The sequence below is a fragment of the Cynocephalus volans genome, chromosome 3, assembly GCF_027409185.1.
Source record: "Cynocephalus volans isolate mCynVol1 chromosome 3, mCynVol1.pri, whole genome shotgun sequence".
NCBI lineage: Eukaryota > Metazoa > Chordata > Mammalia > Dermoptera > Cynocephalidae > Cynocephalus > Cynocephalus volans.
In genome coordinates, this window is record NC_084462.1 from 157,905,277 (window position 1) to 157,966,224 (window position 60,948).

At 46.1% G+C, this 60,948-nt stretch overlaps 2 protein-coding genes across 3 annotated transcripts; one reads left to right on the forward strand and one right to left on the reverse strand.

Moving 5' to 3' along the window:
* Nucleotides 1-2,507: 2,507 nt before the first annotated feature.
* POMT2 (protein O-mannosyltransferase 2) lies at nt 2,508-43,679 on the reverse strand. 2 transcript variants are annotated; one of them, XM_063089460.1, is made up of 21 exons: nt 43,285-43,679; nt 35,232-35,316; nt 30,924-31,028; nt 28,663-28,771; nt 26,833-26,941; nt 25,095-25,254; nt 23,650-23,756; nt 22,877-22,959; nt 20,269-20,378; nt 16,103-16,169; nt 13,797-13,866; nt 11,915-11,993; nt 10,595-10,746; nt 10,088-10,179; nt 9,067-9,143; nt 5,837-5,908; nt 5,466-5,525; nt 5,265-5,370; nt 4,113-4,253; nt 3,817-3,931; nt 2,508-2,993 (listed from the first exon to the last, which is right to left on the reverse strand). In XM_063089460.1, exons 1-21 carry the CDS (start codon nt 43,530-43,532, stop codon nt 2,888-2,890), a joined length of 2,253 nt encoding a protein of 750 aa, XP_062945530.1. In that variant the 5' UTR covers nt 43,533-43,679; the 3' UTR covers nt 2,508-2,887. The 2 variants fall into 2 exon arrangements, with proteins under 2 accessions (XP_062945530.1, XP_062945531.1); XM_063089461.1 differs by lacking the exons at nt 9,067-9,143; nt 10,088-10,179; nt 10,595-10,746.
* A 59-nt stretch (nt 43,680-43,738) lies between these two features.
* Nucleotides 43,739-53,486, forward strand: GSTZ1 (glutathione S-transferase zeta 1). The gene is made up of 9 exons (XM_063089463.1): nt 43,739-43,959; nt 46,752-46,803; nt 48,566-48,633; nt 49,189-49,269; nt 49,586-49,711; nt 50,993-51,071; nt 51,624-51,676; nt 52,375-52,424; nt 53,180-53,486. Exons 1-9 carry the CDS (start codon nt 43,945-43,947, stop codon nt 53,304-53,306), a joined length of 651 nt encoding a protein of 216 aa, XP_062945533.1. The 5' UTR covers nt 43,739-43,944; the 3' UTR covers nt 53,307-53,486.
* Nucleotides 53,487-60,948: the final 7,462 nt, after the last annotated feature.

Sequence of the window (60,948 nt, forward strand, 5' to 3'; positions counted from 1 at the left end):
CTCCTTCAGATCCTTAACACCATTCCTGATAACAAAGGACCTCTTCTGTCAAGATAGGGGCCTCTGTTAAGCAGTATGGCAAGTTACTACAATGCCGGGCCATTCAGCTGTCTCAGAAGCTAAAAACTGTTTCTCTATCTCTTTCCTTTCTATACCGTATGGGCAGATTAAAAAAGGAAAAAAATAAGAGGTCCAGTTTCTTACTTTGGAGTAAGTTTAAGTAAATCAAAATAACAACCAATATTACTCACATCACCATGTACACAGGAAGGCCCAAATGCCCCGAGGGGTAACCAGGCTCACCTGCCCACCCAGGGCAGAATTAGAATGTCTCAGGCATGAGACAAAATGGAATGATTCCCGCACTCAAAACATTCTTCTTTGCTTAGGGAGGCCTTTCCAGGAGCCAGAGGGCAAGTCAGATTCAATTAAGTACAATAAGAACAACATGGCATTCGAAATAAGAGCTATTTATTACAAAAGTAAGTGGCCTCCAATTATTTCTGGAAACCTATTTTTTAAAAAGAAAACGTGGTTCAAGAAGCCAGCTGGAGGTTAGGCTTACTGATAAATGTCTTCTTCCTTCCCCAGCAGTTTGGGAGACATGTCACATTTGTGCCAATTCCTGGGGGCTGGAGCCCGTATTCAGGTGAGCATCCTGACAACCTCTCCCCCCAGCATCTTCCAAACAGAACCTGCACACTCAAAATCACATCAACCCATGTGGCCTTGTCTCCAGAGAAGCTGTGGGCCGGGAGAGAGAGTGCACAGGGAATTTTTCTTCTTCCATCCTTGGAAAGCAGTGGAAGTGACCAAAGAACTTTTTGTCCTCAGTGTGGCCAAATTAGGAGGGCGGGATGGGCAGGAAGCTGGCTGGGCTCCCCCTCACTCAGAGTGGCTGCCCCCTCTGCCTCCTTGAGAGCTCCTCCCTTCCCACAGGTTCCTATTGGGCAATTAGAAGACACAAGGGACAATCAGCCACCTTCTGGATATCATGATGGCCAGCCACCTTCTTTGCCAAGAACCAAGTATGGATTCTTGCATTCTATCTGCAGAAGAGCCCACCCAGTTCAGAAGAAACCAACAGCATCTGTGGTGAGGAGGGGAGGGAGAGCAGTGGGGTGGAAGGGGAAGCAGAGCTTCTCCATCCCTGCCAGGAACACAATTAAGCAAGCAGCCCAGACTCAGCACACAGGCAGTGCTTCCTGCTGGGGGAAGTCAAGAGGGCTGTAACCACAGGAGATGAAGGTCATGAGGCCCCAAATCTAATTAACCAACCTGCCTTGCTTTTGACATTGCTGCATTTCCTCCATTAACACTAATGATGGTTGGTCTGAACATCCAAGCATGGCCCAGAAGCTTCCCTCCCCACTACCCAGTAGGTAGCACAGTCGGTCCCTGGGACCAATTTTCAGTCTCCGTGGCAACCACTTCCCAAAGATGCTTGATAGAGCTCTGACCCTGTCATAGTCGTTGGGAACTACAGAGGAGTGAAGATGGAGTGTGTGTGGCAGATTCATCATTAAACCCTGAAGCATCAAAGTCCTCTGAGACAACGTAAGCATTTTGCCATACACTGAGAGGAGGGAGGCAGGCTGAAGGACTGGCCTTGGGTGGGTTTGGTTCTGACCTAAGAGTTTTCTTAATCCTTTTTGGGGAAGAAGCGAAAAGAGCAGCTCTGAGCTTCCTGTCTGAGTGTCAAAGTGGTGGAGAGTAGAAGCTGCCATGCATTTCTAGATGCTCTGGGTCCTTGGGGAAAAAGACCTGAGAAACAGTAACAGAGAGAAAGGGAAAAGCCAAGAGAGTGTGTGTTGCAGGGGAGGAGTCAGCAGGGCAGGACTAGAGAAGTAAAAATGGGAAAAGCCGAGCAGTTGACAGGAACACTAGTCCGGACAGGCCAGAGTAACCCACACCCTGGCATCCCACTGGGATTCCAGCCCAGCACCACACAGATTCCCTGTTCTGTCTCTCATCTACCTCAGCTGTTAAGAAAGGGTCCCAAAGGCTCTCCCAACAATCAAGAGACTGCATCTGTCCCAGCCCTCATGGCCAGGCCGGATGCAGAGGAAAGGGATGGACAGTGAGAAATGGTGCCTGGAACACAGGGCCTGGGAACCCAGAGCAGCCAAGGATAGGACGTTGTTCCTCCCACCAATCTCAGTGTGACATTTCCAGAGAACAAGGAACCAAGGGCTGATGAGTTCATGGGCACCTCACTCCCTGGACTCCAGTGCACATGGCAAGCAGAAAGTCCAGCCACCAGCAGCCACAGAAGACACTTGGCAGCGAAGCAGCAGGGAGCTGGCCCTCCACGTTGGGGCGGCGTTCTCTCCTCCTCAGTGGGAAGGACAGCACAGCTTTGATGGTCTGCTCCGCCCCTGGTAACATCCCAAGGTGGGGTCAGCACTCTCAGCCCTCAAGGCCCTCTTGGAGGTCAGAGTTTTTGACAGATCTGACCAACCCAAACCAAATCCAATGTAAAAAAAATGCCAGAAATATTACTTAGCCCTGGGTTATTTCTTAGAGTTTATGACACTCAGCTGTCCAGTTACATGGTCTATATTCCATAGGGACATGGGCAAATGTACCCTCACATGCACACACTCACACCCACCGTCTTGTACACTCATCCTCCCTCATGCTGCACACTCAGGGAATGGGCCTGAGAGATACTGTCCTCTCTGTACGTGCTGCAGACATAGCTATGGCACTCTCTAGTGCTGGATTAAATTCCAGATTTGCTCCCAGAGCTTGGTCCTGGCAGGAAGCAGAATTCTTCAGGCATCTCAGGCAGCTTCCTCCACCGGTAGAAGGGTCCAGGGACTGGCTCCACAGCTGGCTGTCCTTAGGCGGTTCCTGGACCCAACCTGGAGTCCTTGCCGTGGCCTCAAAAGTCCCATGATTCCATCCACCTTAGTCCTGCCATTGGACTTTGGGGGTCCTGGGATAGGGGTCCAACCATCCCGTAAGCCAGAGGGTGGAAGAGGTAGAAGCTATGAGAGAGAATCCAGAGGGAGACAGTTGGCATCCCAGAGCCTCAGCTGAGGAGCTTTGCATTCAGTTCCTCCTGCTGGAGCTCATTGGTATCCTCCACCTACAGAACCCATCCTCTTTCACTATCATGTCTGTTTGAGTTTGCCATTTGGGCCTACTGTAGTCTAAGAGCTTAGTAGACATAGACTTAATGACAACAAAGGACAGGACTCTTCCCAAGAGGCCCAGGAGAAGGACCCGTCTAGGGGTCTGGTCACAGGCCGTTTGGCCCAGAGTGTCTGTTAAAATGTGCATTTAACCCTCTTAGACGGGCATGTGCTCCCAGGTCACAGGACCCACCACAAAGGCCAGTGATTCTCAACAAGGGATCTGTGAGACTTGCCAGAAGCGGGGGAAAGAGAAGGGGCTTTCCAAACAATACTCTTCTTCCAATGATTCTGAGTCATACCACCCCTCCCCATCTCCACTCTTCCCACTCTCTCCCTCACCCCACTAAGAGCCGTTCTGTTAGGGGACTACTGTGACTAAAGCAGGTGCCCCTCCAGGTGTGCTGCGATGGTACAAAAGCTGGGAACCACTGGCAAAGAAGGGGATACAAAGAATTAGCCCCCCACTTCTCTTCCCTGGCCGCACATTAGGGTCACCTGGGGGGCTCTGAAAACTGTGGCTGACTGGGCCACACCTACATCCTACTCAATCAGAGCCTCTGGGGATGGGGCTCAGGCACCAGTACACTTTAAAAGCACTCTAGGGGATTCCCAAGGGATGAAGCACAACTGAGTCCATGTTGGGGGGACATGCAAGATGCAGGGGGATGCTCACCTGTAAGCAGTTCCCAGGAGCAGGCTCAGGACTCCCAGCACATGTATGCCCCTGGCCAGGGAAAAGGAAGCTAAGCCCCAGGCACAGAGCCGCAGGAGGGTGTCCCACAAAATGCCTAGTGGAGAGAAGAGAAACCTAGCACCAGCCTGTCAGAGAATGACTTCTGGGGATACAGTAGAAAGGAGCCGTCCCAAGTCAGAGAGCAGAGATTCACCCTGAGCACTGCGCTCCATGGTGGCCTCACCTACCCCACCCGCCCTCTGCTTCATCTCCAAGCCCAGGTGGGGAGTGCTGACCTGTCAACATGCTGGAGAAGAGCATGGCTGGGAAGTAGTGGTGGAAGTAGAGGATCCGGCCCATCAAGAAGAATGGGAAGTAATGGAGCATCCAGCCAAGCAGGACCTGACCACCTCCTCGCAGCAGGACCTGGGACAGCCCTGGGCCCCAAGAAGCACAGCCCCAGTCAGAAGACAGGGAGGAGGGAGCAGAGATCCTGGGCTCTAGTCCAGCTTTGCCCCTTCTTTGCTGAGTGACTTTGAATAAGTCACATCACCTCACGGAGCCTTCCTTCCCTCATCTGGACTAACCTAAACCCTAAGGCAACTGGAAGAAAAGAGGAGCAACTAAGTCTTAAGAGCCCTGGACAATACCTGGCCTGGTAAGGTCTCGGCACCAACGGCAGGTGCACCGAATATCAATAGGAGGCCTGATGCTGGTGTCTAGGCAAGAGGCAGTCCAGCCTCTAAACAAACCATAATCCTACACACCTACAGCTTCCCTCCCTACCTCCACTTCCCACATCTTTGCTGCCACACAGATCTTTGCAGCAGCAGACAGGGGCAAGATGAGGTCAGAAATGAGGATGGAGGGGAGAGTGAAGGGGTGTCTAGGTTCAGACAGAGAGCTGCAGAGACAGAAAGGGCCTGTGTTAATATCTCAGCTGCTGGGGTCAATGGTCTGGCAGCTGAAGTTACCAGGAGCAGCACAACGATAGGAACCCACTGCTGTGCCCTGGAGGCTCCTCTCTATCCCACTAGAGGACAGGGCCATGGAACGGGGAGGGGGCAGGAGAGAAAAGGTAGACAGTTCTGTATATAGCATAGCAGTTAAAGAGAAGGCTCTGAAGTCAGACTGCTTGGGTTTGAGCCTCAGCTCTATCACTTACTAACTATATGTCCTAAGTTAAGTTTCTTAATCTCATTGTGCCTTGGTTTCCTAATCCATAAAATGGGGTAGTAATACCCTACCCTATGTGGTCACTAGGAGGATGCAGAGTAGTTAATCCAGCACTGAGTATCTTGTGACTGTTAGCTTTCAAAAGCAAAGCGGAAAGGACAGTTTGGGGTGGTGAAGGAAAAAGATGCACCATCAGCAGGTAGGCCCTTCCCTGGAGTGCGGGCATCCTGCCAGTTGCTAGGTTGGGGGAGGGAGAGCCCAGGGGACCTGACCTTCAACCTCCGCTGGCAGCTGGACCCCTCTCTGCATAGCTATAGCAATGATGCTCCCTGAGAGGAGGTAGAGGACAATGCTCAACAGATTCAGCCACCAAACCACCTGCATGGAAATGAGAACAGGAGGATGAGAGGAAAGCAGCAGCTCTCCACAGGCAAGTGCTTGAGGGCCTAAGCTGGGAATGGCCGGGCACTCACCGGGTTGCCTAGCAGATAGACTCGAAAATCCGTGTCATTGATCCCTGAGAAGCGCAGGCCCTGTGGAACAGAGGACACCCTGCTGATCCAGGGCCCACCTCATCCCCAGCCACACCCATTCTAGGGGAAGGAAGACTGGCCACCTTTCACAGACAGGGAGCCTGGACAGGAGGTTCAAGAACAAGCAAATTCTACATGAGCTCTCTGGGAAGGCAGGGTCAGACTCAGGCCAGAAAACAAAGCTCCTTCTCTTGGCCAAAGCATCCCAGGCGAGGCCTCACCCTGCCACCCCAGTACATCCCACCCCCACCAAGTCTCAATGGTCTCTTCCTTCGCTCCGTTTCCTGGGAGGAGCTCTAGCCTCACCCTACCTGATAGTTGATAGGCCAATGCCAGGGCTTGGACGTGAACTCGTTGTCCTTGGGTTTGAGGCCATTGTTCCCCTGCAGGAAGGTAGCAAAGAAAAGCGAGTCAAGACAGAGATCTAGAGGCTGTCAAAAATGTGAGGCACATTCGGCCAAGGGTCAAGGGGAACCCTCTCTGTTCTCACTCCCTTGCAGAGAAGAATCAGGTGCTCCTTTCTCAGCCACTGTCCATCTGCCTACAACAAGTGCCTTATTTCTTCCAAACAAACCAGCCTCCATTTCCCATCAGAGCTAGTCCCTTCAGACCCTCTATGCTAGAAAGAAGACAAAGAGGAATGAGGGACTTGTTTCCAATGGCACAATATAGATGACTGGCCGGTTGGCTTATTGGTTAGAACATGGTATTATAACACCAAGGTCAAAGGGTTCAGATCCCCATACACGCCAGCCCCCCCCCTCCAAAAAACAATGGGCACAAAATATGTTCCCATCTGCTGAGCCAAGGACAGAGTATCAAGAGAGTGGGGGGTGGGGGTATATAAAATCAGAGTTTACTTATTTGTTCCCTGCAGAGGCCAGTTTCGAACATAAATGCAGAAAAGTCTGATAGGTTGCTGGACATGGAAAAGGTTACTTTAGCCTACTGTTTCTCAACTTTGTCCCCCACCCTCACTCCGAGCCTTTTTAGACTTTTGTTTCCTGAACGACTTCCATGACATTTTTATACCATAGCTATACTGCATATCTGTTTATATATTATATGAATACCTGTGCTTTACACATAAAGAAAGTAAGTTTTTTTGCCCTCCAAGAACGTATTTCTTGTTGAAATCACTCCCAACACATGCTTTAGCCTGAAGGACCCAGACTCGGCCCCTCTACTCCAGCAGCCAAGAATATTCTACATAGTAAAATCAGGGCTTTGCTAAAAAAGGAAGGACCAGGGTCCGAATCCTGGATACTAACCACCAGCACTGGGGTCAGCTTCATTATCAGAACAAACTAAGAAGGCATTTCCACAGAAGGGGAGTCAGGTGCTATGAGTTAGATCAGGGTTTCTCAACCTTCGCACTAATGACATTTTGGGCTGGATAAGTCTCTGGTGTAGGGACTGTCCTGTGCATTGTAGGATGTTTAGCATCCCTGGCCTCTACTCACTGGATGCCATTAGCATCCTCACCCCCTAACCCTCAAGTTATACCACCAAAATTTTCTTCAGACATCACCAAATATCCCTTGGGAGGCAAAATTGCCTTCAATTGAGAACCACTGGTCTAACCCAAGAAAGATCCAGAAGGTCTGGTTCAGTGGGCTGCTACCAGTACCTTACTAATCCAACTCATCAAAGGGTTGAGTACAGTTTTCAGGCCTCTGTACGTTGGCTGGGTTGCTCCCCAATGGTCAAAATGCCATGGGGGTAGCGGGGAGAGTAAGACTCAAAGGAGCCAGCTGCACAGCCCCTGAATCATTGTGGCCATCTGAAGGGCCTGAGGATGAGGAATGAATCATTCCAGATGCCAGAGCAGCTGCTGAGGGAAATCAATTCCTTCAGACCAGTACAGTTCAGTCCCAAACTCAGGGACTCCAGCCAGAACTATAACAAGCCAAGGGAATCCTATTCACTACATTAAACTCTGAGAATCCAGCTTCTTTACTAAACCAAGAGATGGAAGGAAGGGAAAGTCCATAACCATTATAGGCGTACATATTTGTAAGTTATTCTCTATGCTTGAAATCTAGATGGGCTCATTCCAGCTAACCTTACCAGGCAAGCCAGCCTTCACTGCCCAGGTATCGGGCCTCCACCCAGCTGGCAGAAGAGCCCTTCCTCAACAGTTTCTGTAGTCTGGACTCTATTTTGATCTCTCTCCTCTCCCTGACTCTCCATCAGTTAAATAAGAAAGCTCCCTTACTTCCCTTTTCTTATTTGACTCTACTTCTTAGATAATGAAAGAAGAAATAAAACTTTTCGGACCTAGTCTTATAATTCTACGCAGACCCAGAACGATACTCTGACAGGTACAAATTCAAAAAAGCTATGTCATCAGGCCACAACAACAGTTACGAGCAGAGAGTCAGAGAAGTGACCCAGAGATTGCTTAATGTAATGTCAACTCGTCACCTCCCAATGTGCAAAAATAATAAAATTTAAATTTTTAAAATTTAATCTGGTGAAATAAGTCATCTATATTTACTGAGTACTGCTTATATGATCACTTCCAGGAAAGTCCACTTGATAGTAGCTTACCAGGGGAAAAGTAATAACTGCTACACCTTCCTGCACTCCTGTAAATGGAGTGAAAAATCACATACATGGCTTGATATACAATGGTTTTTAAATATCATTCCTGCAGAACATAGGTTTTCCACAAGCCCACTAAACACTGAAACCGCAGCATGGTTTCCCCAATTCATAGGAGGAAATTTAAGCTAGTGGGTAAAATTTTCTTAAAGATTTCCTCTCTCAATTTTTCTTACACCCTTGATGCTACAACTACTGTCAGCTACTTAAGATATAGAATGCAAATAATGAATCTTAGAAAAACTTAAAAAAGAACCAATCATGCCCCCTAAGCAGTTTCTGTACAGGAATATGAGTGGGCTCATGGTTGGGATTTTGTGCTGCATATAAATTACACGCTCAAAGTAGCTATTAATCCTAACTGATCCTAATTTCATATGATGGAATGAACTATCAGTGTCTCATCATCTTCAACCAAGAGCACTATGACTTTCAGGGGCTCTGCCACTTAACAGATTTGAAAATCACTTTGAGGAAAAGGAGTGTGGGAGTAACTAGCACTGACTCTGAAAGCCAGCCAGCCTGGCTCTGAAGCCTTGATCCACCTCTTACGCTAAGCTGTGTGACCCTGGGCAAGTTCCTTAACCTCTGTGTGCCTCAGATCCCTCATCTGTAAACTGGGAATGACGATCTCCATAGGACTGTAATAAGTATTAAACAAGTTAGTATACAGTGCTTAGAGTAGTATCTGGCACATAAGAGCATGAGTGTTCACTGGCATCGTCATCATCACCACCACTACCACCACCACCATCATCCCCATTCTATGATAAGGGAAATATCTTTGAAGATCAAGTAAACCAGTCAGTGAAGACACTTTCAAAGCCCTCCTAGGAGGCAGTGGATCTATATCACGGCTATTGATTTGTGATCCAAACTTGTGGCTGCCCAAGTGCTCTCAGAGAAGCCATGGAATGAGAAGGGGCTGCAGTACCCGGATCATGACCATGTGGGACTCCAGCAAGATCTCAGGAAAACTGGGCTGCAGCACATTCAGGCTGATGTCTGGCACTACGGAAAAAAAAACAGCAAGAGAAAGCTTTGTCACACATTCTCTCCTCAAAGTCTGTCTGTCCATGGTATCCATATTCCCACCAGAGTCCAACTGTAGTCTTCCTGACAAGTAGGTGAGTGCTGAGGGTTGGTTATTTAGTATGTTAAGCCCTCATCAGGCACTCTGAGAAACACAGAGGAAACAGACGACAAGGCTTCCCCGCTTGGTGCTCCAACAGTCCTTGGCACCGTCATCCTTCAACATGGCACTGGCTCAAATCCTGCTGTGAGGACACAGACCAAGTCTATCTCACTCACCACTACAGCCACAGGGCCCCACATGATTCCTGGCATACTCAATAAAGAGTTGTTTAAATTAGTTAATTAGGTGGTAAGAAGAACAAAATGGAAAGCATGGAGAGAAGGAGAAATCAAGCAAAAGCTTAAAGGGGGTAGATCAGGAAAACATGATGATGAATCTAAAGACTCACTGAGTTGAAGTTGACACTGAAGTGGAAATGTCACATTGGAGTCTGACAGTAGGGATGTGGGGATCAGATCAGAGCTGTGGTCTTGCTTGATGTAAAAGTGTTGGCTGGATGTTGGGGAGAGGAGGAACTCTACACAGGCACATAAAGGGAAAGCACCAGCCTGCTCCAAAGCCTAGAGGGTGAGGAGGTGCCCATGGTGCAGGGGATAAAAGAGCACAAAGAGATGAAACAGATGGACCTGCAGATGGTCATTGGTCACTTTAGGGAGTGGAATTTAAGGATGAATTAGATGAGAAAAAAAGGAGCTAGCTATGTAGATACAGACAATGCATATGAAGAGATTAGGCTTAAAAAACGTAGAAAATGGCACTGATAAGATGAAGTGACAGCAGAGTCCATGAAGGTTTACTTTTCTAAGGTAAGAGTTTCTTAAAAATGTTCAGACCCAGCCCAGGAAATGACCTCACTCACATTTGGGATTGATATGGTCCTCCACATTCCAGATGGAATTGAGGGTTTCTTTTAGGTATGGAGTGCAAGTAACTTCCAACTGCTCCCAGCCCCTGTGAAAAGAGGTCATGGATATCTCTTGGGAGACCTGAAATCCAACAAAGTAGCCCTGTCTATTGCTCTTAAATCTGTGGAAGCCCTCTTCTCAACCTGGTGGCCATTATTTTTTCAACCTTAAACTTTTATATTCCACAACTATCTTAGAAAGAGACATAGACCCAGAGAGTTATAACCACAAGCCAGATGTACAAATGTTCAAATATTAGAACACATAAAACACCAAAGCTACCCTGGACCTCTGTGCTCCATAATACACCTGATGCCTCTTCTACCTCCACCTATCACTAAGAAAAAGCAAACATGAGGAGAACACTGACCACTGGGAACCATAAGCTTCTCCTATACTCCCTGCAGTGTAAAAAGAAAAGCACAAGCCTCAAATGGGACATCAAAACCTCAGAGACTTACCACTTGGGCAGAACCTTTCCTGAGGAGCCCAGGACACAACCTGTGACCAGATGGATGAAGCGAATTCGACTTCTCAGTACTTTGATCCGGTTTCCAAATTTTCTGTTTACAACCTCAATCCGCCAGAAATCATTTGAGTCCCCTGTCCCATTCTGTCACATAAACCAAGAAAAAAAATACAAAGAAAGTGAGATGACTTTAGAGGAAAGGTATCAGAAAGGGAAATGGCCACCCTTTCTGATGCAACCATATTACAACGATCAAAGACCAAATCAGCCTCAATGACTGAGGTGGGAAAGGGAACAAAGCAGCCATAGAAATATCCCATGTGCTTGACACTGCCCCAGCATGTACTATTACAACCAAAAAAAGGAATGATTCCTGAAGACATAAGTCCAATTCTTCACTTTATAGGACTACAGTTTAACCACTAAATAGATGGTTTTTGCCCTTAAACCAAACTCAAGACATCACCCTGAGCCCACAGAAATAGATCTGGACCATTTGCATCCATTACCTTGCCATATGAATACTCTCTCATCCAAGCCAGCATGGTCTGGCCTGGATGTCACACTTTGAAAATTAAAACAGTTGTGTCTAATTCTCCTCAGAGATGCCCACAGGAAAAAAGATTAGGAAGCTTAGAGTCTTGGCTGTAGTACAATGTGGGATGAGCAAATAGAAAGAGGGTTCGGAAATCCACCTTAAGGAACACAGAGTATTTACTGAAAAAAAAAAAAAAAAACACCAAAGGCCTTGGAAGGGAATGTAAATGACAGTCATAATACAGTTTTCCACTAGTTGTTTTTGTCTTCAATTACTTCTCAAGCCATAAGTACTCATAGAGCTTTTACTCTATAAGCTGCGTCTCCCTGAGGTAGTAAAATAGAAAAGCTATATGGGTAACGTCTCTCTGCAGAACAGGGAAGTGGTCCTTAAAAATAAAGCCAATGAGAATTTGGGATCTGGCAAAAGATAAACTTACATATTCATCTGGGGCCTTACTGTGGTTCCTGGGCTTCTACGTCCAATGTGATTTTAAAAGAGACCCAAATAGTATTCATATTTGACACTTATTAAGTATCAGAACATATCAATGGTATGGTTATTACACAAAGAGAGAGAGAGACAAACAGAGTTCATAGCCTGATTTTCCCACAGCAAGCCTAGCCAAAAAGCTACCAAATGTTAATAGAGTCCCTGTGCAGCCTCCAATCCTTAGGAACATTCTAGAATTCTGGGGAGGATATGTCGCACCATATGGCTCTGAGTCAAGCCCCGCAACCTTACATCCTGCTCACACCCCAGCTGCTCACTTACTATGCCATAGCCAGTGACCTGATAGTGCTTCCGGGTCAGCGGGGCCTCATGATAGTGACTATGCAAGTTCCGAGATGTCCTAGAAGTTAGAAGAGAGAAGTGCCATTATCCCAAAGAAAAAAGTTGTGCAATGTTCCGTGCAATGTTCCTTCTTTTACCAAGGATATTCAGAGATATCTGTTAGGATGAGAAAAATTAGAATCTGAACTTTCCAGCATACCAGGAACTTGTTGCCTATTTACCCATAAGAAATATCCAGAGATCTGGAGAAGAGAGAAGAGCCCAAACCAAAAGAGACAGATGGTAAGAGCACTGGACCACATGCCAAGAAAAAGGCTAGCTCAGGTGTTGGGGGCGAGGTTGGTGGTTTTCACACATTTGGTAGCTTTGAAGCACCTAGCATGCCTGACTTACGAAGCAGATTTAGGGAGAAAAAAATTAACATTTGTAATCTACATATGCCTGAGATAGATAAACCTCCCCACTCCCACTTACTCTTTCTACTCCCATCATTAATTTTTTTAAAGTGGGGATCTGTGGGGGCTGAGAGTGATTTAAGTTAGCTTTTCTTAACTTTTTATAACAACTCTTACTTTTATCCATAATAAGTAATAAATGTTCATTATAAAATTTTTAGAAATTTGCAAAAATAAAATGTATTTATAATAGATAATAATTTATTAATAATAGATAAAATTTATTAATAAAACAAATTTTATTTATTAATAAGTAAAATTTGTTTTAAGTACCCATAATCCAACTGACTAGAACAAAACTACCACTAATTACTTTTCTATATAAATACATCCCTGATTTTTTTTTTATTTTTAAATCTATATCTGATAATTCCACTGTGTGAAATTTTTGCTGGGCTGCTTCTGCTGTCTATTGTTTCTGCTTGTTCTCATGCAGGATGCTCTATTTCCTTGTGTGCTTTGCTATTTTTGACTGAGTACTATTTGTTGTCACTGAAAAACTATTTATGGGACTGACAACGTTTTTCCCAAATGAGAATTTGTGTTGCTTTTAGCCAGGCACCTAGGAGATATTACCAGTCTAGGATCATGTTCATTTAAATTCATGGCTTAAAAATTTGAAGACCACCCAGGTGACATAAATTTGAGCTGCAAATCCATGTGAGAATCAACTGATAGTTACAACTTCTCAGGAACCAGGGATAGTTCTCTACCCAAGCCCCAAATACTTTGCTCAGTACCAAAGTAACCTTTTCTGGGGATAGGTGGATAGAGCCTTACACTAAGCCTTTAGGGGTTCCAAATTTTGGGGAAGGATCACTTAATATATTTACCACTTTGAGGGAGCCTACAGCTTCAACTTTAAAACCCCTTCTCTCAGGAAGCACTTAAAACGAAAGACCAAAACTCAAGATTGTTGGATCAAGGCAAAAGTGGGTTCAGTGTCTCACTTATTTCTCTGGATTCCCCTTTTCACTTAGATTTTGGCCTGGTAACTCTTTAATATCCTGTCAGCTTTTTTATGCTTCTAAGAAGAAGTTTTTTTATTATTCCAGCACTTTTAGTAATTTTCAGTGAGAACATTGGTTAACTAGCTTGCCATAATCTCAGAAACAGACTTCTACACCTTTCTAAAGGTAGCCACTTAAGAAGCAGCTTTGGGCAACTCAAATTTTTTTCTTTTTTCCTCTAGGAAAAGGGAAACTGGAAGATACCCTCAAAGTTCAAAGCTCCCCAAAGCCAAAATAGGCAGGCAACAGCTGGCCTATTTCCATAACTCTAGCACGGCAGCTTTGTTTCACATACTAGAGCCTCACCTCTGACTTCTGTTTATTCTGTTTCTTAAAAGAGTTCCCTACCCTTGGTGCCCATGCCACTCATTTATCCTAAATAGCAAATTTACTTACTCTTTGTGTTCCAGTCGAATGATGTCTCCATGTCTCACGAACTCCACTGGGTATGAAGGGTCTAGGGGATCTGCCAAGAAGAAATAAGCATTGCTATCTGAAATCATGCATTTACTAGGCTATTATCTACTGGGGGCCTACTGGTAAACAGTGTCAGAACCACATGGTGGTACATGCTGGAGGGACTAACAGAGTGCTGTGAGGCCAAAGAGGAAGGGCCTCTAATTGTCTCAGGGGATTGAAGAAGAGTGTCCCAGAGATAATGCTTGAAAAGACTCTTAAAGGAAAGGGAGAATTTTGTCAAGTGAACAAGTGGGGGAAAGGCACAGAGGTTTGAAAGAACAAACCTCATTTAATTGACAGCAAATGGCTTCATAAGGTTAGGATGGGTGGTACAGGAAGATGAGTGGAAACAGGAGATGAGGGCATGAGCAAGTGGGGCCAGAATGCATGTGCCAGGCTAGGAAATGTGGCCTTTATCTATCAGGCACTGAAGCCCCCACTGGCGCTTAGACTGGGAAGCTGAATAACAAGATTTTCCTTTTAGTAGTAATAATATAGTCTTCTAAAAATTCATTCCATGCAAATGACCATTTGCCTGGCTCTCCTCAAAATCAAATGTTAAATCCCACAGATTGTGCCAGTGATTATTTTGTCTCTGGTAACAGAACTGCTGAGTGTGAGGTGAAGAAAATGATGAAACGATGAAAGAAAGGGACTACTTCTGTTTCATTTGGATTGTCAAGACCAATCAGGATCTAGAAAGGCAGCGACATGGAAAAGGAGCTGGCAGCAATCACAGCAACATGGAATGGATCCTGGCAAATTTCTGTCCCAAACAGTGGACAGGAAAGATAAATTTGCCAGTGCAAATCACTGGCTCTCAAGAGAATTACAGAACTCAACTGTAGAGATGCCCATTCCTACACTGCCTTTTAAGGTCTCTTAAAAAGATTAATTAGCAAGATGACAAATCAAATAAGTCAATAGGGAGAGAAGTTTTACTTCATATGGACTCGGTGGAAGGGGATTTATAGCCATCAAGAACACAAAGACCTTAGTCTATAAAGTCACCACATCCTAAAGCACTTGTTGCTATCTGCCTTCACAAAAACAAATCCTCAGTCCCTCGGGTGAAATGAAACCATCTTAACCGAGAAGCCACAATGTGATAACAGACCAGGGACGTTCAAAGATTTGATTCATGCCCATGTGACTTAGAAGTAAAATTGGTTTTCCCTCATAACTCCTCATTGGAATAGACTGTTATGTTTGGCCTGTTGGATCAAAACACAATCAATACTAGTATTATAAGGGTGTAGAAACAGACCCTGTCCATTTGCGTCACAATTTATGTTACTGAGGAACAGGACGCAAAGACTGGTTGTGTATGTCACATTTCTAGCCTAAAACAGCAATAGGAGGAGGTGGGCAAAGGACAAAGAAGGTGAATTTAGATGAGCAGCTGCCCACTTCTCCACAAAGGCTCAGGAGCAGCTGACTTGGGACAGCCAAGTCAGGTGGTGTTTGCTGAGGAGTCACAGAGAATACCTGTAAAAGAGGACCATTAGCAGTGATGACAGGCTTGGAAGGTGAAAGGAAGATGCCCTCTGTTCTCTTCTTAGCTGCAGCAGGAGGCACAGCCTTCAGGTAGCTAGCTGTCTGACCAAGGAAAGGAAGACCTGGATAGAGATCCTGCTCCTGCACTAAGCCCTGAGTAGCTTCAGACCTACTTTGCCTAGGCCAGTAAGGGCAGATCAGCAGGCATCGAGTGAGGTCCTAGGCACCAGCCTTAACTAGCCCAGTTGCAGAGCTGGCAGACCCTCAGATCTCTAACTGACTACCCCAGGCCAGGAATAAGCAGTGGGCAATCTATCTTATCAAGACATCTTGAGCTGCAGTAGATGTTAGGGTCTGCAAGGCATGGTATGCTCTATGGTAGAAATGAGAGTAGCCGCCAAGTGCCCTCAGTCTGGGCTACTGCCAGCCCCTGGTAGCATGCTCAGGTGATCTCTTTCTTGATTAAGTCTGAGCCTTGGCCCTGTTCTCTGGCTTCAAAATGACAGCTCTAAGAATAAGATCTTACCTGTTTGGCTCATTGCTTATCCCCTATGCCTACAACACCATTTGGAACACAGTAGGTGCTCAATACATAATTGTTGAAAGGATAACTGAGATCAGTAAAGGTATTGTCAAAGATGCTCAGAACAGCCCATCTCAGTATCATTCTATGGAGGCACGAGAAATGTTAAGGAGGGTACAGAGTAGACAATAACACAAGAAGCATCCATTCCTTACCACATTACCTGAGTTTGTATTATGTTTCTTGACAATCCACAGGTTGTTGTAGTCCTTGTGCAAATAGGTGGTGACCTAGGCGGGGATGGAGGAAGGAGGAGGTGGGAGAAAGAATAACATCACTATCAGCATAGCTGGCCAAGGATAATCAACACCAAACCATCACTGCTTAAGTTTCTTTTCAGAATTCCCAGCCACCAACCCAAGGAGCCACATTTAGCAATGGGGCTCAGAAGTAGCACTGGTGAGTGAAATTCTCACCTTCCTTCTGCATTTAGAGGTCTTATCCCTTAAGAGCCTTTTTGATTTGTCTCTTTGTATCTCTCTGCATCTTGTCCTGAAAGTTCTAGCCTTCTAGAGGGCAGAACCAGGATACTTTGTGTAACAGTCTTCAGTAAACAAAGAGGATTTAGTACATACTAAAAAGTAATTAAGACTATGCTTCCAACTTTCTAAAATGAAAAATTCATGCTGTTATATTTTCTATAATGTGGCCAATGAAACTAAAAAGCTTCATAAATATCTCATTCTAAAGTTTTAACCCACAGCCATTTTGTACACACTGATTTAAAAAAAAATTTATGTGTGTTCACAAGCATACATCTGTAATGCTGCAATTAATCTAACAATAAAAATCTGGAAACAGTCTGAATGCCTAGTAAGAGAGAAATATTACTCTATAGAGATAGTATATACATGGGATAGAATATTACACAGCCACAAAAAAATGTTTCAGAGCATTTTTTAGCAGCATGGGAAAGGTTCAGGAAATACTGGTGCTGAAAATGGCAACCATTTATCACTAGGCACTGTTCTAAGCACTGGGCAAGTCTTACTTAGTCATTATTAGAGCTTTATACTTACGTACTATGGTTATCCCCACATTACTTACAAGAAAACAGGTTAAGTCATTTGCTCAAGGTCACATGGGATTCAAACCAGGGCAGCTAACTCCAGTGCTCCCAGGATAGAGACTACATACATACAATCATGCCAATTATGTAAATTAGGATAGAAACATCTGGAAACAACAGAAATATAGGCATCTCTCTTATGAGTTTTTATAACCCTAACTGGACAAAACATGATCAATTTACTTGCAAAGAAGTTTGGAATTAGCATTCAGGAAAAAAATATTTTGTGTGTATTACGGCTGCTTTGAGAGGCTTTTGCTTTGTTTCTCAGAAAAAAATTAGTGATAACAGTATTAAGAACATACATGAAGCTAAAAAGTGTTGGTGGTCATAGAGAAATTAAAAGTAAGTCCACACTCCTGAAAAAAGCTAGATATAGTTCATCCAGCTTAGATTTTGCTCAAGGATGTTTAGATTTTGTTCAGCTCGTGTGTTTACTCTGTGTATATATGTGGTTGGGGGAGTGTTTTTTGTTTGTTTTTACAAAAGCCATTTTTATTAAAATTCCTATAAGAAAAATTATTTCTTTACTGTGGGTATAGTCCATGGCCCCTTTTTCCCACTGAAACATTTGTTTTCACAATGGAGTATTTTATAACATGAGGTTTCCAAAAACACAGGTATTCAATTACAGCAGAATGTTGTACATCGAAGTATTCAGATAAACCCTGATCTTCTGGGATTATGTGTAGCTCTTGTTTTCTTTTTTATACTCTCCCATATTTTCCAATTTTATTTTATAAATGTTACGCTTTGAAAACATTTAAAAATCGAGACCTAGAGACATTAACAAGATATTAAAGTGCGGGGCAGAAATGTCCACTGGAGATTTTTAGTCCAATTCCCCATTTGCTGATGAGGAAACAGGCTGAGAAAGGCTGAGAGATTCAGTCAATGACAGGGCCAGACACTTTTGTCCCTTGGACTAATGCACTCTCTCTATACCACCATCACGGTTTCACACCTCCACACCTGGGCTCCAAGTGTGTAATACTAGCTTAATAGGGCCTTTCAGAACTTGGCCTTTCGTCTCCCTTTGCACAGTGTAGATGTTCCTGGTTACCACATCTGTAACTTTACTATCTTCTACATGACACCTGCAGCAAGGTATTACCATAGAATGGCCAGCTGTGGTTTTCTGCCCTGGCTGTGCATTAGAATCATCTGGAGAGCTTAAAACCAAAAATGCACAATGCACGGGTCCCACCCTAGATCAATTAAATCAGAATCTCTATGGTGGAGCCCAAGCGTCAGAATTTTTTTAAAAGCTCTCCAGTTGTTTCTAAAGTGCCAAGGCTGAGAACCACTGGGTCAGTGATAAGTGATGAGAAACTAATACTAAAACCCAACACCCTGGGTCAACTTTCCAGTGACTAAAAAGGAAATAATAAGAAAGCATTTTGAGAAGAACAACTTTTTGCGAAGTGAAGATAATAGTCATTTTGTAAGAAGAGAAACTTCACTTCCAAGCTTTTCAGCACAACCTGTCCTGCAGTTCCACTTCCTACCTCCCATTTACTCCCTGAGACTTCTGCCCTTCTCATACCTCTGAAACTATCCTTGTCAGAGTTACAGGCCTATTTTGCCACTCAAAGGCCTCAACTTCTCTGAAGTCTCTGCAGCACTTGAACTGTTAACCACCTCCTCCACCCAGAGACCCTCTCTCCCTTGTACTCTCCTCCACTCCTCCTCCAACCTCCCTATTCACTCCCTCCTTCTCATCCTCCTCTATTCGCTCCATTCTGAGAGGCTTTCAACACTGCCTTAAATGTTGGTGTTCCCCAGAATTCCTTCACTAGCCCTCCTCTCTCTGCACACCCTTTCTGGGCAATACCACCCCTCCCACTGTGTGCCAACACCCATATGCTACCCCCTCTCCTGGGATAAGCCCCAAACCTAACACATACAAAGGAAAATTCTCCCCTCCCACCTCCAAAGCGATTCTTCCCTCTCCGTTTCTAATTATGGTGAAACAGCATTATCACACATAGACCTTGACATCCAAACTGCAGATCTGACAACTTTCAGGCCCTGACATTACCCCTGTGAAGTGTTTCCTGAATCAATTCCCACCTCTATCCTCACAGTCTTTGCACCATTCACCATCCTTTGTCATAACTATCACCTCCTAACATAATAACTTTCACTGCCTCCCAATGTCTAAGGAACAAAGTCAAATGTACTGTAACACAGTAGATTATGTGGTCCCAATTTGGTCCCACCAACCATTCCACTATCCTGCTTCTCCCTCTCAGGTACCACCCACTACAGCCACACTTAACACTCCCTAACATGGACACAATGTCACTCACTCATTCAGTGGATACTCTTGTCTAACCCTCATATGTGCACTTTGCATATATTATTCTCATCTAATCTTCACAACAAACCTATGATGGAGGGAGGTACTATTCCTTTTCCCCAATTTAAAGACGAGGATACTGAAGTACAAAAAGGTTAAAAAACTTGTCTAAAGTCATACTCCATATGGAACCAGGATTCAAGCCCATACCATCTAGCCTGGTTCCCAGGTCTGTGCTCATAACTATGTCATTGTACTCATTGTCTATTCTGTACCAGACACTGTGCTAGGCTCTTGAGCCTCCCAGGAATTAGCAACTAAGCAGCAAAGAAAACAGGACAAAGTAAGCACTCACGATTCAATATGAAAAGCGTTACCCCAGAGGCATGCAGAGGGTGCCAAGAAAGCCTCTCAGAACAGGGGCACCCAACCCAATGCCAGGGAGAGGTGGGTCACGGTGGTCAGAGAAGAACAGCTAAGCTGAAGCCTAAAGAAGCTGGAGTTGCCAGAGGAAAGGGGAGAAGGGTGTGGGAGTAGAAAGAATGTTTCAAGTAGGAGAAAAAGCTTGAGCAAAGGACAGGAAGCAAGAAAGCAAATGGCTGGTTCAGTCACAGCAACAGTGCAGAGTCCAAAGTCCAGGGAACACATCTGATGAGGTGACTCTACAGCAATGCAGGGGTCTTTTATGGCAGAAAATGGTGGAGCAGAGAGAGAGAGAGAGAGGAGGTGCCAGGGTCTTTTGAACAACCAGCTCTCACAGGAACTAATAGGGCGAGAACTCACTCATTACTCCCCCCTCCCCCAGGGAGAACATTAATCCATTCATGAGGGATCCGCCCCCATGACTCAATCAGTTTCCAACACTGCCACATTAGGGATCAAATTTCCACATGAGTTTTGAAGGGGACAACACATCCAAACTCCATCAGCAGTACAAATACACAAAAGGCTCACTGACCTGCTGTTGGCGTGCGCCAATGCCCTCAGGGTACAGGTGCCTATGGGAGTGCAGATAGCCGATGGCCATCCGGAGGTTCTTCACCGTGATCACAGAGCCATAGGCCAGGTCTGGGAGGAAGGGAGACAGCAGAGGGGTGAGCTGGCATAGTGCCGGAGACTGCCTCTGCCTGGGAGGGGCCTCCAAAGCCATGAGACTCGCTAACCCTCAAAGAGACTCCACTGGGCCCAGGATGGCCTAAAGCAGGGAGCACAGTTGCCCTCTCACTCCAATGGAGCCAACTCCAGAGGGAGTTCCACAGTGGCACTTACACCCTCCCCTCCCCTTCCTCCTGAGAACTTCAGAAGAAGCTGGGTGTTAACACTGTCATTATCAAAGCACTATTTGTAATAGCAAAAGATTAGAAACATCTTGTCCTTCAGTCAAGGTCTTGTACATGTATTCAATGGAATAAAGAAGGAAGAAGCATTTTATATCTTCGTCTGGAATGTTCTGCAAAGTATAACGTTACGATAGACTGTTAAGATAGACTTTTCACTCTATATCCTTTTGTGCTTTTTGAATTTAGTACTATATGAAAGAACTGTTTAATGGTGTTTGGAGTTTTTTTACTCTGAATTAAAAAAACAAAACAGAGTAACCTGCTTCCCCAAGAACACCCCCTCCTCCTGCAAACACTGGGTGACTGAGAAGCCTTGTTTCCTTATTTCTGTCCCTCTTCTCAGTCCCTGGCTGCGCCCCCATTCACCACTGCACAGCAACAGATCTCTCACTCCACCAGGGATGGCCTACTCCTGTCTTCCTTTGTTCATTCAGTTGATCAACAGAATGTATTGATTACACAGTGGATCCTAAGGTGGAGAAAGCCTGGCTGTGGCCCTGGACAGCCCTGTCTAAAGAGAAAATGGCTTCACATACTGACAAATACAGGACAATGGGCAAATACTCCAGCAAGGGTATGACAATGGATGATATGGTGGGAGTCCAGAGCAGGGTAGGACAAATTCTCTCCCAGGGAGTAAAAAGAGGACTTTATGGAAGAGATTGCAGCTGAACTAGGCCTTTTAAATAATGAGTAGGAACTTGCTAAACTCCAAAGCTCCGTTTTTCTAAGTTCTCATATAGGCCAACATTTGTGACCCTGCACACTCTGACCACGTTTGCTTCTTGAAATGCTCTCTCTTCCCCTTTCTCGATCCCACACTCCTTTACGGACTGCTCCTGCATGGCCTCCTTCCCTAATTCCTCTTCCTCCTGCATTCCCCAATGACCTAACCTCAGCCCTGTGTTCTTCCTCTTTCAACAGTTTCCTTACAGATAACAGCCACCGCCGCAGCATCAACTGCCCGTTTCCCTGGTGATTCCTCCTCTGAAAGCATCAGCCCCAAGCCCACTGGCCCCACTGCACAGATTTCCCCAAGCAGCTCAAAGTCAACCTCTCTAATGTGAAACTCAGTATCTGCCCTTTCAAACCAACTTTTCCCCTGCTGTCCTATTTTCACACCCTCCCCACAGCCTTGAAGGGCCCACTGTGTACAAGGCACTGAAGAGACTAAAATAAGATGTGCGCTTGCCTCCAGGAAGCAATCACCTGCACTCGAGTCCTTAGTGACATCTTGTTTCCTTTCTTTCCATGTCCAATCTCCCTTTTTATGCCTGTTTCCCTTACCTCTGTAGCTGCCACCACGATGCCCAGCTCAGGTCCCTGCAATAGCCTCCCAAAAGATTTCCCTGCCTCCAATCTTGTCCCCTCCCTAGCCATCCAACTCTTCCACTGGTGTCATCTCCCTATAGCACAGCCTTCCTGGCCTCCTGCCTGATCGCAGACCTCCACCAGGTCTCCACTGCCTGTTTAATGACGTCAAAAACCTAATCCAGACATCTCAAACCCTCATAATCTGGGCCCAACCTATCTTTCCAAATTTATCTTCCAGTACTTTTCTGCGTATAACCTGTGCTTTGAGTTTTGCCCTGTCCTGGGCTTTGATCGTGTCATCCCTTCTGCCTGACAGGCCTGCTCCTCTCCTCTCTACATGTTAAAACCTACCCATCATTCCAGGGCCAGACTCTAAGGCGACCCAATCCATGTACCTCTGATCCCCTCCAACCAGCCAGCAGCAGTGATCTCTCTCATCTTTCAATCTCCAGAGCTCTGTGTTCCCTCTTTATGTACTTAACACACACGGTCATATTGCATGGAGATCCTCTACACCAGACTATCTCTGGAGGGTGAACACTTGTCTACTAATTACTGTCTGTGAATAAGTGAATGGATGTGAATCTCAGAATATTGTGGTAGAAAGTGACAACTGGCCCCAAAGGGCCTTGTTCTGTCTCCACATTCTCTCTGACTGGCCTTCCCACAGGGCTGGCTTTAACAGCCACAAAGGAGAAGTTATTCTTTAGGGTCAAAGAGCTTACTGCTCAGGATGTCTTCCCCTGCACTCCCGATTCACTCTTTGAGTGTTCTTACCAGATCTAACTGGGTCTTTCTCTGACTTTGCCATCTTCAGGCTACAGAAACTCAAGTTATCATGCTTGTCTTTTCCAACTCAACTCCCAAGAAACCCCTCTGCCCTTCTTCCTTCGTACAGGCCAAGACACTCACGTTCAGGGATGGAAGCATTGTGAAGGTTGTTCCCTGAAAGCCGGGCCTGGAAGGCAGAACTGAAGAAACCATCTCCAGGACCACTGTGGGAAAAGGAGGAGCAGAAGAGAGCCAAATTAACGGAGTGAAGATTGTGATTTCCAAGGAGCCTTGGGAAGAGCTCTGCTCAATTAGTTTAAAAGAAGTAGAATCAGAGTGGCAGTGTGGTATCAAGGGACAGATGTGGGTGATGGAGTCAGAAAAACTGGAGTCCAAATCCCAACTCAGCCATTTACTAGCTGGGTGACCTTGGGCAAGATACCTAACCTCATTTAGCCTCAGTCCCTCATTTATAAAGTGGAGATTTTAAAAAAACCAAATAACTCACAAATGACTACGATTAAATGAGATAATGTCTACAAGATGCTGAACACAGTTCCTGACACTTAGCAGCTGCTCGTTAAATGGGAGCTGTTGCTGCTGGTGTTATAGTTATTATTATCCTTACTCCTGTCACACACCCTTATGGTTGCTCATCCCTGCTAAGTACAGGGCACTGTTTAGGGATAAGGGGCAGTATGGCTATACAAAATTCTCTTCAGGTCAGGGTGGGGGCCTTTCTGAGCCCTTGGGATACCCAAAGGATAGAACACAGGTGGAAAGAAACAGGAAAAAACCTCTGGGCCCCGCTTTTGTTATCCAAATTACAGGCCCAGGAAATCATACAGCCCATCCATGGGCTTAGGGGCAAGAGGAAGACCAGAAGCAAGACACTGTAAAGGTTCTGGCTGTACCTTTTACTCAGCACCATGAAGTGAACAGCAAAAGTAGCCGTGTAGAGAACCAGGGGCAGCACTATGAGGCACAGGATGCGAGCAGTCAGGTGTTTTCCCACAGTCACCTGCAGACAGAGGCCAGCACGGGGTGGTGGGCATGTGAGGCCTTATTATTCCTTATATCTTATGTGTGTGTTAAATACAAGCTCTTAAGTATAAGTCACAATCATAAAAAATGGCCAAAAGGAAAGAATATGTGGAAGCCTTAAGCCTTTCTATAACACCCCACCACCCAAGCACTTCAAGGTGATATAAACATGGGCCAGCCCTCTGCTGCATCTATAGGCTCTGCACCCACAATCCTAGACTGTCACTGCGCTGCAGATAAGGCGCCACCTGCATCTGCAGAATCCTGCTCATCACTCCCCTCCACATTCCAGGCACAATGAACTCCTTGCACTTTCCCAACTCTTCCTGCACTGTGCCAGCCCCACCTAGCACATGGCTAACTGTTCCTTATCTTAACTTCAGGCCTCAGCTTCCTCCCAGAGGCCTTCCTGGACTGCGTGAGACTAAGCTAGTGCCCTCCTCTATGCTCTCACAGTACTTACTCGTATTAGTTGGACTGAGATTGTCTGTTACGTATTTCTCTCTCTCCACTGATGCCAGAGGGCAGGGCCATGTTTTATTCATCTGTACATTCCCAGAATCTCACACTGAGAGAATGGTCTTTATATTTTTTGAATGAGTAAATAAACTTGTTGGAAGTTTGGTTCAGAGGTGATGGAGAAGCATCAGGGTAACGTAACTGAGGCCTGGAGTCAGCCTAACCTAAGTCTGAATTCTAGATCTACCTCTTACTACCTGAACTTGGGGAAGTTATTAGCTCTCTAGGTCTCGATTTCCTCATTTGTAAAAAATCAGGTAATAACTACCCACCTCATAGGATTTTTATGAGAGATAAATGACATACTGAAAGTAAACCATTTTGCATAGTGCCTGGCACAAAATCAGCCCTTAATAAATAATAATTTTATAATAAACCCTAAAGCCCTTTACTAGCCTCCAAATATAGAGACCCTGTGTCAGGAAAAAAAAATTGTGAGTTCGGAAAGTCATCCCATCCATTTCACCCCAAAGGTCCTATGCAGTCAGTGTCTGCCACACGTATGGCATGAGCCCAGCTGGATAGTTGGTAGGACATTTAAAAGACATTACACAAACGAATGCCAAAATAGAATTTCAAGGATGTCAGTCTTTCCTCTCCCTTTATACCTTTCTAGCCTCTCAGCTGGGCCCACTCCCCAACATCCTGCTGTCTACAAAAGGCAGCTAGGTTCAGCCCGCCCAGGGCCCAGAACACAGCTACTCTGCCACCTGCAGCAGAGGCAGAGCAAGGCCACTGGCTCCTGCTGAGCAACACCAGGGAGCAAACACATTTCTGCAAGCACTCAAGTTCTCACCAATGAAAGACTGAGGTCTCCAAACAGGTGCCAAAGGTCTGAAATGGTGTTCAACCCCACTTGCAGGACGATAAAGAGGCCAACAAACTTGACCCCTAAAGCACCAGCAAGACTGATGCCAGTCAGGCTGAGCCAGAACCACCAGGGGGCAGAGAAGGGCCTGAAAACCAACGAGACAGAGTTCAGTCTGGTTGCTGGAACCAAACTCGAAAGCAAGAACAATGGGACAAGACAGAGGTTCTCTGACTCAGAGAGGCTGTGCTGTGCCTTCTATCTTGGGGGTTCCTAACTTCAGGACCATGACGTGACTCCAAGGAGGATGTGGTCTGTGAAACCTCTGAAATTACAGGCAAACCAATGTGAGAGTGAGGAGGGTATTTTTCTGGTGAACAGGTCCATGGTGTTCCTGGCTAAGTACAGGGCTTAAGGTAAACAGTAGGCTTATTCTTCACTAGTGACCAATTAAGTAGAAGTAAAAGGAAAATCCAAAGAAACCCACTGGACTCAGTCAGCTGTCTCTTCTGTGTCACTCCTGGATCTGTCAATGCCAGCATTTATTGAGTGCTTACTATGTGTCAGGCACCATTCTGAGTACTATACATATGTTAACTATTTTAACCTTCACTACAACCCCATCAGGTAAAACCTATTATTATGCTCTTTTTACATATGAGGAAATCGAGGTACAGAGAAGTTAATCCATTAGCAAGCAGTGGAGCATAGTTCTAACCCAGGCAGTAAGGGTTCAAGGTTAGCACCTTTAACCATTTTGCTGTACTTATAGCACTTAGAGTATACTGTGCTGCAATTTTCTGATCATCTGGCTGCTTCCAGATAACCTCCCTGCCAGAGTGAATGCTCCTTAACAGCCAAGACCTACGTACCTCTGTACCTCCAGCTCCAAGCACAGTACCTGGCACATAGTATGTAGTCAAGAAATGGTAGATGGAAATGGATGTGGTAGGCGTAGAAGATAACCCAAAGCTAGAGTGAGCTGGTGGTTGCTTGATCAGGTTTGATTAGCATAATGTAGCTTGATGGGCTTGGCCATGGGTGAAACCAAGTTAACTTCTGGAAAAGCTAAGAGGGGCCAACTCTTGGTTTGAATAAAATGACCTATTCTACTCTCTCAGAGGCAGAAGGATGACCTGAAAAAGAACTATTCTGGAAGCAGACCAGACCCTCCAGATCAGCTTTAGAACTGACTAGGGTCTGGAAGAATCCTTTTAATTGGTATAGACCATTCAAGCCAAGTTTTATATACCTTATTGCTATCATTAGGTCAGGACTGGATGCAACACTGAGGGTAGGGAGACAGAGTTCCCAGGCAGCATCCATCCAGGTGCCCTCCCCTCTAGGACAGAGACCGTGAAGAATAAAGTTCCAGGATCTCCTAATCAGCACTGGTTCTGAGAGGTGGCTTATAAGAGGTGGGTGGAGGGAAGCATTAGGACCCCTCCATAATATCCATAAACCCCTATCCTACGGTACCACACTATAAACATAACAATATTCTTGAAAAAGACAATTAAGATTTTCTGAGCCTTATGTAAAACAAAACTTTCTAAAGTCTACTTTTATGATCTAACATGGACAATCTAAGTTAAAAAAAACAAGCAAAAAAGTATGCTTGCCTTAAAGTCAGCTTCAAGACAAGTCCTCTAGGAACCCACCCTGGCCCTGGACATTACAGAAATTCCGGTTCTGACCCGCCCCTCCCAAAGACAGTATTTCTGACCTGTCGGCGCAGGAGTTGTACTTGACCATGCTCAGCATGGCAGCCATGATGAAGAACATCAGGATGGGGTCAAGGAGGATGTACTGAGACAGAGTGAGGCATCCTGTGTCTGAAAAACATGAGCTCACTGGTCAAAAAGTGGGATCAAGAGAAAGGACCCCCTGAAAACCAAACACTCCTATAGTAAGTGACACCTAATTGAATGCCACTGAGTCATCAATGAGTCATGATGGAGGTGGAAGGCTTTGGGGTACACCAGAGCCCGATGTCAAGAAGCAGTATCTCACATTGCATCTAGGCCCTCAACCCAAGAGAGGATCATATCATTCACTCAGAGCAGCCCTGAGACAAGGTCTCTTCTTCATTTCTCCATCATAACAGGAATTCTGCCACCCTGCTTATACGTAGTCACAAACTGCCTACACCTGTGATAGAGTCTTATCATGTTATATGATGAAGTCTCTGGTGGGGGTTATTCTCCATACAGGTGCCAGATTGGTTTGTTTTTCGGTTTTGTTTTTAATTTAAATCTCATTACATCATACCCCTGCTTAAACCCTCCAATGTCTTCCCATCTCACTCAGACTAACAAATTCTCATGACAACTGCCAAAGCCTGCATGGTCTTCCTACTTATCCCAACTTGCCTTCCAACACCCTCTGCCTCACTCACACCACCCCTAGCCAGACCCACATACTTGCTGTTTCTTGGAATCCACCGAGCCTTGCACCTGGACTACTGAAGATGCTGCTCCCTCTGCCTAAACACTCTTCCTTCGGCTGTCTCCATGGCTTGATCCTTTGTTTCACTGAGGTCTATGCTCAAAGCTACCTTCTCAGAGAGCTCTTCACTGACCATCCTACCTAAAATAGTATTGATCTCCATTACTCTGTCCCTTACCTTGCTTTATTTTCCATATTGTACTTACTGCTTAAGATGTCACATTACACAGACTTATTAATTTACTTGTTTACCTACTGTCTGCCCCACTAGGGGTAAGCTCCTAGAGAGCAGACTGTCTCATTAGTGTATCCTCTGAGGCCAAGAAAAGTAGCCTAGCACAGGGTAGGTCCTCGAGAAATAGTTGTTGAATGGCAAATGAATAAATGACTGAATGAATAACTGAAGAGGGAAATTAAATATACAATGAAAAAGCCACCAGTCTTCTACAGAAACCCTATAATTTTGCAATATATCCATCAAAGCAAAGCAACATATCTGTCAAAACAAACACCTAAAATACCCACCTAAATTGGTCTGGACTTCTTCAAATGTTAAGATTCATGAGGTCATGAATTCACTTTCATAAGAACAAGGCTAGCAACAGGATCAACTTCTATGGTCAACTCTCATTTATCTATGTGAAGATTAACCACAGAAAATATGTAAGTTCCCATTTTGCTATTCCTTGCTATCCAGCTACTTCTGAGGCATCTGCCTTTTCATTCAGTTGAAATTAGCTTAGGGAATGCAAACTAATCTTAATACTAACCTAAGAGAAGCAAAATATGAATTGTATGGTTCCTTCGAACACACACATAAATTTATCTTATTATCCATTCCAAACTCAAATGTGGATAACTCAGAGATAATCTATTCCTTGGGATTACCCATGCTAACTCTCCCCTCCAATAATATAAAAGCATTCTACATGTAAGTATTTATATATGTATTACTAAGGAATAAAATGAGATTTGTAATACATTTTACCCAATTCTAATGTTAATTAAAAACTGAGCCCATTGATATGGCCCTTGAACGTACTGATTCCCAGCTACATTCACAGTGTGGCAGTCCACTTCCCAAAAAACATGGTATAAGACAACTTACCAAAGGTAAGGAGGGCAGCAGTGAGCAGTGCTGCTGGGAGGGACTTGGACAGATCCAGTACAGTGAGGTAAGCAAAGGGGATCAGCCAGGAACCAAGGAATGCACAGAACTAAGGAAGAAACAGAGAAGTTGTCAAATAACAAGCTGAGCTAAGCACCAGGGACCCACTTGACTTGGTACAAACTAATGTTTAAGATGGAGGACCCTGAGAGCTGCCCCATGGCTCACTTGGGAGAGTGTGGTGCTTATAACACCAAGGCCAAGGGTTCAGATCCCTACACAGGGATGGATGGTCAGCTCACTTGGGAGAGCGTGGTGCTGACAACACCAAGTCAAGGGTTAAGACCCCCATTACCGGTCATCTTTAAAAAAAAAAAAGATGGAGGACCCTGAAAAAGGCATGACTATGGTGACCTAATATCACCTGGTATATCTATAAATAAGAAAGAGGTGGTATAACAGTGAAGAGTCAAGTCAAGCAACACTGAGCAACTTGTGCACTGACATGAAATAAAAGTTCAGGCAGGAAAGTGAGGGTAGGACTGCATCATCACTGCTAGCTGTGACTTTGAGAAAGTCACGTCTCTGTATCTCAACCTCTCCACCTGTATAATGTGAAAAATAAGAGTTCCTACCTCACGGGTTTACTGTGAAGATTAAATTAGCTAAAGTTTTATTAACATACAGAAAGTACTTGATAAACATTAGTTCTATTACAAAACTGTGGGTACAAGTTGAGAAAGACCTCTCGAAGGTATCTTAACATTTCAGAAAATTCTAATGTTATTTCTGTTATTTCTCCTCTAGTTCTTATCTTCAATCACACCAGAAACCACTCTTTAACCTACAGGATATATCCTGATTTTGGAAAAAAGACTGCATGATACTTCAGTACCTGGAGGGTCATTTGGTTTTTTTACATCACAGCTTCCATGACCCTACACTGCCCAATAGACAGCCCAGAAGAATGGGAAGTTCTCATATTTGCGTTGTTACTTTTTGTCCACAAAAAGCAATGTGCCCTAGTGTGAAAGAAAATAAATGAGGCGCTTATATTTGGCCTTCTCAATACCACAGCAAGTCCACAGTGAATCTGGCCTATATCCAATTATGTATGATATGTGGTGTTCAAAAGTCACTAGGGGGTTGGCCAATTACCTCGGTTGGTTAGACCACAGTGTTACATCACTGAGGTCAAGGATTCAGATCCCCATACTGGCCAGCCACCAAAAAAAAAGTCATTAAGAAGGCACAGAATCACTTAAGAATATGAATGAGAGTTTTTTTTGTTTTGTTTTGTTTTCTTAAAGATGACCGGTAAGGGGATCTTAACCCTTGACTTGGTGTTGTCAGCACCACGCTCAGCCAGTGAGCGAACCGGCCATCCCTACACGGGATCCGAACCCGTGGCCTTGGTGTTATCAGCACCACACTCTCCCAAGTGAGCCACGGGCCGGCCCCGAATTTGAGAGTTTAATAGGACATGATATACCCATGCAAATCATCTAATAATTAGCCCAAATAAGCACACAGTCATTTATCTAAAATGCTTTGAGATCCTCAAGGCTTGTAAAAGCAAACTGCTCTGAGATTCATGTTGGAGATCCATGCTGGAGATCAGTTTCTGCAGGTTTTATTTAGCTGCAGGTACAGGGTTCACAGAGAATTCAGTGTTTAGGCCCTGCCATGTTCCACCAAGGCTGGTGCTGGGAATCAGGGCACACAGGAACTGGAGCAGACAGATGGCATTCCTTAAAATAAGGCTGAAAAACTCCTTATGTGTGCCTGAAATATTCAGGGTGACGGGAGTATAGGGATGCCAAAACCTTAAAAAAAGGCTCTCAGAGGTAGGCTTTACTCCAGCACCTGTGGCTACAGAGAGGAAGAACACGCAGCTTGCCAGTGCACTGAGGCCCATTTTAGGGTGGCAGGAGACTCCTGACTGCCTGGGTCCCGCCCGGTCCACCCTCCAACCTGAGGTCTGATGCTAGACACGGGCAGAGAAACAAGTGACAGTGTGTGTGCTCGCTCCTACCTATGTAATCTCTATTTTTTGTAGCCTCCCCTTCCCTTCTTCTCCACCTCAGTCTGGAATCTCTACACCACAGGGGATGAGTCCAATCATCCTCCCCTCTCCCCACCACCCCAAAGTCTCTTTATCTACACCTGCCACCACTCCAGGACCTCCAACTGTAACATTTCTGACTGAGTGTGGCCCCAGGGTTCAGTCAATGTATATCAAGACAGGAAGCCTTCCTTACTCCTCTCATTCCTATGTAACTGTGATGCTCATACTTGTCCCCAGGCCTCTGGAATAAAAAGGTACCATCATATCCACTCAGGTAGCCAGCAAGACCTATCAGCATCTGAGGAGAGAAAAAGAACAAACGAACAAATGAGAGTCCTTTGGGAGAAGATTCCTCTGTCCCCTGAACTTCCCTCCAGCTGCACCCATAGATGCTGACTTCCCTTGACAACTGTCCATAGAAGGAGTTGCCAATGTGACATTTTCTCCTGCAGCTGCTGAAGAGAAAAGAATCTTTTGTCTCCAGAGCTCATTGCTTAAAACAAATCCTCTCTTGTGTTATAGCCAATTTCTTGGGAACAGTGCAGACTAAACACTTTGGGGAAAAAAAACTCACAATTTGAAGACAGGGTCAATAAGGGGCTCTCTCACTCAGCCTTCTTTCATCTGTTATGAAATAAAACATGACGGATGTTGGGGAAGGTCACGGGCAGAGGCTGATTCCTGGGAGATTGGCCCATTGAAAGGAAAATGAGGTTCCAAGTCACAATGAGGAGGGACAAAAGTGACCAAGTAGCTAAATACCAGGAATAGAGAGAAAAGAAGAAAACGAGAAAGAGAAATGCAAAGACAGAGAAACAAATGCCAAAAGGCCAGAGACTAGTTTCTCCTATTTCCAATATTTCAAAGGAAGGCAACCTTGGCACCTCCTAAACCAGAAAAAACAACTACGAACTGATACTGTGAGTCGTGAATCCTTTATAACATTTAAGATCAGTCTCTTCATTTCTATATCCTTTGGCCATCAACATTGCAAAATTCTCTTTTCCATACAAACAATCAAAAGCAGCTAAAGTATAAAAACTGTCAGCAAATGCCAACCACCTGTGACAGCCCCAGGCTGGTGCTCCAGCCTGACTCCTGTGCTCTGGTCAGGCTGTAGGAGAGACAATATACTGGCTGTTTGAGAGAGCCCCTCTTAGCCACACTGCTTGTGGGAGTTGGATTTGGACTACTAACCCCTCCCTTTTTTCTCTAAGTAGTTCTACACAGAGCCACTCTCTATAGTTCCATGTTAAGTTATAGAAGCCAAAGTTTAGCAGTAAATGATTATAAAGGCTTGTGTGTCTGTTTTTTTAAAAAGCAGGGGTGGGGGAATCTCAGGGTCCAGATGTTAATTTAACTACTTTAATATAAATATAAGGTATTGAAAAGACAGGGTCACCGAAACACATTTAGATGAACTTGAACTGACAAGTGACAATCAAATGGATCCCCCTTCCCACCTAGGGTCTCAGAGGATAAGCCTGCCTGGTGTTGGTCGTAAATTCCCAGCCTATATGGCTGGTCTGGAGTGAAGAAATGCACAGATCGTTTGGATTTCAGCACCCACATACTAGCTCTCTGATCATCAGCAATACTTAATATCTCTGAGCTACAGATAATAAAACCTTCCTTGCAGAAGGCTGTGAGGATTAGAAGGGATACTAAAACACCTAATAATAGACCAAGCACTTAGCAGGCACTCAAAACTCAGTTCCCTCTCAGCTCTCTTAAGAGTAAAAGTAAGTAGCCTGAGCTAATTTCCTAACTAAATAATTCATTCAAATCAATTTAAAAAAGATGAACAACCTACTAGAAAATGGACAAATTCATAGAAAACAAAATACAGATGGCTAATAAACATGAGAAAATGAACCTAACTCATAATGACATGCAAATACCATTTTTTACTCTCAAATTGACAATAGTGTGGGGAAAAAAAGTACCCTCACACACTGCTGGTGGGGGTATATGTAATTACAACATTTTTGCAGGAAAATTTAGCACTATCTAACACAATTTTAAGTGTGCGCATCTTTTGTCTCTTTAGTTTGGCCACCAGGAATCTTTCAGATATACCTGCACAGTGATGCAAAGATGCAGGTACGAGGATACTCACTGCAATGTCTTTTACAACAGCTAAAAATAAGAAATAACATACATGCCCACCAACTAAAGAGGGGTAAAATACTTTATGGCACATCTGTATAACGGAATAATATACAGCCACTAAAAAGAATGTGTTTGTGGAAAGAAGTTAAGATATATCATGTTTAAAATACAAGTTGCTAAGCAATTTAATCTGAATGAATTTGTGTTTTTAAAAAGGATTATGTGTGTATACATAACGTGTTCATATTAAAGTGAATAAAAATATACACATATTTGTATGAAAACTTTCTGAGATGATACATAAAAAACTGTTAACAAAGGTGACCATGGTTACCTTTAGAGGAATAGAAATGTGGGTGTAGGAGGCTTTTGACCATTTACTTTCTTCTGTCTGATCAAATTTTTTACTATCTGCACACATTTTTTTTTTTAAGTTCCTTTTTGACTGGAGCCCCCAGGTGACTTGGGCTGGGGGCCAGTGTGAAGTGGCAGGTATTGGCCTCAATAGTATAAGAGAAAACTTCCTACTTGCCTACTTTGAAGGGCTTTTTGATTCTTTGACTGGCCAATAGAAGAACCAACAGAAGCTACTTTGCTCTCTCTCTCTCATGGGTTTCCAATATGCTCATCACTCTCTTTCAAAACCAGATAGAGCACAGGACCATCAGGAGATAAACTAGTACAAATGGACTGCACTCCCTGGAGGCAGCCTTGGGAAAAAGCCTCACATTTCTCCCTTCACACAGGGGCCAGATGTGAAGAAGGAAAGGCTTAAGTAAATTAAACAAATCAGCCTGTCTTTTCCACATGTCTACACTGTGCTGGGCACTAGGGAACTCCAAATAAGGGCAGGCTAAAAAACTGGGCTGGGCTTCCTACAAACATCTCCTCTAGCAAAGGTCTAGTTCCCAGGCTAGCCCAATGCAAATAGTCAACACATTCTGTTGCTTAATTCTATGATAGTAAACAGATGTAGTCTGAGCAGGAAGATAAGGCAAGTTCATGAAGCAGTGTGGTATAATAGTTAAGAGAGTAGATTCTAAGTCAGTCTGAACTTTGACTCTGCCACTTACTAGCTTTGTTCCCTATGGCAAACTACTTACCTTGCTTAAGTTATGCCATCTGTAAAATGGGATACAATAGTACCTACTTTATAAGGTTACTCTGAGGCTTCCATGAGATAATGCATCTCAAGTGACTAGAATAGACTAAGTGTTCAATTGCTCTTCTTTTTATTGTTGTTGTACCATAAAGGAGACAGGAAGAGGCATAACATTTCTTATTCCTTTCCTGGGCTCAGAGCCAAATTTGAAATAGGCCATCTGTTCCACCTCCCTCTCCACCTGTCCCACCTACAGGGACCTTCTCCCTGGTCCCTACCCCAAATTCTCATGATTCCCTAAGCCCCCTGTCAAAGATCACTACCCCTGCCATTCCTGCCCCCATCCCCAAGTACTGCATGCTCCCAAATCACTTCCCCACTTCATCACAGGCAAATTCCTGTCCCCTTGGTGTTGAAGATCTCAGTCTCCAGTTAGGAAGAAAGGCTTGAGTGAATGCCAGGGCTAATCCATAATCCTTCTCAAGGTGCTTGTTTTTAAAAGAGAACAATGAATTCTAATTGATGTAATTTCTATCTGTAAAACATGTGAGAGAAACAGGTCAAACAATGTGTATGCTGGGAGTCGGGAGAGGGGAAAGAAGTTTAGCTCCCATATAGACAATCAGTTCCCCTATGCTATGTCTGCTTTATGCCATGTATTCCTTCTATTTTTTTTCTTTTTTAAAATTGAGATAAAATTCACATAACATAAAATTCACCATTTTAAGGTGCAAAATCAGTAGTTTCAAATATATTCACAAGACTGTGCAGTCATTACCATTACCTAATTCCAGAACACTTCATCATCCCCAAAAGAAAGCCCATACCCATTTGCAGTCACCTCCTAGTCCTCCCTCTCCCCAGACTCTAGCAACCACTAATCTACTTTCTGTCTATGGATTTGCCAATTCGGGACATTTCATACAAATGGAATCATATGATATGTAACTTTTTATGTCTGGCTTCTTATATCTAGCACAATGTTTTCAAGGTTCATACAGGCTGTAGTTTGTATCACAATTTTATTTCTTTTTATGGCTGAATAATATTCCATCGTGTGGACATACCACATTTTATTTATCCATCTATCAGTTGATGAACTCTCTCTCCATTTCTGAGCCCAGAGGACCCCTAAAAAGACCAAAGATTTTCCATGAAAGTAGCTGGTCTGGAATGTCAGGGAACTCTTTCTACAAATCCAAGAACTAAATCCAAAACCAAGACTTGGCTCCAACCCTAAAGAGCCATCCTCCCAGTTTAGGGAGCTGTTGTCACTATACTGCTCACCTTCCCCAGAGGCGGGTGCACATCAAAGAAAAAGGTACGATTGATGTAGTAACTTCCCATTTTTCCAAAGTGAGTCTCATCCCAACTAAAGAAAAAACAGAAAGAGAAACAAGAATTTTTAAATTATCACAAAACCCAAATAGCCTTAATAAAGCATGGTTAAAACTAGTTAAAACCAAAGGCTCTGTGTTTTAAGCAATTAATGAGAAAGTTTGGATAAAAAAATAAAAAGCTTTTGACACGAGTGATTTGAGGAAGCAAGACATCAAGCTGGTCATTCACCTTAATTTAGATAGATGAGAAAGATTAGCTAATATTTACCAGTTACCATAAACTTAAGTTAAATATATACTTATTCTGTATCTTGAGTTCTATCTAATTATTTTAAAAGGGCAAAGCGTTTTCCTATAATACGGAAAGTCTTGTAGCAAGAGTTTTCTTCCAAGTCTGTTAACTTCTAACTCTGAAGTTACATTCACTTTTAGAAAGTACATTACTACATTGTTGGGTTACTGGTTAGACAGAGCCAATAAACCATGATTGTTAAAGGAATCTGATTTTGCTCATCAACCTTTTGATAAGTAACCTGCTGACTATGATCTGACTGATCTTATTGTAATGAACTAACCAATATACAAAAATTGAGGGTTTGCTTACTAAGTTAAGAGCTTAGCTAAAACCTATCGTCACTGCATAAGTTATTTTGCAAGTAAATAAGTGATTCTAATACATCAGCTTTCAAACACAATGCAACGTCTTATTCTTCTATACAACCACATAAACCTCTTTACACTTTACGTGAGAGCTTTAAGAAGGCAGCCAAGGGCTGGCCAGATAGCTCAGTTGGTTAGAGCATGGTATTATAACACCAAAGTCAAGGTTTAGATCCCAATACTGGCCAGCCACCAAAAAAAAGAAGGTAGAGAATGTAGCTGATGGAGTTTGGATGTGTTGTCCCCTCCAAAACTCATGTGGAAATTTGATCTCCAATGTGGCAGTGTTGGAAACTGACTGAGTCATGGGGCGGATCCCTCATGAATGGATTAATACTCTCCCTGGGGGAGGGGGAAGTAATAAGTGAGTTCTCACTCTATTAGTTCCTGAGAGAGCTTGTTGTTCACAGGACCCTGGCACCTCCTCTCTCTCTGTCTCTCTCTTGCTTCCTCTCACCATGTGATCTGCTTGTACCCACCAGCTAGCTCCTTGCCACTTTCTGCCATGAGTAGAAGCAGCCTGAGGCCCACACCAGACGCAGCTGTCCCAGAATCGTAAGCCAAATAAACCTCTCTTCTTTATAAATTACCCAGTCTCAGGTAATTCTGTTACAGCAACACAAAACAGACTAAAACAGTAGCCAAGTCATTCAGCAGGGCCTGGCTATTTCTGTTTGTTATTTTCTCCCTGCAGCTTAAAAGAAGAGTTGCTTTCTAGTGGCCATTAATCTCCAGGTCAGCTTCCATGAGCAGTCATTACCAACCTACCACATAAGGGGCAAAACATGCTTTTCCCAAAAATGTAGGTTCTTTGTTTGTTTTTAACTTAGTAGGGCCAATAGATAGGCAGAAAAGTGAATCTACTTCTACCATCTGCTAAGGACACTGCCTGACATGAGGTGAGGACAGTAGCATGGTGATGTCAAAGACAGAAATAACTTCAAAACAGTGTGACAAAACAGATTTGTGGAAAGAAGAGAGATCCAGTCCCAGCCCCACCATTTACTAATGGCATGACGTGACAAAATTGCTCTCTCTCTCCAGACCTCTTTTCTCATCTACACAATGAAGATAATAATAGTATCCACCATGACCCCACCCAGGGAGGTATCAGGGATTAACTCAGATAACACATGTGACAGAACTCTGTAGACTACAAAGTACCACACATACTAGGCATTATTTAAACTGTCACAACATTTGTGATTAGTTTTGAAGTCTATTTCAAAACATACTGACAAAAGAGTACCAGATTTTTACTTCAAAAGTTTCTCAAGTAAAACCAGTAGTAGCATTCCCATTTCCTGTTGGCTTTTATTGCTTGTTTGTTTGGGGAGAGACAGTGATCCATGGGTCCTGTGCTCCTACAGGCCTTGCAGGGTATGTCAAGAATGCAAGGTCCTTACTGATCTTAACCCAGACCATTTCTCAGGGTTATGTTCGTGGCAAACAACCTTGAGGGAAGAGTTAGTGTCTCCCTCCGGGACGGAGAGTAGTCTTGCTTACTGCTTGCGATAAAACAGCAGATTCAGATTCCCCAAGCTCACTATTCCTCAGCTGAGATGCAATCCACTGCATGTGCAAGCATTCATCCAAACCCAGGATACCGAATGGGACATTGAGGGCAAGAGGAACCAGTGCTAATGTGCTGATGCTCATTCTGCTTGCTATGCCATAAGAAATAAAGACTTTGTCTTCTGCCTGCATCTATAAAACAGTGACAGGGTAACTTATTAGTTCACAGGAAGGCTAAAATAAAATCCCAGACCCTGACAGTTTGAAGTAGAAGCATAGGATGATGAGCGACATACTGTTCTGTAAGAGAAAGGATGAGGACCCCCATGGGCTGGGTTAGAAGATATGAGAATACTCCCCGGAATCTGATAGCAAATGCTCTTCTTGCCCAAGTGGTGGACAATGGGAGGAGTAAGAGTCCCCAACTGTCCCACTTATTAAAGAGGCTGAATGGAGAGAGGCAGGGTTGAAACAAGCCATCTGAATGCTGCCTTGGTTATTTCTCACTGTCCTCTGGGCAAAGGAGGAAGAGATGTGATCATGACAATGGGGCAGCAAGCCCAACAGCCCTAATCAAAAGGCGATATGAACGTGGCTGCTGAAAGATAAAAACTATGAAATATACTTGGGTGAGCTGTGTGCTCAAGCCAAAAGTAAATGTGCCTTGATTACTAACTCATAGCCACTCTCTCTCCCTTTATGTTCCATGATCCCTCTCCATCTACCACAATGTCAGCTGCTTTAAAGAGTAAGGTGATTAGGGGCGGGCCCATGGCTCACTCAGGAGAGTGTGGTGCTGATAACTCCAAGGCCATGGGTTCGGATCCCATATAGGAATGGCCGGTTCACTCACTTCGGAGAGTGTGGTGCTGACAACACCAAGGGTTAAGATCCCCTTACTGGACATCTTTTTTAAAAAAAAAAAAAAAAAAGAGTAAGATGATTAAAGATGGAGCTGAGGTCTCTGTGTCCCCAAAGGGGACTGAAGGCCATACACATCTACCCTGGTATGCTGGGGAACTCCAGGGAAGAGAGGGACTCAAATTCAGGACACAGAGGCCCACATCTCCACCCTGCCCAGTCCCATGGAGGAAGGATTTGCTAGACGGGGGTTTACCAAAGGCACTAAGGACTGCAGAGAGAGCCCTAGCAGCATGTACAGGGAATGAAAAAAGGCCCCTAAGCCCAGAGGCTCACCAGACATAGGGAAGAACACTGGGAAGAAAGTGGTGTCAAGCCTGGTGAGGAGCTAATTAGAGGAAAAAACCACTTCTCACCCCCTGCATCCAGCACTCCCCACATTCTCCAACTGGGAAATGGCATAATCTGGGGGTGGGTATCACTATAGCCCCTAATGCAGGCCTATTAGACTCATTAGTTCAAGGGGGAAAAAAGGCCCAAATTCAACTGCTAGGGTTTGAGCCAGGTTCCCAGTGGGGAAGGGAAGTTAAAGTAACCTTGTGGGTAAGGGGCCCTTTGGGCCACTTCAATGTACTATTGTTGTGGATTCCATGGTTGAATGTATAGCTGATCCCATGTCAAAGAGGATTATCCCATTCAAGAACTGCTGCATGTAGAGAAGTGATCCTGTCCCCACCTGGTGGTCCAGGAGAAATAATATAAATCCCTGGAAGAGAAAGAGAAATCACAGCTTTAAAGACAATGTCTGCTGGAGTACTGAGAGGCCATTCACTAGGATAACAGCGCCACCAGCTGGACACAGGTACCAAATACACCTTTTTTTTTTTAAGGGCAACTATTAACCTACCATTAAATTCTTGTTGAAATTGAGTGCCTGAACCATGAAGGCCTCAGGAATCCCAGGCCTGATATTCTCACTTTGAGGCAGGTCAACTTGGAATCTACAGGTAACAAGGGAAAGGCTCAAGCCTCAATGGTCCTATGGAAAAAGTATTTTCAAGAATATAGCTAGCCTGGTCCTACAGGCATCTCAGTTTTACATGAAGTGGCAGCTCCCCCGTTGTGAGTTTTACTATCTTCTACTCCACTACTTGAAGGACAGCTGCTGGCTCAGTAGGGACTTTGACTCACAGAGATTCTTCTAAATGTTTGCGCCTGGTTCACTGACAGTTAGGCTAAGATAAAAGTAGATGGTGTCCATTGGGTAGAAGTAGGCATCCAGCCCCAATGACAACTCTGGATGGCCTACTACAGTGAGGGTTGAAGCAGCTGGTATGCCACTTGGAAGAGTAAATACTAAGAGATTAAAGACACCCCTCTTTGGAGCCAAGAACTGTGGAAACAAATCATGACTGAATGCTAATGGGATAGTCTAGATCACTCATGCAGATGCCCACGGTTAAGAGCAGGTACTCTGATAAGACTGCTGGAATCAAGCAGCTGTTCAAGTATGCCCCATCCAGATTGCTGCCATAGCCACTCGGAATCATCAATGCACCAGGCACAGTGCACATCTACCATCATGGACTGGGCACAAAGTAAAGAACTAGGTATTTCTGAAGCAGAAGCTACCACTACACACCAGACTTGTGACTCCTGACAAAAGTTGGCCTGCTTGTCTTGCAGCAAAGGAAGCCACACTGCATGGGGCATTGAAAATGCCTGCTTCTAGGATACTGACTACATTAGGACTCTGTTGTCTTCTCTGGACTATCATTGGTGGTACCTCACTGCTGCTGATACTTTTTCAGGTTACGTTGTTAATGTTGCTGCTCTGGTGCAATCTTCTGACTCTGGATATATCACTGTGGCCCTTGCAACTAAACTCTGTTTATGTTTTCAGCTTTCCAAACCATCTACAGTCTGACAATAGTACACCTTTTTGTGAGAATGGCAAACCAACAATGGACCAATAGTCAAAGTATTCAATGAATATTCCACACTCCCTACCATCCACAGGCATCCGATATCATCAAGCACTGAAAAGTCTCCTCAAAAATCAACTCAGAAAGATTTCTGACTCTACCTCTCTCACCTCTCCCTGGTCATTTAATGCAGTCATCCTCAGAAAGGGATATGCCACTTGAAGTGGCATATATATACATACTTCTCCTCTATGCCACCAGCTGGGTAATGATCAGGATAAAGGGATGGAAGGTTATATAAACTTATTTTGAAAACTTGAGATTTCCCCCTGATCATTCTTGGGCAGGATTTGTCTCTCTTCTCCCAAACAGAAACCCCACATCAGCTGGGGGATGGGGGTGAGGTGGGAGGAATACAGGATTCAAACCTAATTCTAGTTCAGTCATCTGGATTGTCTTGTTGGAGTGACATGGTCCTAGAGCATAAAGATAATGATCACTTGGTTAGTAGACTGCTTTTCAAGTTCCTCTACAGTGGTCCATGTGTATTAAGGTGGAAGACATAATGGGTCTCCATCAATTTTCTAACAATGCCCTTGGCAAAAAGGTCTGCATATCACTAGGGGATAATAGAAGAGAAGGTGAAGTTATAGGTAGCAGGGCGGGACGCACTAATTACACGGCAGTGGAAGGAAAGAAAAAATCCCAGCACCAGGTGAACAAACATCTTAGACCCTCAGAGATGTAAAGAGAAGAAAATTAATTATTATTATTTTTTTTGTCCTTTTTTTTTTTTTTTTTTTTTGTGACCGCGCTCAGCCAGTGAGCGAACTGGCCATCCTATATAGGATCTGAACCCGCGGCGGGAGCGCTGCTGCGCTCCCAGCGCCACACTCTCCCGAGTGAGCCACGGGGTCGGCCCAGAAAATTAATTAATTTTAATTAATGCTCTTTGTCCCCTAGGACCAGCACCAAAGCCTGGCAAAACACTCAGATGGTCCCCCTAAGTCAAGCAGCATCTGCAGCTGGCAATCTTACCTGTGGCTGAGTTTGTCAGCACACTTGGAAAACAGAAAAACTCACATGGACATGGCGGATCTTAAACTACTCTGATGTTGTGCCTGATGATATCAACACCAACTTCCAAACATGGATCTCCCTTGTATGTGTGCAAACATACAGATCAGCACAACCTGCTATCAATTTGACTGATACAGATCATATGCTTTTCCTGATGTCCTAGGAACTGAGGCTGCAACTATTCAGTGACATTGCCCATGTGGCTTAACTAAACCAATGTAATGATGATCTAAATCAAATGTGATGGTGATTCAAAGAAAATTTAACAAAAAATCCTGAACTGGAGTGACCTGCATCCCTTCAAGTAATATGTCAGTACGTAAGGAAGAATGGGCCACGAAATGTCTTTTCGTTAGGCATGGGAGTTGGTTGCTTTTTTTTTTCCTTTTTTACATGGGAGGACCCATTGTAATTACTGACAATAACACCAAAGATCAGCGGTCAATCTAAACTCTTGTGCACAGGTCATAATGTATAACAGATTAGTCTCAGACTACATCCCAGCTGTCTGAGATAAGACTCATTGGTCCCCCCAAGACATATTCACAGGTGGCTGAATCCAGGTCCCTGGAGGGCATGGTTGAGGTAAATACCATAGGTGGCCTTATCCTGCTGCTTAAAGTCCCATGATAGTAGCCTTAATTAAATGCTGTATGAGACAATTTGAATAGATTTGGTCCCTGCTTCTGTCAGCCAGGTTAATCAGAGTAGCCAACAGAGCTGCAAAGTCTTGTGAAAATCTGCTAGAGACCAAAGTAGGATCAAGGGGTGAGAGAGACCTTGGGAGAGACAGTCCTCCATGGATCTTTCCTGCATCTACACATCTTGCTAGGTATGCCAAGAATGCAAGGAACTGACTGCATTTTACCTGGGCCATTTCTCGGGGTTGTAATTGCAGGAAGCAAACTTGAGAAAGGAGGTAATGTTTCCCTCCAGGGCAAAGAGCAGGCTTGCCAACTGCCTGCTATAAAACAGTAGATTCCCCAAGCTTGTTGTTCCTTCCCTTTGATGCAACCCACTGTGTGTGCAGTCAGCCATTTGAGCCCACAGCATCACCCTGTGGGATCTGGGAGGCAAGGGAAACTGATTCCAACAAGCTAATATTCATCCTGCTTCCTGTAATAAAGTCCTTTGTCTCTAACCCAGGAATCTCATATCTTCTGCCAGCAATCACGAAACAGTAACAAACTAATTCATTAATTTCCAAGTAGGGAGTCCTGTTTGTTTGCTTGCTTACTTTTTGGTCATGGAGTTCCATTTCTGACAGCCTCTACACTAACTTTCTCCTCTGTGATACTGAGAAAATATAACTTATTGGTCAAATTAACCATTTTCCTATTGTATAAAGTTTTCAGTTGGAGACCAAATTACTTTTTTAAGTTTAGCTAATGAAATTTGACTATGCCTTAACCCAGCATCTGAGCTGTACAAAATAAAACCTTTAAGAAAATAAATTTCTTCTCACAAGACAACCCCAGACCTGCTTCCTGGAACCCTTGTCGCCGTCCCTGGGCACCCAAACTGTCCCTGCTCTATAGGATTAAGACACTCAATTGGGAATTCCCCCCTTTGCTGGTGCCTAAAAATCCCGCAGGTTAGGAACTCAGGCCTTGGGAAATTCAGTATCAAGAATTTCCAATTCTATTTGGAAAATTCAAATCACCTTTCAAAGAAGCCACAATTTGAGAGCCAGGTGAGAAATTCCCCCATAACCTGGAACACATGAGGACTGCTTCCTCCGATCCTAAGACTCCCACTGCCCCCACCAGAGCAAAACGATTCCTCTCACAGAGACAGTACCCCGCCAGAGGCCAACCACCACAAACCTCAGTTTCCCCTCCACCGCGGCCCCCGCCCCTCCTGTGCAATCCGCCCCTGCCGTGCCCCTGGGCCAATCAGAGGGCGGCGTCCCTCCGTCGCGGTTGCCATGGTGCCCGCCAAGTCCCTCCCGTCACTCACCAGACGTGCGGAGGCTCGTCCAGACGGTGGAAGCGGGTGGCGAAGGACAGCAGCGTCACCAGGGCTAGCACGGCCCAGCGGCCGGCCGCCTCGAAGCGCCGCGAGCCCCGTGCAGGCCGTTTGGGACTTTGCGCTGCAGCCTCAGTGGCCACGTCCCGGCCCACGGCCCTAGCGGCCTGGAGCCCACATCGGCCCCGCCGGGGACGCAGCTCGGACCCTGCCAGGCCTCTGCCCACGGCCGGCGGCATCCTCCCCTTCCTCCGGGTCGCCCTCAGGCCCGGAGGCACGCTCGCTCTTGTCAGCCGCCCCGCCAAGCAGTCGCACAAGGGCAGCTCCCTCCGCCCGCAGCGGGGCGGGAAGCGCGGTGGCCGCCCGGGCCGCTAAGAGGCGGCCGGGGGCGCAGAGCACGTCGGGACCGGGGGCCACGGGGGCGGGCTCAGGGAGCGGCGACTGCCGGCCGCGCCGGGGCGGGGGGCGTGGCGGCGCGGCGGGCCGGGCTGGGGGCCGGACGGAAGGCCATTCTAGCCCAACCGCCGCTTCGCCCGCGCGAAAGACGAGGCCCTGACGCGTCGGACTTTCACTGGGCCTTCATCGTCGACGAGTCGCGTGTCCCAGGGGCGAGGCTTCCTGGCCTGGAAGAGGGGCCTCCCGAAGCGCAAGATGCAAGCGGGCAAGGTCTGTGCCGCGCACCCGGGGTGAGGGGCGCTAGTTTGAAACGCGGAGGAATCCTGGGGGCGGGGTCAGAGGGGAGCCGCTGCGCCCCGCCCACAGCTCCGACGACGACTCCCGGCGTGCAGTGCGCCGCGCCGGGCACGCTCTGCGCCTGCGCGCTGGGACCTGCGGTCCCGGGAGGGTTGAGCCGGAGGAGGTGCCCTTGGTAGAGGGGGCGGTGTGGGCCCTCTGTCGCGCTTCACCTCTGTCTCCAATCTCCCTGCTCCACTAGGACCTCCACTAGGGCTCCCAGACGTCGTCCTTCGCCTCCCAGTTCCGTACAGCCCTGCGTGCTCCTCTCTCGGCCGGTCGGTCCTAACAGTGAACAGATGGCCTTGCCAGGGATGTTTGCATTTTGAGAGCACCAGGGGCGTGGGGAGGCGGTGGTACTGTAAGTCATCACAGTCACCTGGGGAGCGTCCCCAGTTTAAGTGGACTTCCCGGGATCCGTCCCACAGCCGGTGTATTAACCTCTGGTCGAGTGGGCCCAAGAGTGCATGTTCTGCAAGTGGCCGAGATGAATGTGATGCGCACTGAAGTTTGAGCTTCAAGGAAGGTGGTCCATCAGGTGGCACATTGCATCACGTTAACAATGTATATCCCTCTCCCTTCCAAATGGAATTTTAGGAGTCTTTCTCTAAAATAATGTATAAGACGCGATTTAAAATAAAGTCTGCTAGAGTAATCAGAATGCATGTTTGAATTGGAAAGAATTCTTCCAGGAGTGCGATGAGATGGATACTTTCCTTGGGCTTAAAATTTCACTCTACAGGTGCAAAAAGGAACGGGACGGTTTATGTAGTTATCACTGGTGAGAGAAAGAGCAGAAATTGCTTAAGAGATTTCAGCTTTCCTGCTTATGGACCATAATGGAGCATTCACCATGCCTCTGGTCACCCTTAGTACAGGTTAAAGGTGTAACATTTAGCCATTAGGTAAGGCATTTCTTCAGGGATTCTAAGCGAATGTCTGCTGCTCTCTAGTGGTCTGTCCCTCACCCGCAGTCCTTGTCTCTTGGCTCCAGGGACCCCTGCAGCCAGGCTAGTCAAGGAGAGGGATGCATCCCGGAGTAAGAAAGATCCAATTGTGGCGGCCCAACTCCTCCTCTTCAAAGGACACATGCTGCCTGTCACCTGCCATCTGCCTATCACCTTTCCCCGCAAAAGATGCCTTTAGGACAGGCTGGAACTCCTGAGTTTAGGCAAGGTGGTAACTCCTCCATCTTGGGAGGCCCTGGATTCCTCCCACTTATGCCCTTGCCTGCCTAGGAGACAGTTGGTGGTGCAGGGGTGGTGAAAGCAGATTCGGATAGCAGCTTGGTATGCTGGGGGTGGCAGAGGGGAAAGGGAACTTCAGTGAAATGTCTGTAGTCAGAAGGGTGGTAGACGGGTGATGTAAGAAATACTATCGAGTTCTCCCTCATCCATATGGATATACATGTGTCTGCGGGAAGATTCATGGGTACTAATGACTGGTGATGTTTTCCTGGGTCCTGCTTTGAAATGCTGGTTACCCAAGAAGCCCCAGAGAAATTAACTGAGTCCCTTAAACTTTAGAGGAGAGGTCATACACCCAGCTGCCTCCAGGAGCCCGAAAGTAAGAAAAATGAGAAAAGTAAGCCATATGTGGGCCATGGCAGACCAGAGAGGCTGCTGGGCTGTGGGCTACTCTGACTGATGGAGGCCCTTAATCTGCTCAATCAACTGTTACTATTTAGGACCCTGAGTCCACTGTCTCCATATTTTTTAAAGAAAAAACAAACAAGATTTGTACATGAAATGTCCTGATTTTTAAACATTGGCAACTAACTGACACATTTTTAAATATGTTATAGACCAAAGGACACTTCTGAGGGCCAGATAGGGCACCTGTGGGCTGCCAACTTGCGACCTGCCCTTTGAGGAGAATGGGCATATCTGCCAGCTAGTTTTATGAAGCCAGCTGAAAACCTCGAGGACTTGGTGGGGGGGAGGGAGTTGAAGAAGATGGGCACCAAAGCATAAGTAAATTAGAATTCCTGGTCTTCCTGCCACTGCTGGAAGGAATCTGCCATCATTTTAGGTCACCTTTTTTTTCTACAAATGAGGGATCTGAAGACTAGAGAAGGTGGGGATTTGTCCAAGGTTATACAGAGCTAATTCCTGCACTGCGTCTAGCCCCCAGGTATGCCAGCTTCCAGCCCACTCCACCATGCAAACGACTGTCTCAAAACCAGGCCACACTTGTCTGTCCAGGACACCAAACCTGGCTCCACCAGGAGCATAAGAAACTTCCCGCAAGTTAGAAAGAGATGCCCTTTCTGACCACAGTCAAAGTTCCCTGTCTATCCCAGCTTCCCTATTGGCTCATGGGACCCACCCCTTCAGGGTTCCTCCCCCTGCCCCACAGCCCTGTGAGAGGGGACATTGCCTGAGAGGCCAAGGGTTACCACAGCGCTATGACTGAGTCTGGCAAGGTAAGGAAGACATTTGCCAGGTAGCTGCCCCTTTGGGGGCTACTCGGGCCTCAGGAACTCATGCCAGCACAATTTGGAGCGCAGGGACCTCACAAGGCTCCCAGGGCCTCTGTTGCAGAGAGTTCTGAGTCTGGCCTGAGTTGCCCAGACACAGGCCTGAGGAAGGATGCCTGGTAGGATGGGAGGAGACAGTGTTGGCTCAGAGACCCTTGCCTGGGGGCTGGTGCCTCTCCACAAGGTTCCTGAGGCTGGGAAGCCACTGAACGTGGGTTAATGTACCCCTTGTCCTATCTCTCCTCAGCCCATCCTCTATTCCTATTTCCGAAGCTCCTGCTCATGGAGAGTTCGAATCGGTAAGAGCTGTGCCTCCACCAGGCTGAGCGCTGGAGAGGGGTGGGGTGGGGGGGATGGGGTGGAGAAGCCCTAGGTGCACACTGGCCTGGGACAGAAGGGTACTCTCTCTGACAGGACTTCAACCCCAGCAACCAGCATCCCTGGTTTCCTGGAGCCCCTGCCCCTGAATGGCACCTCCACCCAGGAAGTCCAATAAGAGGAGTGTAGGAGTGGGAGGAAGGGGGTTGGTTTTTGTCTTGGGACTGCTACTTCTCCCCACACAGCTCTCCAAAGCTCCTTAGCAACCATGCCTAAAGCAGGTCCACAAAATCCAGAGGTCCCTGGTAACTGGCAGGGGAACAGATGGCCTCCCTCGATTCTTATTTGATCTGGCAAGTTAAACAGAACTGGTCAGTGTCATCTGCAGAGGCTTCAGGGAAGCAGAAACTAGGGCCCTCTGGCTTAGTCCTAGCTTAACCCTTCCCTCCCTCAGCCTTACACAGCTCTTGCCAAAGGTCCCGGTCATAGCAGCTCATACTGAGGAAGAAGACCTCTGTGTGCTTTTGGGTGCCTGATTCCATTTAAACCTCAACAACCCTAGGAGGGAGGTGCTATTTTTGTCCTCATTGTACATATGAGGAAACTGAGGCACAAGGAGGTTAAATAACTTGCCCAAGATCAGGCAGCTACTAAGAGGCAGAGCTGGAATTTGAAACACATAGTCTGCCTCCAGAGTCCATATTTTTAACTACTACACTATGCTGCATGTCAGGTGAGGAAACTGAGGCATGGAGGCCCATCAAGTTACTTGACCAAGGCCACACAGCTAGCAAATGAACTGGATGAAATTTGAACACAGGCAGCCTAGCTCCAGAGCCTGGCCCTCCCACACCACAGTCTCTTGCTATTTGCTGGAATCAGTAAGTAAGAGCACGGGGTGTCAGGAGAAACTCTCCCCCAAGAAGACGCCCCCTTCTTTGGAACGATCTTCTGCCCTGCGTGAGCCTGAAGCCAGAAGCTGTAGGAGCACTGTCTCTCTCTGTAGCATCTGCATGCTTAGTCATCTCCCACTCACCCAAGTGTGCGTGCATACACACACTCCCATGCACACGCGCATGCAGTCTTCTCCACTAAAGTTGACCCAAGTGTTTTTAATCCTCGTTTTGCCAGGAGAAATTATCAAAGAGGATAGAGAGGAAATCTGGTCAGTGAAGTCACAGCAAATGTTCGGAGACCACTAAAGATCCTGATGCCCATCTGGAGTCTATAATAAATAACCCTGAGGACAGAGAGAATGGATTGGAAAGAGATTCTTCTCTAAACAGAAAAGGAGTGTCACTGCCTGTGTGTGCCGTGTGTGGTCACCTGATTGCCTTTCCTTGGCCCTTAGAAGTTTTATTAAGGGAATAATTGCATGTCTCCAACAAATACGCCCTGCTCGCCACTGTTTAAGGCCCTGGAGGGGCAGAGGTGAACAGGACACGACCTGCTCTGCTCCCGGAGCCCGCAGTGTGCCGGGGCGCATGCCTTTACAGTACCACTCGGGGAATGAAGGCTCTGAGAGGTCATGGGTAAGAGAGACAGAGTGTCATGCCCCTGGGGTAGAGGGATGGGTGGTGACAGGAAAGCAGGAGAGAAGGCGCTTGCACCAAGCTGGGCCTTGATCACCCAGCAGTGGAGAAACCTCCCCCTCTGCAGCCTTATGTCACCCTGGAAGGGCTTTTTCTTTGGGAGTGCAGCCAAAGGCTGTCCCCTGACTCTGCTATCTGTGGTCTCTCCTAGCTCTGGCCCTGAAAGGCATTGACTATGAGACAGTGCCCATCAACCTCGTAAAGGATGGGGGGCAACAGGTAAGCAGGCTGTCCCCAGGCCACGATGGGAATTGGAGGTCTTGGAGAGGTACCAGGTAGGGGTGTCTGCCCTCAAGAAATGAACCTGTATCCTGTGGTCCCTATGGCCAGAGGGGGCTGCTGGCTCTCCCTGGAGGTACAAGGTGGCATGCTATACAGCAGTAAAAGCCATGGGCAGGGCCCAGATTCCAGGTTCTGTATCAACGCCTGGGCTTTCCAATGCCCAACCCCAGGAGGATGGGTGGCAAGTGGGTCCTTGCCCTACCTTGGGCCCTCTGGATGAATGGCTAGGGTAGGAGCTGCCTTGATGGCCACAGGGTGAGATGTAGGGAAAAGCACAGAGCCAAGCTGTTGGGCTGAAGCCTGTAGCTCAGCAGCTGCTGGGGTTTGGGATACCGCACAGATCCCCCAGGGATCCATGGGCCTAGGAGCTAGGGCCTTCTCCAGGGAAAGGAGGTGTGGATGGGCGACAGGCCTAGGGTTTCTTGACTGCTTGGTTCTGCTCTTGCCAATTCAGCCCAGGCCACTCAGCCCACCAGGGCCTTGTCTCCACAGTTCTCTGAGGAATTCCAGGCAGTGAATCCCATGAAGCAGGTGCCAGCCCTGAAGATTGATGGAATCACCATTGGCCAGTCAGTGAGTGCAGGGCTTGGGTGAAGCCCTTTGTGAGAACGATGTCCTGAGTGAGAGGACCTGGCATCTCTTCCTTGCCTGTGTGTGCCAAGATGCCTCATTCATCGGGGGGCTCAAAGAATATTTGTCAGAGGGAGAGAGGAAGGTTGTTTTGGGAAGTGCAGGGAGACTCAAGCATACGGGGAAACAGTTCTGCAGGCCAAGGTCCAAAAAGGTTTCACAGGGCTTGAGCAGAGGAGGGCGAGGAGGAGGAGGAGTTTGTTGGCCCTGTTCCCTCTGGTCCAGGGGTCCAGCCCCCCTCCCTGCTCCCTCTGGACAGCTGGCCATCATTGAGTACCTGGAGGAGACCCGGCCCACTCCGCAACTCCTGCCTCAGGACCCGAAGAAGAGGGCCAGTGTGCGCATGATCTCTGACCTCATCGCTGGTGGCATCCAGCCCCTGCAGGTGCGGCCGTTGTACACTTGCCCACCTCTCACTCTCATCCACTCACACTGTCACCTTCAAACACTCACACACTGACTATGGCAAGTCCACACTGAGGTGTCCAGCTTGGGGGTGGCAGGAAGACAGAAAGGGATTCCTAGGGGCTTTGACCTAGACCACGAGGCAAAAGGGAGCAGGGATCCCAGAAATCAGCCACCCTAGTGGGTCCCAAACTGTGTTGGAGAAGCCCTCGGTGTCCAAGGATATATCCAGGGTGTCAGGAGAGGCCAGCAGGCACAGGTTCAGGCCTCTCACCTTTATTTTTTATTTATTTATTTTTTTTATCTTTTAAAAGATAACCAGTAAGGGGTTCTTAACCCTTGACTTGGTGTTGTCAGCACCACGCTCTCCGAAGTGAGCTAACCAGCCATCCCTATATAGGGATCTGAACCCGCGGCCTTGGTGTTATCAGCACCACACTCTCCCAAGTGAGCCACGGGCAGGCCCTAGGCCTCTCACCTTGAACCAGAGCAGTCTCCCTTTCATCTGCTCTGTATCATGTATTGGCAAACTTGCTGGATTTTATTTTTTAGACGTTTTCACTGGTAAAACAAAAAAATATTAAAACAGTTCATTTGTGCTAACTCCTGACTTGTGAACGAGAAAATAGCCCTAGAGAGGTGGAGTGACTTTGCTGAGTTACAGCTAAGTAGTAACACAGAAGGGTCCAAGGCCAGGTCCCTGTGCACCTGTGTCCCTCACCCCTGTGTCCTTTTGTGTTTTTAACAAAGGAGGTTAGAGCAGACAGACATCCCCATTTTACAGATGAGGAAATTGAAGTCCAGGAGTCTAATGACTCCATGAGTGCAAGGGTGGAACCAGAGTTGAAATCTCTGAGATCCAGTCCTGTGCGCGTCACCCCAGCCAGATCACACTCCTTTTTCTCACAAGGGCCCATGTAAAGGAGAAGCACTGGGTGCAGAAGACATAGGCTCTGGGTTTTGGCCACACCTGCCACGGCCATGCAGCGTCCTGTTCCTACTCTTGCACATCTCTGCCAGAATCACATGGCTTTCAGACCACAAGGGCCCTTGGGGCAGCTTGAGAAGGTGGCTGCTGGGATGACCACCTCCCTCCAACCTCAAGGCCCTGATGGGAGGAAGGGGCTCATGGAGCCCAGGGGTGGGGGGTGTGTGGACAGCTGGGGGCAGACGAGAAATGAGCTTCCCTGAGGGGGCTTGGCTGAGGGGCACGCCCAGCCTAGCTCCCGAAGCAATCACAAATTTTCCTTGGGCTGCACAGAACCTGTCTATTCTGAAGCAAGTTGGACAGGAGAACCAGCTGGCCTGGGCCCAGAAGGCCATCAGTTCTGGCTTTCATGGTGAGTCCTCACTCCTGTGAGCTGCCCCAAGGTGACCTCTCAGAGAAATGGCCCTCACACACCTCCCAGCCTCCCGGGCTGCTTTGGTCTTAACAGTGGCATGGATGAGGGCAAGGCTGGGGAGGCAGTGGGCTGGGCGGGCATCCAAACCTGGCCTCAAGCTCCGACAGCTCCTGGAACCTCAGTACCTGAGGCCCACAGCCTTTTGGAGCTGGATGCCCAACTTCTGCTTCACTGCCCACCCCAGCCAGGAAAGCAAGGCCCACAGAGAGCCAACCCCTCAGCCTCGGCCGGTGGCAGTCTTGTCCACTCTGGTGGGGGGAATGGCAGCTGGACTTGAGGAGGCCAGGGAAACATCAGCTGGGGAGAGTTGCTGAAGACACTGTCCCCAGCAACTCTCTCCCAACCGAGTTCTACGTTCCCTCCAGCACCCACGCTCTAGGCTGTCATTCAGATAGGTGCCCATTTCACAACTGTGGAGGCTGAGGCACAGAAAGGCTGATGTCCCCTTTCTCTGCCCAGACTAAGATTATCCATGTGCCCTCCCCACAGCTCTGGAGCAGATCCTGCAGAGCACAGCAGGGAAGTACTGTGTAGGAGATGAGGTGAGCCATCCCCAGGCCTGTCCCGACCTGCCACAGCAGCCGCCTCCCTCCTGCTGACCCCAGGCTGTCACTTTCTCCCGCTTAGACTCAGCTATCTGCCTCTCTCTTCCCCTGGGGCAGGGGGTGCTCAGAGCTTCCTGAGGAGGCATCTGTAGGAGAACATGGGATCTCTGTGCCAGGCAGAGTTAGCTCATGGGGAGCTACTAAGCTGCCTCCAGAGGAAGTGAGGTATTCAAGCTAGAAGGCTGTGTCTCTGAGTCCAAGCACCAGCTGAGGGATTACACTAAAGGATGTCTCCATTCCCTCCCAATTCTGAGATTCTAAGGTTCAGGTGCCCTTGACTCCTACAGGCTAAGGCCCTGGGCCTCTGGCAATTCTGGTTCCAGGGCCCCCCACCCCCACCCTGAGGCATCTCCTCCCTGCTGGGAGCCTGGCAATGGTGGTTTTTAACAAGCCACCCACATAGTTGGTTCTCAGAGCAACTGGAGCATGGCCTGGGAGAAGAGCTTGAGCTCCAAGGAACAGACCAAGGCAGGCCCAGGGGAAAGGAGCCTGGAACTGGCGGTGGAGATGAGTGGGAGAGCCAAAGCAGATGGGGATGTCAGGGGGGCACCAGTACAGTCGTAGTGGACACACCCAGCCCAGCCAGTGAGTCTGGAGTGCTCACCATGACGCACACCCACTTGATCCTCTTACAGGTGTCCATGGCTGATCTGTGCTTAGTGCCTCAGGTGGCAAATGCTGAAAGGTAAGACAGAGCCCCACCACCTTCCCTTCTCCTGGCCTCACCCACAGTTGGGCCCCCCTGCTGCAGCTACTGAGGTAGCATCTCATGCAGACTCTTCCCTACCCAGCCAAGGAGCCCACTGTACTGGGCCACACTGGCCATCTTGGCCTGGGAGAGACAGGGTAGAAGAAATCAGTAAAATGCCCCTATCATGCCCACTGCAGCCTGGGTGATCCTGGATAGACGGTCCCTGCTCCTAAGCGGTGGTGGTTCACCTGGTGGACACCCCAGGAGCACCTGCCTGCTGTCCACAGATGTGGCATGTCTGTGCCTGGCTGCGAGTGCTACCTCTGCTTCCTGCCATCAGCTCTTCAATAGGGCACAAATAAGCACCTCTCTATGGAAGGCATCGTGCTAGGCATTAGGGATATGGAAGAGAACAGCTCATTCTCTGCCCCCAAGATGCTCATGACGTGGGTGAAGAGACACTCTGTATATACAAATGCCTAGCACTGAGACTTACACATAGTAGGTTCTCAATAAATTGCTTCCATGGGAACAATAGGTAACAGATGCCAACTGATACCGCACAAGACCTACCCAGTCCCAGAGCTACCTGTGAATAATGCTTCCCCGGCAGGGCTGCCTTCCTCGTCATTTCCCTGGTCTGCCCCACGGACATCATCCAGCCCTGCCTCTGTGCTCCCTCACAGCCCACAGGGAAGTCTCCCCAGGTCCCTGGAAACTTTGGCTTAAGGAGTGTTTCTCTGCTACAGGTTCAAGACGGATCTCACCCCCTACCCTACCATCAGCCGCATCAATAAGACGCTGCTGGCCTTGGAGGCCTTCCAAGTGTCTCACCCCTGCCGGCAGCCAGATACACCCCCTGAGCTGAGGACCTAGCTCAGCACCCCAATGGTGCACGGGCAGGGAGGCGGGTACAGGAGCAGAAGCTGAGTGGGCTGAGCAGGTCTAGAAATGAGCAAATCCTAACGGGGGAGAAAGGAACTCTAGCCCTTGAACTGGAATTGTAGCCCTGGATCTGCCTTCCTGCTGAACCTCATTCTGCCTCAGTCCTCTCATCTGTCAAATGCGGGTGGGGTGAGGTGGGGGGATCCTGGGAGGGGGGTGGGCAGAAACATTACCTGCTATATATGTCATGGGGCAGTCATAAAATGAAATGAGAATGTGGGTTGTGGATTAAAAGGCCTGGCAAGTTTATTGTAGCACCTTAAGGAAGACTGAGTGCCTCTTCTTACCCCCTCTTATTGTGCCTGACTCCAAAGAATACCCACACTGAAATTTGGTCTTTAAACGGAAGCCCAGGCCTCCAGCTTGTCCAGTTAAAACCGAGCTTCATTCCAGAAGATGAATACTCTCCTAGCTGGAATCCTCCAGTGTCTGCACCCGTCAGCCACTTGCCCAGCCTGGGGCAGGCCTGGCCCCTGGGAGCTAAGCAAGGAAGAAAAATAAGCCCAAAAGCCTGCCTGAGAGAATCAGACAAGCTCGAGGGGGAGAACAGATACAAGAAGCAGGAAAGAAAGCATCTAGTTCCCATGGTACCATTGTTAAGCGTCCCACTCTAGCACCGAGAGGCAAGTTGGCCCTCTCAAACCAGTCCCTCATCCTCATGGGCAGAATTGTCTGGACCAGTCCCTCGATTTGGCATGTATGGTAAATCCAGTCATGCATGGGACTTGGCAGTGTGAACAGCTACTGACCAGGCCAGCTCAGGAGACCAACCAGGTAACAATTTACCATGGGCTGCCCTGGAGAACAAGTCCCCATCCTGCAGTTTCAAGCAGAAACAGGACCTCCTCTTGGCAGAGATGGAGGGAAATTGGGGTAGCTTCTGAGGGTGAAGCAAGAAGACTTTTTGACCCATACTAAGATTTTATTCCCCCTGCGTAGCTGAGCTTCCACAGGGAATTAAGGTCTATGTGTCTGCATCAAATGGAAGACATCTTTCTCAGCCATGACGCCCTTTTCTCCAGCCCCAATCCCAGGGCACCTAGTTCTCACCTCTCACCCTGGGCTCCTTCGTGGCCTCTCCTCCTCTCTTAGGTGACCTGGGTTCCAAGCTCTAGAATGACCAAAGTGGGTCACTCTTTTTCCCATGGCCGATTTGTCCTAGCAAAGCCAGAGAGAAGCAGAAAAGGAGAGATGAGACACGGCAATAAGGGAGACTCAGTGACACCTCCCTGCTGCCATCTCGACTCTTTTCCTCAAATTACGCCAGACTTGCCTGACTTCATAAGGATCAGCTGGGCTCTCTACAAGGTATTTCTCAGCCCAGAAATCAGGAATCGTTACCACCTGATTTGGATGTCTGAAGTTGAAGGTGATTAAAACTCCTGTGGATTTTCAAGATAGATTCAACTTAGGAGAAAGGAGGCTGGCCCCATACTTTAGGTGTGTTCCTACAACTCCCATGGCAGTGTGCCTCCCTGGACCTGGAGATCAGACCTGGGGAGATGAGAGAAGAGCAGCAGGTAAGCCTCAGGGGCTGGGCTGGGCCAGATGGGGTGCCGCTGCCACTTTCCAGGATTAAGGGGGAACTGGCCCTGCCTCTCACCAACAGAACCTTGTGAGCACAACTAATCCAAAAGGATTTCTTTTTTTTTTTTTTTTTTGTCGTTTTTTCGTGACCGGCACTCAGCCAGTGAGTGCACCGGTCAGTCCTATATAGGATCCGAACCTGCGGCGGGAGCGTCGCCGCGCTGCCAGCGCAGCACTCTACCAAGTGCGCCACGGGCTCGGCCCAATCCAAAAGGATTTCTAACACTGCTGAGGTTACCAGGTTCCCCCCATCGCCTTCCTCTTTCCAGTCTCATCTCCAGCCAACAGAGAGCTGAAGAGACTTCGGGAAGTAAGAGAACTAGATAGAATCCACATCTAGGACAAGGTACAGAAACTGAGACCACTCCCCCTGCCCTGAGTGATTCTAGAAAGAGCTAGGTATAATGAGGGGCAAACTGGGATTTTTCCTAGAAGAAAACAATCCCCCCAAACCCAGACAAATCCTTCCTTCTCCACAAAAAAGCATATGTGTCTAAGCTGAAGAGGCTGAAACTGGTCTCAAGGCCGGGGCTGGGAACTGTTCTTGCCTCCCTCTTCACCCAGAACCAAGGAGAGTGACTTGGCTCTCAAGTGCCTGCATCAGCTTTTCTGGTATGGTATCTTCTGGGCTTCAGAAACTGAGGCTGTGAGGAAGTCAAGGAATCTGGGGAGATGGAATTGGGAGGACTGCAGAGAGAAGGCAGGTCCAGGAGGGCCCACTCAGGACCAGCTGAGGAGTGGGAAGGGAGTGGGCCAGCAGTGGACAAATAGCAATCCTGGCCTCTGAATGACCACAGCCACAAGAGAGAAGGAGCATCTCTCTGGTCTGAGCCTGCAGCTTTCAGTCAGAGTGAGGCTGTCTTGTGTTTCCAGCCTAGGGGCCTCCGTGGAGTCCAGGCCATCAACATGATTAACTGTCGTGCTGTTCAGGGATGTTGGAGACCTGAGATTTTGCCGGCTTCAGCCCCACCCCACAGAGAACCTTCCTCCAGGGACCTGGGGCTGGCTACATGAGAGAGAAGAGAACTCCCCTATTCTCAGGAAACTTAGCTGTGGTCTAGGAAGTAAGAAAATGTAGCGTTTCTAAACCATCTTCCCTGCACAAGAGCAGGTTCCCTCGGGTTCCTGTAGGGCTGGACTCCTGACCTGCCTGTTATCCCAGAACCAAGCAATGTGGCTAGCCTTGCTCCATAAATGCACGTTAAGTTGAAAGAGGTCCTTCCAGTACAACCATGGCTGGCTACCCGAACCCTCCTTCCTTGAATGTCGTCTCCTCCTATCCTCCTGTAATTCCTCTTTGTGGGGCCCTAGAAGAGCATGAAGGAGCAAGTATTTCCCTAGGTATATAGCCATTTCTCTAAAAGTCAGACCAAATGGCTCCAAGGCTTAGTGATAATTAAGCTTCTATAAAGGGATTTGAAAACTACCTCTTCTGTATCTACAAATACATTCTTATTTTCAGGGGTCAGATATATCTCCCAATCCAGGACTGTCTTAATCTGTGCTGCTGTAACAAAATACCTGAGACTGGGTAATTTATAAAGAACACAAGTTTATCTTCTCACTGTTCTGGAGGCTGGGAAGTCCAAGATCAAGGCACCAGCTGGTTCGATGTCTGGTGAGGGCCTGGTCTCTGCTTCCAAGATGGGGCCTTGAATGCTATGTCCTCATATGACAGAAGGGACAGAAGGGCAAAAAAGGGCCAACCTAGTTCCCTCCAACCCTTTTATAAAGCACTAATCCCATTCAGGAGGGCAGAGCCCTCACGGCCTAACCACCTCCTAAAGGCCCCACCTCTTAATACTCTTGCATTGGGGATTAAGTTTCAACATGAGTCTTGGAGGGGAAACATTCAAACCATAGCAAAGATCATCACTTTTTAAGAAGACATTTTCCAGTACGGGCTTCTCTCAATAGGCTGAGTACTAAAAGCCAAGTCCTTCATCTTCTTATCAATTGTCAGATCTGTGAAGGATAATCATCAGACATCTGATCCTGATATGCAAGTGGCCACAGGGAGACCTAATGTGCAGTCTTCCCAGGGTGGGAGTGGCCATAGTGGACGGACAGATGTTGGAGTGGCCTGATAATGGCAACTAGATGCCGAAGGTCTTCCAACCCTATGGAAGTGATAAGTCACGGCAAATACTTCAGGAGAAGAAGAATAAGAGGGAGGTGCTGCCAGGAAATACTTGAAAACAAAGCAAAAAATACAGGATTTTCTTCCAAAGGAATTTTACATATCCATTAAGGAAAATGGTAAATTTATTGGATGAGCAGGTGAATACACATATTCATAAGATAAATACTCATTTTATTGGCTCCTCCTAACTTTTAAACAACTTATTTAGCTCTTGATTCCAGTCACAAGCAAACTTCATTCTACTCTGGGAGAATACTCTGCACTACAACAGCTGCTGAGTTTAAACCAGAACTACATGAGTTTTTAAAGAACATCAAGGCTGAATGTCAAGAGCTGCAATTTGTGAACTGCCTTATATAGTTCTCAGCTATGTCAGGGTCAGTGATATGAGAGATAGAAGTGCTTTTAAAATTAAAAATTAATCTTAAATATACTGTGTGTTCGGTAACATATTGCATTCAGCATACCCACACATGAATCATTCAAGATCCCTAGCTACATGTAATCTGCCAGGGCTTTTTATTGTTGGTTGTAGTGTAGTTTGGTGGGCAGATTACATTCATTTAACTCACGATTATTTCAGGTCCTTTCCTCCTTTATACTTCAGCCTCTAATATATGTTGCAAAGAAAAGCAGAGAATGATCTCATCTTAGAATCACAGATATCACTAAAGAAAATATTTAAATGGCACTCTTTCCTCCTCAGATGTGAGTCCTCTTGTTCTGTAATAGATACCAGGGATGTGGGAAAGCAGTGTTTTAAAAGATGTCAGAGATATGTTATGGTGTTGATGAATGAAAATAGGCTGAATTCATATCAGTCAGACTGTTAATGATTAGCCTGGTACCTTAAGTGCTGATTCCAAATTTGAACAGAGTATGTTCATGGGAAAATGAGTGTCACTGTGGACCAAATACTGACATAAAGCTCAATGTTCTATTTATTAAATCACTATACACCTAATTTTTCCAAACCCAGCTCCCAGTTTGCAATACTCTGCCATTTATCTATTTATTTATTTATTTATTTAGGCAGCTGGTTGGTACAGGAATCAAACCCTGGACATTGGTGTTATTAACACCATGCTCTAACCAACTGAGTTAACCAGCCATCCCAGTCATGAATTTAAATGCAGATAAAAGATCTATTATTAAACTTATTCTCAATTTTTTTCTTAATTTTTAATTTTTCTTAGTAGATTTTAAAGTAGTTCATATGAATTTATAGAATACTTTTCCTTTTAAGATGAAGAGGAGATTCAAAAGATAATGAATTTAAAATGTAAATCAGATTCATTAAGATATAACTCAAATGCTTCAGGTGCATAGTGAAAAAGTTTATTTATGACAGATTTCAAAACTCAGAAAAGAAGATAGAATGCACAAAAGCATCACAGAACGGTTACATAATATAAAAACACAAGAACTGAGCTGTTTACAGAACCATAGCTCAGGATCATCAGTGTATCTCAGCAACACAGTCAGTGCCACAGGGTGATAAAATATGGTATTTTTAAAGAATAACCACTCAGCAGGACATAAGAATTAACAATTTGGTACAAAGCTCTTAACTTAGAAATCATAGATGTTGACAGCATTTCTCATGTTAGGGTACACGTAAAACAAGTTGACTACAATAAATGATTAGTTGGGATATTTTGCATTTTAAAGAAAAAAGACAAGACTGTGACAAAGTTTCCCTTCCAAACCCCTTCTGTAATGTCAGCATCAGTGCATGATACAAAACAGTAAGGAAAGAATGTCTTCGTGGTTGCCAATTGCTTAAATATTTACCAAGAGAACATGATTGCCGTTCAATCAACTGACAGACCTGAGTGCACAGCACCAAAGCTATATGGGGATAAAGCAGTTTAGAAAATCTTCAAATACCTCCCTCTATTCCAATTATCCTTGCCCAAAGGTTGGCTTTCTTATAATCCATCACTGTGATTACAAAGGAGCTTCCTTCTGGGAATTTCAGAACACTTCCCATTACTATTAAGGGAAAATGGGTACACCAGAGTCATGGGATACAGGATTGCTTTCTCCAGACTTTACTTGCTCTCTAACATGGCTAAATGGAAATAATTCAGCTTAACTAAAAGAAAACTAATTCACTTATGAGACAATAATCTCAGAAAGAGAAGTGGACTTTTTAATATGGGATTTCTTAGTAAAACGTACTATTAGGACATGAGAGAAGGAATTAAGGTAATGTTTTTCAGATGATTCTTGGCCAGAACCTAGGAATCAATAACAATCAATAACAAGGAACACTATAGACTAGGCATTTCAACCCTAAGTGATAAAGAGCGTTCAGGACTAGAGCCCCTTAAACTGGCTGTGAATTATGGGCTCTGTGGTAATATGAGAGCACTTCAAAAAGTTTACAGATTTGTTACCTTAATTTTATTTTTCCATGAACTTTTTAAGTACCCTTGTACTATATACTATAATATTTCAAACCAAAGCTTCAGAATTGTTTATGATCCTATATCAGAACTTTAGAAAATACTCTGTTACCTGGAAGTCATTTTACATATATTATTTTACCCCCCGATAAGCCAAAACTACCTGGTTAGAGTGATAGAAAACTGTGGAATTTAACAAAGAAGACTGTATTTCTAGTTTTCTAGGGTATCTTTTCATCATGTCTTAGAACGAAGAAGAGCCATGATATTAACTCTGGTCCACATGCCTGGGGCCTAAAAGAAAAACATGAAATACAAGGAATACACATAATAGAAAAATACATATAACATAAGGTACATATGCTAGAAATCAGATTGTGATTCAAACCAGTGAAAATAATTTCAAATAATTTCAAAGCCAGTGTCTTGCCTTTGGACTTAATTTTTGAGGGAATGACTATTTGTAAATAAGCCCCACTATCACAGGCTTTAGGCAGTTAACTGTGTTTTCTTAGCTTAGAGACATAGGACTCAAACAGGAGGGGCTTTGTGTGGCCTTCTTGGTTGAGGGAGAAACAAAGCAACATTTCAGAAGGAGCAATGATTTCTGAAATCTGGCCACATGATGCTTAGCAAAGTTTCTCTCACCCTTTGGGTCTCAAATCCTGCCCTAACCTCACTGCCTAAATAACTGGGATGTTATTTAGGAATTCCCACTGGTGCTAGATGGGTTTTACAGAACAAAAGGTTGCTCTGACCATTAGCAGATACAAACAGAGCCAGACCAGTTCTTCCCTGAGTGCCTTGTCCCACTCCAAGAGGCCACAAGGAACAAAAGGTACTTGGGTCACTGGAAAGTAGATACCTGGCTTGTGATTGGTCTCAGACACATTCCCTACTTACTTCCCAAAGAATCATGCATCATGGCTCCCTGAGCACCATCTAACACACAATGAATGCAATGACTTACTTCTATAAAGCACAGATCCCCTAACACGTTACCCCCACATCAACAAAATGAAATTACCTTCCTTCACACAGAAACTTACTTTCCAACTCTTTTCAACCACTGAGATTCTGTAGAGATGTTACTCTTCCCCTTTCCAGCAGATACAGGTTTCCAAGAATTCTATACTTTTTTGGCCAGATGGAAGGAAACTAGTGGAAGAGGTTGATGTGGACCTCTTAGCCACAGGAAAAACTCAGAAAGTTCTATAAGGGAGAAAAAACTGTGTCTGTTTGGCTTGTTCCATTTACTGCTGTGTATATGACCATTCCACGCATTAAAGGAGACTCTGATTCCTATACCTCACAGGGAGGTCATCTACAGGGGGCCCATGTTCCGCAAACACACTCTTGTTTGAGGTTCTTTGTGATGTTGGTGAAAATGAATTTATTTCATCCCCTTCTTGGTCATAATCAAAACCAACTG

Coding starts and splice junctions, on each gene's coding strand:
- POMT2 (XM_063089460.1), bottom strand. CDS start 43,532: ATGCCGCCGGCCGTGGGCAGAGGCCTGGCAGGGTCCGAGCTGCGTCCC. Junction 5,526..5,836: donor ATTGGCCTATCAACTATCAG/GTAGGGTGAGGC, acceptor TCTGTTCCACAG/GGCCTGCGCTTCTCAGGGAT. Junction 3,932..4,112: donor CTTCTCCAGCATGTTGACAG/GTCAGCACTCCC, acceptor TCTCTCCACTAG/GCATTTTGTGGGACACCCTC.
- GSTZ1 (XM_063089463.1), top strand. Junction 46,804..48,565: donor CTCATGGAGAGTTCGAATCG/GTAAGAGCTGTG, acceptor GGTCTCTCCTAG/CTCTGGCCCTGAAAGGCATT. Junction 48,634..49,188: donor TAAAGGATGGGGGGCAACAG/GTAAGCAGGCTG, acceptor TTGTCTCCACAG/TTCTCTGAGGAATTCCAGGC.